The sequence below is a fragment of the Poromitra crassiceps genome (assembly GCF_964638095.1).
Source record: "Poromitra crassiceps genome assembly, contig: HAP1_SCAFFOLD_261, whole genome shotgun sequence".
NCBI lineage: Eukaryota > Metazoa > Chordata > Actinopteri > Beryciformes > Melamphaidae > Poromitra > Poromitra crassiceps.
Window position 1 is genome coordinate 1 of NW_028152136.1, and position 54,404 is coordinate 54,404.

General features: G+C 43.7%; 3 protein-coding genes across 4 annotated transcripts; all 3 read left to right on the forward strand.

Moving 5' to 3' along the window:
* Positions 1 to 8,198: 8,198 nt before the first annotated feature.
* On the forward strand, positions 8,199 to 19,947 carry LOC310770923 (small ribosomal subunit protein uS2-like). Of its 2 annotated transcripts, none has more exons than XM_083663621.1 (8): positions 8,199 to 8,247; positions 10,079 to 10,250; positions 10,943 to 11,061; positions 15,095 to 15,340; positions 16,181 to 16,309; positions 18,554 to 18,722; positions 19,335 to 19,370; positions 19,789 to 19,947. In XM_083663621.1, exons 2-8 carry the CDS (start codon positions 10,118 to 10,120, stop codon positions 19,881 to 19,883), a joined length of 927 nt encoding a protein of 308 aa, XP_083519747.1. In that variant the 5' UTR covers positions 8,199 to 8,247; positions 10,079 to 10,117; the 3' UTR covers positions 19,884 to 19,947. The 2 variants fall into 2 exon arrangements, with proteins under 2 accessions (XP_083519747.1, XP_083519748.1); XM_083663622.1 differs by having other exon boundaries at positions 19,338 to 19,370.
* A 1,850-nt stretch (positions 19,948 to 21,797) lies between these two features.
* Positions 21,798 to 37,100, forward strand: LOC310770924 (intraflagellar transport protein 56-like). Its single transcript, XM_083663623.1, has 18 exons — positions 21,798 to 21,894; positions 22,430 to 22,573; positions 23,959 to 24,051; positions 24,486 to 24,600; positions 25,465 to 25,514; positions 26,706 to 26,851; positions 29,674 to 29,845; positions 30,706 to 30,780; positions 31,136 to 31,238; positions 32,174 to 32,229; positions 32,723 to 32,776; positions 32,945 to 33,008; positions 33,176 to 33,264; positions 33,651 to 33,734; positions 33,828 to 33,897; positions 35,339 to 35,445; positions 36,456 to 36,589; positions 36,745 to 37,100. Exons 1-18 carry the CDS (start codon positions 21,892 to 21,894, stop codon positions 36,857 to 36,859), a joined length of 1,674 nt encoding a protein of 557 aa, XP_083519749.1. The 5' UTR covers positions 21,798 to 21,891; the 3' UTR covers positions 36,860 to 37,100.
* A 1,076-nt stretch (positions 37,101 to 38,176) lies between these two features.
* LOC310770926 (ubinuclein-2-like) lies at positions 38,177 to 53,898 on the forward strand (the record flags this gene model as incomplete). The annotated part of the gene is given in 14 exon segments (XM_083663625.1): positions 38,177 to 38,515; positions 39,478 to 39,594; positions 41,702 to 41,803; positions 43,403 to 43,516; positions 43,929 to 44,032; positions 47,790 to 48,369; positions 49,837 to 49,907; positions 50,245 to 50,374; positions 51,543 to 51,649; positions 52,401 to 52,443; positions 52,445 to 52,487; positions 52,490 to 52,511; positions 53,540 to 53,683; positions 53,853 to 53,898. Coding segments are annotated over 14 exon segments (1,938 nt in total). The 5' UTR covers positions 38,177 to 38,200.
* Positions 53,899 to 54,404: the final 506 nt, after the last annotated feature.

A 54,404-nucleotide genomic window follows, 5' to 3' on the forward strand; every position in this document is an offset into this window, starting at 1 on the left:
ACTATGTAATGGATCTTCAGGGTCAATTTAACATCCAAATAGAAATGCAAATAACTTGATCAAAAATCAGGACAAACATTCAACACAGTAGTTGGTTAGTGGAGCCAGACACTCCTTGTTTTTCGACATTTCTCCTGGAGAATCTTTATCACCGTACTCCCTCACCATATTAATCTTTATTGAACATTTGCATTTGTTAAAAAATATCAACAATAACCTTTGACTTTGTTGCATGCATGTTGACTGAAAGGGCTACTTGTCTGACAACCTGTTGTAGTTGCTTATACACTTACCGATTACACGTGGGACACTTAAAGAACTACTCTCACTTTTTGGGAGTTTTAGCATGTTCACTGGAAAAAACGATCACAGACATGATTATATGGTGCCAATCCTCTTGTCACAAACTAGGTCAGGTGACCAATGGGCTAAACTCCAGAAAAGTCAGTGTGCAATCCTATAATAAGAAGCATATTCAAGATTGTCCCTTCATTATACTGTAATGTAGAGTTTGGATGTGATAGAGAAGAATACATTAATTCTTCCTGCTGCGTCTGAGGGTCTGGGCATTCTGCTGTTTTCAACTCCACCATCTACTATTAAACAAACAACAAAAAATAAATAAGAAAAATAAATTATCCAAATAAAAATGTGTGCAGTTGGATTTTGGATCAGATAATCCCAACAGTACTTTGCATTGCAAAGAATCTCGCCAGAAAGCTTGGCGGGATATTTTTTCTCCCTGCCTGCTCCCTGCTCATGACAATCTATTTCCTATTTCTCATTCTCATTTCAACTGTTCCCCATTTAATGAATATAGTATGTGGGGTGTATGTGAGTGAAGTATGTGCCTTTAAAATGATGTTTAATCTGTATCCAACACACACACACACACACACACACACACACACACACACACACACACACACACACACACACACACACACACACACACACACACACACACACCAAAGACCTAATTTAACATCAAGGTTGCACAGAGTTATAAATCCACAGTTTGCTTAGTGTTTTTCAGATAGTCCTGGAAACATTTGAAGTTCACTGGGATGAAGTGACTTCATTCTGAGACTTCTCATCCTCTGAAATTAACAACAAAATAAGTAATTTTGTGTAAGAGTAATATTTTAGTGGTGAGGAGCATGGCAATGAGTCATAGGTGTGATGTTATGTTGATTTGAGCACATTCTAAATGTCTAGTTGACCAATCGGATTGCTTGGTCAGAAATACCTGTAATGTAATTCTCTTTGATTTAGTCTCAGTAGCAGATGAAGTTGAGTTTCTCCAGGCAGTCCCAGTTTTCCCACAGTCCCTCTTTGGTCAAAGCTCCACAGCGCTGACTCCAAGTTGGACACAGGAGGACTTGATCTCCTCCTTGGGACCAGGCCTGGTTCTCCAGAGGCTCCCTGTTCACCCACAGCCAGTGGTCTTCCAGGTAACATAGGCCGATCCACACGACACGTGCTCAGTGGTCTGGGCTTCCTGGATCTCCCTCTTGGCCAGAAGAAGCTCGGTCTCAGAGACCAGGCTGGTGAGGTCAGTGTGATGTTCTCTGCAGTGTTCCAGAGCCTCCTCCCAGGTCTTCTTCTCCTCCATCGCCACCAGGTTCAGGCAGAATAAGCATCAGTTCTTTGTTTATTTTGAATGTTATTTGGTTGATTGGCAGCCCAAGGTACAGTATGTCCGATGCATATCCACCTCCTGACCACTTCCAGCCTGTGAGGTCTCTGGTTCTCTGTAGAGACTGGTCCAAAACAAACCATGAACTTTCCCATTCATTTGCTGCTTCAGTCTCTCCTCATCCCTAGGTGTGGTGATAGGGGAAAGATCAGTGTTCTCTCCAGTACTCCTGGGCGTTGGGCCAAAGCATCTGATGCTGGACAGACATGCTTGCAAAATCCAAACTCCTCTGATACCGTTGCAATGAAGAGAAATTTCAAGAAAGTGGTCTCCGGGGGGCATGGTGGGGCAGTGGTAAGCACTGTCGCCTCACAGCTAGAAGGTCCTGGGTTCGATTCCCACCTGGGATGCTGTGAGCAATGAAGGAGTGCGTGCCTGTCCGCATGTCCTCGAGTGCCCGCCGTCCAGGTGGGGACATAGCACGTGGGAAGATCACGCTATTCCAACGAGTTCCCCTCCCTCCAAACAGGCGCCCCGAACGACCAGAGGAGGCACCGCTTCAGCGACCAGGATACTGCATGTTTTGGTGAGGGATTGGGGGGCGAGGGGAAGGAAACCCCCAGGGGGCACGGGGAGAACATGCAAACTCCACACAGAAAGGCCCTTGTGACGACCCCACCCGGGTGGTGGGCACTCGAGGACATGCGGACGGGCACGCACTCCTTCAGCGCTCACAGCGTCCCAGGTGGGAATCGAACCCAGGACCTTCTAGCTGTGAGTCGACAGCGCTACCACTGCTCCACCGTGCCCCATCCCTAAAGCCTTTTGACAATACAAAGGTCAATGGATTGGAAAAGTGTGGCAAAGGATTTGGTGTCCAGTGCGTCTATGTCAGTATACCTGCTCTGGCATTGACCATTTATGGTTGGATTGGGGCAGATCCACATGTGGGATGTCCCAGTTGGACTGTGATTGATAACGGGGTAATTGCCTGCAGCAGGTGTGTGATTCTAGACACATATTGAGAATTGAGACCCCAGATTTACTTATTGACAACTGTCTTTCATCGTTTTTTATTGATGACCTTGGCCCTCCTCAGCCAGAAGACCCACAATGACCACTCCTCTCATTTCCTATTCCCCTCAACACTGAGGTGACAGAGGGTGACAGCTCGCCATGAGGTCATGCCGTCTCCTAAGGGTGCAGGTGTCTGTCACTGGACAGCCTCTCTGCTGCCTGGCAGGACCTGGAGACTGACGGGACAGTCTCAGAGAGACAGACACATGCTGGTATGGAAAGGGATGCAAATATCTGTCAGACTGACTGGCTTGTACTTAAATGACCTGCTGCTGCTTTTAGAGGTTTCAGCTTTACTGAAACATGGCTTCAATAATCAATAATACTAGAATTATCAATAATAATAGACCTAGAGCTGAAACAAAATGTAAACTACCAACCAAAGCCACATTGAAAACTAAGTAAAACTAATCTGAAATTGAAATGAAAATCACAACCTATATGAAAATGAGAACTAATGAATAAGCCCAAAATAATAATAATAACCCTAATGAGAGCCCGCTGGTTAGGATGAAAAACACAAAATGTGAATAGCCTGCTTCATGTTATCTCCTCAGTCCTTCAGTACCTGAGGTGCCCATATCAAGAGCCCACATGCCCCTGTTTCTTCCCTCCAGTCTCTAACAGAACTCCTCCTGTCCTGCCCTTTAGATTACACATTCACTGGGATCTTCAAGGAGCTCAGGCCCACAGTTGGAGCTCTCTGCACCATTGACGTTTTTTTAAAGAAGCTCTTGCGAGATCAATTTAAAAAAAAATTGTCATGCAATTTTTTGGTCATTTACTTTTTATTAGGTTTTCTTTTGAAGAACACATATAGAAAAAAAAAGCCAATACACATGTATAACTTTATATCAGAAAAAGATGCATTTCTCAAAATATTCCTTTGGCTTTGTTAATATTATGGATACTAAGAGAGCTTTTGTAATTACATGGGATCTTTAATTGGCAGTCCATTGGATCTGTCACAGCATTACAAGTTAATAAAACTAGATACATCAGCTACTGTACCAGTGATGTTATCTAAGATAAAAACACAAACATTACTCACACTAGGTAACCTACAAGATTATGTGAAACCCATGCTGTATGATATCCCTTCACCATTCTACATGCACATGTTATCACTGTATTACTGATTCCACTCTGACACTCAGTAGCAGATGAAGCTGAGTTCCTCCAGGCAGTCCCAGTTTCCCCACAGTCCCTCGTTGGTCAAAGCTCCGCAGCGGTGACTCCAAGTTGGACACAGGTGGTCTTGATCTCCTCCTTGGAACCACCAGGTCTGGTTCTCCAGAGGCTCCCCGTTCACCCACAGCCAGCGGTCTCCCAGGTAACGCAGGCCGATCCACACACGCTCAGTGGTCTGGGCTTCCTGGATCTCCCTCTGGGCCAGAAGAAGCTCGGTCTCAGAGACCAGGCTGGTGAGCTCAGTGTGATGTTCTCTGCAGTGCTTCAAAGCCTCCTCCCAGGTCTTCTTCTCCTCCACCACCACCAGGTTCAAGCAGAAGAAATTAATGTGACGATGTGGCTGAGAGTCCCTCCATCCATCGTTGGTGTAAACAACAACGTTTTCTGCATAAGACCAGCATTTAGGTCTTCTAGAAGCCCAGTTTAGGTATGTAGTGTTTCCCCCTCCTGACCACTGCCAAGCAGAGTCACAGTTGAGAGGGTCTTGGTGGAGACCGATCCATCCAGACACATCTTCACCTACTGCCTGTCTGAACAGCTTCTCACTACTCGCAGTGCTGATGGGAGACAGGTCAGTGAAGTACTTCCTGCAGTACGACTGAGCCTCCAACCAGGTCATCCGTTTCTCGATATAGACATGTTTTGCAGACAAACACCATACGCTCGAAACAAGGAGCACTCTGAGTAAAGTCGACTCCATGCTGCTTCGGTGTTTTGCTGCGAGCGACGAGAGATTGTGCAGTTTGCTCTTCTTTCTCTTGGGCTCTGTCTGATGGTCTGGGGGATCTATCTGATGTGTTTATAGACACGTTTAGACCAATAGCAGAGGCCTCCTTACTCAATCACGAGGCTGGAGACAGAAGGAACTTTTTGCATGTCTCTATAAACAAGACCTAAGACCAGGTGGAGACATTCAAACACCGTCTGTGTCTCCCAAACAAATCAATCGCAAGATGGAAATCCAAAGCATTTTATTTTGTTTTGGTTGTTCTGTATTGTCTCTCCAGCAAAACTTGATCGCCTCTAACAGCCAATGGGGACTCAAAAAGAAAAGAAAAAAAGAAGAGAAAGAGAGAGAGAAAAAAATCAAGGTTCTTATGGGGCAAATTATTTTGTGTTTTTATTCAATGCTTAGGAATTGATTGATTCTCTTTTAGTCAGCATGATTGACTATCTACACTGTTCTGTATCATATTGTTTGGGTCAGGTTGGCAGATTATTTACAGGATTTGCTATATCATCAGTCAATGTTATATTCAATATTACATTACAAAATTTGAGATTTAATATTTATTTGGTGATCTTCTGTAGGATGGTTTGTGGAATATATTTTAATTAATTAAGTGGGACAATCCCACTTTTTACAGTGAGATGTGGTAAGTAAGATGAGTCTAGTTTTTCCAATGTGTTACAATGTACTGTAGTCACACTAATTGAATTGTTCTCGAACGGCATGCTTGTATAGATGAGGAAGAAAAGAGTGAATTATTGAGTTCACACAGAAAGGGGGCTGTCAGTCAGGAGGCAGAGGCACTCTCCATGGTGCTGAGGTTTTAAGATCACAATATGGGTGAGACCTAAAGATGTCATATTCAAAGAGATGCATGTGTTTCAATGTGTTCCCTCTCCTGTTGCTGCTACAGCTGAGTAGAAGCCACTGAATGCCGCTCCCACTGTGTTAAATGTCTCTAGTTTCATTGAGTCAAGGTTCTTTGCATACATTTGGAAGCGTCTTGAGCTGCAGTGGCTGGTCACTCTTTGCACATGCAATCTTTGACAGTAGAATATCAGAATTAAAAAAATTGAAAAGGGAAAATGATGATGAATATAGTTATAGTATTCAGTAAAAAAAAAAACAGTATACATTTAGAAATTGCTTTTGGTAAACTTGCACTTATTGAAGCCCACATTAACTGCCCCCCAAACAATTTTACAGAACGTTGCACCAGTCATAGTGAGTTACACAGGTTTTGCAATATGAAAGATGAAGGATGAAAGATAACTGGGCAATATCTGATAATCTGTACGAGTCTTTGTTTACAATCCTATGTGCCTTATTTATACATATACTATACTATATATGTTTCTTATACAGTATATAAAATAGACAATTTTCTCACACATATTATTGTATATTGTACAAGTAGTTAATGTAAATGTTTAAATGCACCCCGGGCCTTTGTTTTAGCCTGTGCATACCTTTGTGAGTACATTGAGAGCACCTCAAACTCAAGTCAAATTCCTCGTATGTGTAGGCTACATACTTGGCCAATAAAGCTGATTCTGATTCTGAGGTCTAATGTTTTCTAGTATATCAACAGACCCTACAGATGTAACCCATTTTATTGCTTCAGAAACATTTTAAACAATATTCTACTCAAAAGACAGCCTAACTATCCTAAATAGTTTTTTTCATTGTTTTTGTGAGCTTTGCAAGGCATCAATGAAGTCACCAGAGTCCCCAGGCATTTCCCTAAACAATTTTGCTTAGGACATTTATTTCCATTTGTCCTTCTGAAAGGATTTGGGAAGCCTTGTATAAACCTACACCGCCTGACCATTTGACTACTATGTAAAATCAAGTCTCTAAAGCCTCTTGACAATACAAAGGCCAATGGATTGTATATGGAAGTATAGCACAAGCTTTGGTGCCCATGTGTCTCTACGCAGAGTAGTAGTACTTTATTTGGCACATAGCAGTCAGTAGACTGAATTAATGATCAATTTAAAGGTTAAAAATCAAACATGAGCATAATCATCACAGGTTAAAATACAGACATAAGTACATAGCTTCAAATTAAAAGTAACTAATTACAAGTACTCAAATGACTGTAATTGGTTAGCTGTGTGTACTTGTACTCTTTTGCAGAGATGGAGACTTGGGACTTGACAAGACACGACTCAAGTTGCACTCAAGTCCCACACACAGTGACTTGAGACTTGACTTGAGACTCGTCCTCAAAGACTTGAGACTTGACTTGGATTTGAGATTTGGGACTTGTGAACAATCTTTATTTTTATTTTGTTTGTGTGCATTAACATTAAGGAAAAGTCTACTACTAATAATGTCAACTAATCAATGCTGATACTGTATGCTAATAAAGGAGTGAGGATAATACAGTACATGTTTTGAATTCCTTAGTTTAAGCTATGCAGTGTTCTAAGTAGACCAGATGGCATCCAACAGATGAGATGATAGAACACTCATGCATAAAAGACTTGAGACTTGATTTGGATTTGTGACCGAAGACTTGAGACTTGACTTGGACTGGAGCTCAAAGACTTGAGACTTGACTTGGACTTGCCCCTCAAAGACTTGAGACTTGACTTGGACTGGAGCTCAATGACTTGAGACTTGACTTGGACTTGCCCCTCAAAGACTTGAGACTTGACTTGGACTGGAGCTCAAAGACTTGAGACTTGACTTGGACTTGCAAAAAATGACTTGTGGGCATCTGCTTTTTTGAGTAACTGAGTGACTGACTTGTACTTAAATGACCTGCTGCTGCTTTTAGAGGTTGCACTTTTAGTGAAACAGTGATGCCCATTAATGAACCAACCCTATAGAACTAGAGCTGAAACTAGAAATATAATGAAAAAGCCCAAACTAATAACCCTCTGAGAGCCCATGCTGGTTGGGATGCAAAACACAAAATGTGAATAGCCTGCTTCGTGCTATCTCATGGCTCAGCCCTTCAGTAGGCCTACCCGAGATGTTCATATCAAGAGCCCACTGCTCCATGTTCTTCCCTCCAGTCTATTTGTTAAAGAACGTTTTTGCAAAATCAATGAAAGTTTATTATTATTATTATTAATATATCGTCCAACAACTTACACACTTATTAATAAAAAAAACATAAAATGATATCTATAAAAAAAATCTGAATTAACTTTTTTCTCATTATATCACAAAGTATGCATGCTGTACTGTCTACTACTACTACTACTAATAATAATAATAATACTATAGTTTATTTTGTCCCCAGACCACAATATTTTTTTGTTTGTTTGTTTTTTGTAGAACTAGGTACGTAGAACTATATTTTTATTAAAATAAAAAAATAAAAAAATGAATAAATAAGTGAATAAATGAATGAATTAATAAAATAAAAAAATAAATAAATAAATAAAAAAAATAAAAAAATGAATGAATGAATGAATGAATGATGAATGAATAAATAAATAAATAAATAAATAAATAAATAAATAAATAAATAAATAAATAAATAAAGTATGTCATGGAAGCTGATTGGCGGAGTCTGGGTATAAATTTCACGTCATTTCCTTTTCCGGTCTCTTTTTACCGTGAGGTACAGGTCTCTACACGGCGTTGTCTCGTGGTGAGATACAATATTATTATTATAACGTGATATATTTTACCCAGACTGTCAGGACTAATCCGTTAACGAAGCTGCCTGTATGCCGCGTGCAGTGTGTTCAATTACTTTAGCCGCTATAATCCTCCGTACCGTCCAAATACCTTACGCTAACGTTCAGCTGTGCTGTTGCTGTGATGGCACGTTATGCATAGCAACAGGCTCGAGAACCACAGTAACATTAACGTTAATACAAGAGTGATTTATAAAAACGGCAAAATCGATATGCCTAACGTTAAGTCTTAAGTTGCCCCTTTCGGAACTGCTAACCGTTAGCGGTTAGCAGTTCCGAAAGGGGCAAAGTCTTAAGCTGCCTGGGTGGCGATAATGGATAGGCTACATTTGATTCGAATTGTGAATGTGTAAGAATGAAAGGGCTCACTCACTATTATCTCCCTATGTACGTTGTGATACTTTAATACTAGATTCAAGATTATTACTGAGTAAACCTGTTATAAACGAGGAATTTATCGTTGTGCATGCAGTGTAGTGAAGTGGTCACCGCAATGGCAAAATAGGGAGCAGACAGAAAGACAATATTCAAATTATAAAGTGCAAAGTAAAGACCTTTCAAAAGTGACATAGTGGGGTCCATGTAAAATGTCCTGTAAGTCATTGAGTGATGTATAACTGGGGGGGGGGGGGTGTTGCGTGGTTATGTCCATGTAAAATGTCCATAAATGTCAATGTAAGATGTCAAGTAAAGTCCCAACAACAAATCTCCCCTCATTGCAGTCTCAAGTAAAGGGGCCTGTCACTTTCTGAGGACTGACAAATGAACAACATTGAGGACCCATGGAGAAAATAAATCGGTAGCTCAGGTGTCACACGAGAGCCTCGTCGTCTGTGATATTTCCCCTGTGGTTCATATCAGGGCCCTGGCAGTGGCACAGATGTCAGACATTTTGTGAGCCATTCATTGCACTCCACAAAGTGTTGACTGAAGGGTTGTTCCTCCTGTGGCCCTTGCAGGGTGGTAATTTTTTCATTTTAGGGGCAGGGCCATCTGGCCTACGGCGTTGCTATTGTTTAGGGCACAAGCCCCACATGCCAGGGAGCCAATGGCACATCCTTTGCATAGGACAGCTAGGCTACATTCAACTGAGACCACTGATGCTTTTAAAGCAACTGACAGTAGCAGGCTGGTAGCAGGGCACTGCCAAGGTGACCTTAGAGATCTCAGGGCATCACGGCCAGAGGGAGGAGCAACGGCTGGGCCATGGCCTCCATGTAATTCCAATAATTTTGAGAAACGCTATGTTCGTACAAATTTGAAGAGCATGAGCATTTCATTTGGTGGAGTGACTCTGTGGAACAGTTTGGATGATGAAATAAAACAAAGTAGAACTATTATACTGTTTAAGAAAAAGTTTAAAAATATTATGATTGAGGGATACAGAGAAGAGGAGGCGGGGGGGGGGGGGGGTGAGGGCACATGGTAATAGGGTACATTATGGCTCGGGGTAAAAGGAAAATGTGATAAGTAATAAAATAGAATGTTGACAGAGACCTGATTTAAGTTTATTTTGGAATTAAATAGGGGTAGGACCAGATAAGCAGAGGCTTCATTCCTACTCCTTTTCGAACAAATACTGTTATTTTTATTGCAATTATTATTAATATTGTACATTATGTTTTTTCCTTTTTTTGTTTTAAAATGTTTTTAATGTATTGTGTATTATTATTATTATACTTATTATTATAATTTTTTTATATTGTCTTTTATGTTAATGTTCGAAATAAACATTCATTCATTCACCCTGGTCCCTTGGTTTGTTTCTCTCTCCTCTTCCAGCTCTCCCAATAAAGTCGTAACGCAGGGAAAGAGGTCACGATGTCCGGAGGTCTGGATGTGCTGCAGATGAAGGAGGAGGATGTGCTGAAGTTCCTGGCAGCAGGGACCCACCTGGGAGGGACCAACATGGACTTTCAGATGGAGCAGTACGTCTACAAGAGGAAGAGTGACGGTAAGTCAAAATACGCAAAAACACAGACGTTGTTTTTGTCTCAAGTGGAGGTTTGTTGTCTCTTGGTCTTTTCCTATCTCCTTTTACAGGGTCTCTGGGCAGTGCTCGGAATCGCTGGCTTTGAGTCTTGTGTGCTCAGTCATCTCAAAGTTGCTGGGTCAAGCTTGATACACTTCTTATTTACACTATCATGAGCGGAAATGCTGAGGCTTTCAAGAATTGCTTTGAGTTTATGTTGAATGTTAATGATTTATTTCCGATGTGTAAGCATGACGAAACAAATTTGCATTTGAGGACTTACTGGTATGTGAACATCTCTGAATTATTGGCCCGTCATTTTGAAATAATTTGTCCTTGAAAAGTGCTTGAAATTTGTCATTACAAAATACTTTTCTAGCTGTTCTATTATTTGCCTTTACCCACTTAGTCATTATGTCCACATTACTGATGATTATTTATCGAAAATCTCATTGTAATATTTTGTGAAAGCACCAATAGTCATCCCTACAATATTCATTTGGTCAAAAATATTGTGTTATTTGTTTTTGTCCAGATCGCCCAGCCCTACTTTCAAGGTTGTCTCAGTCTAGGGCCCGCAGAAGCATAATCAGTGTTTAGCTTGAGCAAAAGGGTGTCTGTTGTTAACCTTAAAATCCGTGTAGTAAATAGTTTTGGTGGCCGCCCTCTGCCAGGTGTGTACATCGTCAACCTGAGGAAGACCTGGGAGAAGCTCCTGCTGGCAGCCAGGGCCATCGTGGCCATCGAGAACCCGGCCGACGTCTGTGTCATCTCCTCCAGGAACACCGGCCAGGTCAGAAAGCCACAGCTCTCACAGCCTGTTTGAGGTCATATCAGACCTCGACACTGACCATCATCGCTGTGTCTACTCTGGGGATAGACATTATCCAAGCCGGCCTTCATGCTTTGAGATGATGTCTGTAGTATGGCTCGACCGATATGGGTTTGCTGTTAAGTTGTTGATATTTTTTTCCTTTCTACATCTTTAAATTTGATCATTTCATATTTTCATTACACTAGAATGTAAAAGTGACAGGGTTAAAAGGTCAAATATGCATCTTGGTGGTGGGTTGCATGTTTGACTCATCGCCCAAACAGCACACCTTTAAAGCCTGGCACTGATGTGGGTGTTCAGGTGTCGGACGTGTGCCAGAGTGACCCGGCCGGGTTTTCGCTAACACCATGAGGGCTGCTGCCCCATGACTGGGGTTTGATAGTGACCTGAGCCACAAGCCTATTATGCAAAACACTGATGGACAATACCAATCGTATTATCCAAGCTGGCCTTCGTTCTTTGAGATGATGTCTGTAGTATGGCTCGACCCATATGGGTTTGCTGTTAAGTTGTTATTTTTTTCCTTTCTACATCTTTAAATTTGATCATTTCATATTTTCATTATTGTGAAGGTGGGAAAGACCATCACAGGACACCAAACCTGAAACAGGTAACTGTGGGACACATTACTGCCTTTTAAATGAATCATTAATATACGGGGGAAAAAACCCATAATTGAGCAGTTAAAGTAATAAATGTGCAAAGAAAGTAAGATTTTTATTTTGTAGGTTTTACTGACTAAACTCAAATATATCATATCAATATATCCTGGCAAAGCGATGTCAGTCTAACACTAGAATGTAAAACTGACGGGGTTAAAAGGTTAAATATGCATCTTGGTGGTGGGTTGCATGTTTGACTCATCGCCCAAACAGCACACCTTTAAAGCCTGGCACCGATGTGGGTGTTCAGGTGTCGGACGTGTGCCAGAGTGACCCGGCCGGGTTTTCGCTAACACCATGAGGGCTGCTGCCCCATGACTGGGGTTTGATAGTGACCTGAGCCACAAGCCTACAGTATATGCAAAACACTGATGGACAATACCAATCGTATTCTCCAAGCTGGCCTTCGTTCTTTGAGATGATGTCTGTAGTATGGCTCGACCCATATGGGTTTGCTGTTAAGTTGATATTTTTTTCCTTTCTACATCTTTAAATTTGATCATTTCATATTTTCATTATTGTGAAGGTGGGAAAGACCATCACAGGACGCCAAACCTGAAACAGGTAACTGTGGGACACATTACTGCCTTTTAAATGAATCATTAGTATACGGGGGGGGGAAACCCATAATTGAGCAGTTAGAGTAATAAATGTGCAAAGAAAGTACGATTTTTGTTGTAGGTTTTACTGACTAAACTCAAATATATCATATCAATATATCCTGGCAAAGCGATGTCAGTCTAACGCTAGAATGTAAAACTGACGGGGTTAAAAGGTTAAATATGCATCTTGGTGGTGGGTTGCATGTTTTGACTCATCGCCCAAACAGCACACCTTTAAAGCCTGGCACCGATGTGGGTGTTCAGGTGTCGGACGTGTGCCAGAGTGACCCGGCCGGGTTTTCGCTAACACCATGAGGGCTGCTGCCCCATGACTGGGGTTTGATAGTGACCTGAGCCACAAGCCTATATGCAAAACACTGATGGACAATACCAATCGTATTATCCAAGCTGGCGTTCATTCTTTGAGATGATGTCTGTAGTATGGCTCGACCCATATGGGTTTTCTGTTAAGTTGTTATTTTTTTCCTTTCTACATCTTTAAATTTGATCTTTTCATTATTGTGAAGGTGGGAAAGACCATCACAGGACGCCAAACCTGAAACAGGTAACTGTGGGACACATTACTGCCTTTTAACACGTTCACTGCCAATGACGTGTTAATACGTCAAAAAAAATCCAACGGTTGACTGCCAATGACGTGTTAATACGTCAAAAAAATGTTTTTTTTTTTTTTTGACCGTGGGATGTGCATCTAACCCTTTTACATCTCTTATATAAATATTGGAGCCACCGAACGTGTACAACCCATTCCACCGACCCACTAAGTGGCGACAGTGCTCTCCCAGACTAGAAAAAGCAGAGCCAAAACTGCAGGGGAACGCGCGATGAAACCATTCTCATACTGTAGAATGGATTGGCGAAAACGCTTTCGCTTTCACGCTGATTGCTGGCGGTGAGGGATTGCAAATTTGCATAATAGATTACGGGTGGAACACACTTTGAAACACGCAGCATAAATAAGACCAGAATCGCAAAAGCTTCATCAAAGCTCTCAACCGAAACTCCAAGAAACGAGCGAGCCCATCCAGACTTGCACAGCGGCCGCCAGCAGACAGGAGCAGCAGCAAAGCAGTGAGCCTGGTGACGCGAGGTTACAGCAGCAACAGAAACGAGCTTGTGACACGCCCGCTGCAGCCAAGAAGAACACACACGGAGGGAGGAGTTTGAAGGAGAGGGGTGTTTCCTGCTGTTATGGAGGAAATTACTGTTCAAAACTATTGTTTAGATGTCTGACGTCTTACTGATGCCAAAAATGAATGGTTAAAGTGACTGTTCTATCGAATTTCACAAAAAGCCATTTATCTCAGAATAAATTTTCAGACGCTGAAACCATGCTGTATTCAAGTGCTAATGCCTACATAACTACTAACTCTACAAACTAACTCTTTTAGACAGAGAAAGCACACATTCTATTAGTTCTTTTTAGATATTTTGTGTTCACAAAATCTTAGCAGAAAAGAATCCTCAGGTCTTGAAAGATGAGCCAGAATCCTCAAAAAACCCCTCTGGCAGAAGCTACCTACAGTAAAAAAAAAAACAGCTGGCAGTGAATGTGTTAAATGAATCATTAGTATAGGGGGGGGGGGGAACCCATAATTGAGCAGTTAAAGTAATAAATGTGCAAAGAAAGTACGATTTTTGTTGTAGGTTTTACTGACTAAACTCAAATATATCATATCAATGTATCCTGGCAAAGCGATGTCAATCTAACACTAGAATGTAAAACTGACGGGGTTAAAAGGTCAAATATGCATATTGGTGGTGGGTTGCATGTCGCCCAAACAGCACACCTTTAAAGCCTGGCACCGATGTGGGTGTTCAGGTGTCGGACGTGTGCCAGAGTGACCCAGCCGGGTTTTCGCTAACACCATGAGGGCTGCTGCCCCATGACTGGGGTTTGATAGTGACCTGAGCCACAAGCCTATTATGCAAAACACTGATGGACAATACCAATCGTATTATCCAAGCTGGCCTTCGTTCTTTGAGATGATGTCTGTAGTATGGCTCGACTGATATGGGTTTGCTGTTAAGTTGTTATTTTTTTCCTTTCTACATCTTTAAATTTGATCATTTCATATTTTCATTATTGTGAAGGTGGGAAAGACCATCACAGGACACCAAACCTGAAACAGGTAACTGTGGGACACATTACTGCCTTTTAAATGAATCATTAATATACGGGGGGGGGGGAAACCCCATAATTGAGCAGTTAAAGTAATAAATGTGCAAAGAAAGTACGATTTTTATTGTAGGTTTTACTGACTATAGTGACTAAACTCAAATATATCGTATCAATATATCATATCAATATATCCTGGCAAAGCGATGTCAGTCTAACACTAGAATGTAAAACTGACGGGGTTAAAAGGACAAATATGCATCTTGGTGGTGGGTTGCATGTTTGACTCATCGCCCAAACAGCACACCTTTAAAGCCTGGCACTGATGTGGGTGTTCAGGTGTCGGACGTGTGCCAGAGTGACCCGGCCGGGTTTTCGCTAACACCATGAGGGCTGCTGCCCCATGACTGGGGTTTGATAGTGACCTGAGCCACAAGCCTATTATGCAAAACACTGAACACTGATGGACAATACCAATCGTATGCCCGGTGGACTTCATATTGAAGTATTTTGAGCTTGTCCCCAAAACGGCTCTCCTGCTTCTGCACTCTGTATTTATTATTGCACGTAACCTTTTCTCTGTTCAGAGGGCTGTGCTGAAGTTTGCTTCCTGCACTGGTGCCACCACTTTTCACGGACGCTTCACCCCGGGCACCTTCACCAATCAGATCCAGGCGGCCTTCAGGGAGCCCCGCCTCCTGATAGTGACGGACCCCCGCGCCGATCACCAGCCGCTCACCGAGGCGTCCTACGTCAACATCCCCACCATCGCCCTGTGCAACACCGACTCCCCACTCGGATACGTGGACATCGCCATCCCCTGCAACAACAAGGTAATGGCACGCATGCAGTCTGAGCTCTGGTCTTTGTTTGTAGACTAGATCAACTATTTCAGTCGCCCCACCCTGCAAAGTAAACAAAACAAGCAAATAAACGACTTTGTGCCTTTTGTATGCAAAGAGACATTGGGCTAAACATTGAGCACACCATTAAAGCCTGGCACCCATGTGGGTGTTCGGGTGTCGGACGTGTGCCAGAGTGACCCGGCCGGGTTTTCGCTAACACCATGAGGGCTGCTGCCCCATGACTGGGGTTTGATAGTGACCCGAGCCACACTTGAACAATACATTTTCTTACCAATTTACTTTTTTTTTTTATATAGCATGTTAATACATTGTCTTTTTGTGGGTCTTATCACACCCGCATTGAATACATAATCTTTGCACTGTTTATGTTGCCTTGTTGCCTCAAAGCAAATGTCTGTTTCCATGTGGAGTGCACAATGCATCCACTCGGGTTAGACAATAGTCACGATCGCTTCCATGACTCAGCAGATTCTTTCTTGACTGGTGTGTGCGCACGCACCTGCAGATGTCTCAGCCTCAGGCCACTTGCTGGGATGTTTACTGGCTCCTCTTACAGAAACAACATGGTCAAATTCAAGCTAAAGAGACTTTCTCGCTTAACCCTGTGTGTTGTAATGAGAGAATGGGCCAGGTGAATTAATGTGACTCCCTCCAAGTGTGGCTTTAGTCTGCAGCTTCCAGACAGTTTTGGAAGTGCTGGTGTGTGCGTTGAACTCTGGGATGAAGTGCTGGGTGTGTGCGTTGAACAATGGGATGGACAAAATGCTGTGGAGAAACTTAACCCAAGCCTGTCTTGTGTGTGTCCAGGGGCACCACTCTGTGGGTCTGATGTGGTGGATGTTGGCCAGGGAGGTGCTGAGGATGAGGGGCACCATCTCCAGGGAGCACCCATGGGAGGTCATGCCCGATCTCTACTTCTACAGAGACCCGGAGGAGGTGAGGGCTGCAGAGACATACACACACACGCGCACACACACACACACACACACACACACACACACACACACACACTCTGAAGAATTCTCAGGCTAATGTAGATCTTCAAGGAGCAACATCTACTGTATGCTAGCATCAATTTAGCATGAACTTTGAGAATGTCTCCCATGTTAATTAACACCATAGACTTGGATAGGCATACATGTGATTTCTGTGGACATGAGTGCCGTGGTGTGTACTGTATGTGCTAGGACTTTATGTCCGGCCCTAGCAGAACACATGTCCCCCCTAAACACTCCTGAAAGAGCAAGTGGTAATACATTGATATGAAATAATACATTGATATAAAATAATACATTGATATAAAATAAGGATGTAGGGTGCATAGCTGTCACATGTCCTCTTCAGTAAGGGCATGGTCCATAGCTGGGTGAGTCTTTCTCCAAGGGATGAGTGGCACTGTCACATGTACTTACTTAAGCTCCTGTTGTATGGACGTAACAATATCGATATATTTTAAATTTCTTAATATAAGTCAAAATATTCATGACTAAGAATCCAGCCTTTGAGCTAGGGAATGCGAGAGGACATAGTGAGTCTGGCTAGGTCTTTAAAGTACATACCGTAAATTCCGGACTATAAGCCGCGGCTTTTTTCCCGTTTTTTGGCCTTTTTTGGCCCCTGCGGCTTATATAACGGTGCGGCTTATCTATGGATTTTTTCCAAAAAAAAAAAAAAATCTCTCTTTTTTTAGCACTCTTTCTAACTATAAATCCACTTGTTTTAATTTCCTCTCTTGCCCTCTTTTAACAACATAACATAACATAACATAACACAACACAGGTAAGCAGAAAGAAAAAGACGAAGCAATCACGCCATGAATGAGGAAATGACTCACCTGCTGGAGGCTGGATATACACGGCTTGGGCTAAACTTTTACTCCGTGAAACACTATCGATTAAGTCCGACATCGCTCAGAGGTTTTGAGCAGCTTGAAAACAAGTTTGAAAACGTGCAGAAGTCCATCCACTCACTAAAGAAACTAAGGCAACCGTGAACAGAGTTTATAATGCGGAAAAGCGCATCAGCGCACTGGAGGACAAAAACAACACAGTGAGTCCGAAAGTGGATAAAATGCAAAAACATCGAAACGCTGCACACGCAGGTTGATGACTTAATCAGCAGGAGTAAAATAAATAACATTCGCCTGATCAATGTAAAAGAGGGAGCTGAGATTGGTGACATGGACGCTTTCGTGGCAAAATCCTGTGTTACATCCTGGACCTGAAGGAAGGCGAGAAACCACCAGAGGTGGACAGGGCACACCGGGCGCCTCGGCCACGTCCAGACCCCGGCCTGCCACCGAGGGCCATCTTCATCTGCCTACTCCGCTGGCCCGACCGTCAACTCATCCTCCAGGCTGCGGGGAAGAAGCCCCTCACCTGGGAGGGTACGCGCTTTTTCGTCCGGCAGGACCTCTCCGCGTTGGTGCAACAGAAACGCGCAACATACAACAGCATCATCGAGTCAATGGATATCGCTTTGGCGTACTGTACCCAGCGAGACTCGTCATAACCAGACCGGACTATCTTTAGCACTCTTTCTAACTATAAATCCACTTCTGTTTTAATTTCCTCTCTTGCCCTCTTTTCACCACACCGCGGACACTGTGTGCCCAGCGGCGGAACAAGAGCTCAAAGTGAAACTGCCGAATATCTTTTGAGTTGGACTGGTCAATAGTACTGTGAGTAACTAAAATAAAAAAATAAAAAACGGAATTCTCTCTTCTTTAGCACTCTTTCTAACTATAAATCCACTTCTGTTTTAATTTCCTCTCTTGCCCTCTTTTCACCACACCGCGGACACTGTGTGCACTGTAAAAAAAACAAAAAATACCATTAAAACACCCGCGGCTTATAGACCGGTGCGGCTTATAGAAGAAAAAAATAGTCAACTTTGAAGGTGCGGCTTATAGACCGGTGCGCCTTATAGTCCGGAATTTACGGTATATAAATTGTAGGCCGTTTCTAACATGCTGGTCCAATAGCAAAAGCTGCAAAACTGTTCTTTTGTGGTTCTCGGAATCACACCCCACATTTGAAATAAACTAGAAATATTGCATCGCTTCTAGTGAGCCTCGCGTGCTCAACTGCTCAATGAGCCCCATGCCTTAGTATAGTAGTGAGATGTCGTCATGTTTTGTCTTGTACATGACTTTCTAACATGGGCCATGTTCTGCTTCAGATCGAGAAGGAGGAGCAGGCGTTGGCTGAGAAGGCTGTTGGCAAGGAGGAGTTCCAGGGCGAGTGGACCGCCCCCGCGGCCGACTTTGTCCAGCCCGAGGTGGCCGACTGGTCCGAGGGCGTCCAGGTGCCCTCTGTGCCCATCCAGCAGTTCCCAGCTCCCGTTGAGGGTAAGACCTGTGGGCTCGTTTAGCAGTCTCTTGTATTATGTAAATCAGCCGTGCTTCCCTTACCTTTATTATCACATCACATTGATGCTCATGTTTTTGTTTCTGTTGGCCGGCTATTTTTGATTATTTTACAACATTTAGCGTATGGGTCTCGAGGGGGCAGGGGGGGGACAGGACATAGTCAATGCGGAAGTCAGAGCGAGCAGAGGGGAGCCACACACACACACACACACACACACACACACACACACACACACAGTCCTAGCAGAGAAATGCACAGTTGAATCGCATTGAGAACATAGAGATTGCAGCTCCTAATTTTATATACTTGGCGACATTCAGTTCAGTTCAAATTTGACTGGGTGGTTGATAACAAGTTTTCCTGGGGTGTGACAAACTCAAAACACATTTGTTTGGTTTCCACGGACTTTAACGTCTGGGTTTGTCAGGCTGTTGGCTATTTTTATTTGTCTAATGGCCCACTGCTTGTAAACAATGTAGCGATAAGCAGAACACACTATGCTAGATTCAGAGATGTTCTGGTGAATTAGAGTGGACACTTTTGCAGTAGAAGAGAATTGTACTGATGTCAAACTTCTGATCTTCATCCAGCAGGTGCAGCTAAGGCTCCTGCTGAGGGGTTCACTGGTACGTAATGTTCACTTGAAATCATGGTTCCAAGTGTGAATGGATGATGTAGGATGTGATTTTGAAATCATAGTTCAAAGTGTGAAAGGATGATGTTAGAAGCCCTTCTTACTTGATGGGAGACTTGATGTGTTCTTCCACATATTGAGATGGGGACCCAAGACATTTTTAAGTGTATTGATTGTATGTAGTTAAATTGTTACATGGACTTCTATCGAGTGTTAAGATCACACCCCTCTAGTCTGCCATTGCTCCTCGACTAGTTTTGATATCACACGATCAGGTCATTATTTGTATCGTGTGAGTAGTTATGCTATTGTATTAACTCATATTTGTTGTTAGAAGATGAATGTAAAAGCTTTGGTATGACATGTAATAAAATGAAATGTCTCGTTGTGTGTATCTTCTCTCCCCACAGAGGACTGGAGTGCCCAGACTGCCACTGAAGACTGGTCCGCCGCTCCCACTGCCCAGGCTTCAGACTGGGGCGGCGCTACCTCTGACTGGTCCTAATGCATTCATAAACACACATGAAACCTACAGCAATGAGCTGAGAACTCAATAAACTTGGCTTGATTGTTTGAAAAACCTGTCTTTTTTTATTGGTCTTACCCCCCTCCTTCTGAGCATCAAAATACTAAGTTGGTTTCATAATTGGGACTATTTAATTGTAAATGGTGTTTTTGTTGTTGTTGTGTGATTCTTTCAAGCAATGTACTCCAAATTTAACCTGATGCTGCCAGATGGTTGGAGGTTGTTTCACATTTGTTTCATCTGGCGGAGTCAGGTTAAACGTTACCATGATGGAGTCAGGTTAAACGTTACCATGATGGAGTCAGGTTAAACGTTACCATGATGGTTACAATCCGGCTCAACAACATGGAGTACCAGATAAGATACTATGGCAGTGGGATTTTGATTCTGAATGTTTTGCATTTGAAAGATACCTCACTGAGATGTCTCATTGTAATTGTATGAAGGAAAGATCCCTGAGCATTTCAAGTCCTACTTTAAGCTTAATTCGTTGTCCCACTCATACTCAACCCGCCAATCTGCACATCTTCATCTCCCTAAATTTCTTTCCTCTAGAGGCCAATTCTCCATTAAATTTAGAGGAGTAAAATTATGGAATTAATTTTTGTATCTAGCTGAAAAACCTTCCCTAAGAACTTACAAAAAAGCTCTTAAGGAACTCTTAATTACTTCTGACAATGTGTAAAAATATTTTTTCTTCTGTATCTTGCTCTATTTCTCTTTTTTATATTTAAACTTTTGAACTGTTAAATGAGGTGGAGTGTGCCTTATAAGCCCTCTGGGTTTTCTTTGCCTCCTGCACAGTACTCCTGTCTGTATTTTAGCTCTGTAAATATCTCATCAGACTTGTCATTTGAACTGTCATATGCCTTTGTTTTCTGTTTCTACTGTGCGAATAAATAAAACCTAAAACCTAAATTGTTTCAATAAATAAAAAAACATGGAGGCTCCGTGGAGATTGGTCTGTAGGTCAGTGTGATGGTACTAAAAAAAAAAAGTACAAAGAAGAGCTACTCCGTTCTGGTACTGTAATTCTGTTATTAGTTAATTTCTACCTCTGTTGGTTATTAGTTAATTTCTACCTCTGTTGGGTCGTTGAATTTGAGGGAATTTTGCCTGTTAAGTACTTGAATTTGATGTTTTAGGAAGGTGTGGGAAGGAAGCCTGTTAAAATTCCACCCCAGATGGGACTCGAACCCACAATCCCTGGCTTAGGAGGCCAGTGCCTTATCCATTAGGCCACTGGGGCGCTTGTATCTATTAAATGTATAACTGCAATTCGAAACGGAGAAACCCAAAAGCTTCATATAACGTGATAATTTATTATAGGTTTATTTGTTTATTTTATTTTTTATTTTTTATTCCAAAACATGTTTTTATCTGCAGAAACCAACGCAGTCATTCAGCTGTGATCCGTTGCTAGGCAACAGAGAGTAACCCCGCGTCAGGAAGCTCGGTCAAGTTTCACACAACAGGCGGAAACTACTTCCGGTTAGCCGCCAGGAACGTCTTCATTACAAAATAATTGTCCGCTAGCGTGTTGCTACATAATTATTACTGCAATATAACTTGTGCCCAGTTTATTTCCATTTAAGTTGGCACTCAACACCCGAGTCCTGCAGGTTCAGACAGTCAACAGCGTCAGAAAGAAATGTGTGCTGAATTGATCGTACTCTAATTTGGAAAATAACGTACCGGAAGTTGATTATCAACGCTGCTAGCTATCGTCTACTCTACAAAGTAACCCCTTGTATTAGCTAGCTAGCCGTTAGTTTAGTACTCAACTTGTTAGATTAATGCAATTTTATCACGGCAATGGTAGTCCTCGTGTCATGAAATGCTAATTTAGCTAATTGGCTATGTTAGTTAACACCTAACGTTAGCCCGTTAGCAGGAATTCTGAACGTGTTTTCGTACCCAACGTTACCTTGGATAGAGGTAAACAAGTCGCACAGCCTTTACATCCGAGATAGACTCCAGCCCTGACATGGTGAGTTTAACATTAAGAGCTTTGGACAGGAAAGTTAGACCAGCTAATGTTATATAATGTCATTACATCAGTTAAGGGGGGTTTCAAAGTCTGAGACTGTGGGCCTCCCCTCAGACAAAGCTTGGAAAAAGGACCATGAATGACTACGTTTACATGCACACAATATTCAGGTTTTTTCCCCCATATTCGGAAAATGACAATATTCCGACTAGTGTCTGGGATCAAATAACTATGTGTGATAACTAATGTGATATTTTGTTCACTTCCATTCACTCATCCACTGAAATTGTTTGGGGAGGCCAGCTTCCCACTTTGAAGACCTCTGGCATAGGGTTTTCTTAAAAGCCAGTTGTTGACTATTGCGGGGACAGTTACCTTTTTGACCCCAAAATAGGTCTCTTAAGTGAAGGATTTCTGAGTGGTTTTGTGTCTGCCCTGGTATCTGTCACCTTTTCACTATCCATGAGTTTGGATCCTCCTGCCCCCCACAAAATCTTGCCATGTCAAATCTCATTCGGGTTTTATACATTGACAGATCCTGTCTCGTGTGAAGCCAGCCGTGGGAGGAGAGGCACCAGCAAGTGCCAATGAGAAGAGGAGGAAAAACAAGACCAAGATCCCCCGCCTGGAGGAATACCTGCAACTGAGAGACTATCTGGGAGCCATGACATTGTTAGAGGTACACACACACACACACACACACACACACACACACACACACACACACACACACACACACACACACACACACACACACACACACACACACACACACACACACACACACACACACACTCTCTCTCTCTCTCTCTCTCTCTCTCTCTCTCTCTCTCTCTCTCTCTCTCTCTCTCTCTCTCACTCACATGGGAGTTTAGTTGCTATTGCAGTGTTTCCTTTAACATCATTGCATTAATTGCAATTACAACACTATAATTGTTAATTGATGATACCATGATATAGATACCAAACAAGAGCAAAATAAGGTGTTTTGGTGGTTCAAACTTCAGTAGAGGTTTTGACTGACATGGGTTGAGTAGATACTGGCTGAAATTTAATTTTGGTGCGAACTATTGCCTTAAACTGCAACACCTATTGGATATGATCCTACAATGGGCCCACTTGCAAACGGATATGTTTCATAATAACCAAACATTCCCCCCACACTGTACTGCTGAAGTCCTCCCAAACAGAACTAAGAACCTTGGGGTGATCCTTGACAACCAGCTGTCTTGCTCAGCCTACATTGCTTCGACAGCATGCTCCTCCTGTAGGTTCTCCCTGTACAACATCCGCAAAATCCATCCGTTTCTCACGAGGGACGCAACACAACTCCTGGTCCAGTCACTTATCATCTCCCGCCTGGACTACTGCAACGTGCTTCTGGCCGGCCTACCTGCCTCTAGTCTCACATAGTCAGACCCACCGTTGACGTCATCAAGCTTCCAGCGACGGTAGATGATATCATCTACGGCTGCCCCTGCGAGACTAACACTGGTACTGGCCTACAGGGCAGAGTACACCAGACAGCCCCTCTGTACCTACAATCTATGGTCAGGCTCCAAACCTCTCACCGCTCCCTCCGCTCCTCCACCAGTGCAGGACGCCTCGCCCCTCCTCCGCTACGTGGGCTCAAAAGTTGCTCATCTCGTCCCTGGCACCACAATGGTGGAACGAGCTCCCACCTTTGGTCAGGACGGCCGAATCACTGCCCATCTTTCGGCAGAGACTAAAAACACACCTTTTCAGGCTCCACCTGGGCCCTTCTTGAACTAACATATCTCTCTCTCTCTCTCTCTCTCTCTCTCTCTCTCTCTCTCTCTCTCTCTCTCTCTCTCTCTCTCTCTCTCTCTCTCAAAAAACAAAACTTCTTTACCACTCTATTCCTTCAGGAAGTTGTAGATTGTGTTGCATAGTTGATTTCTCTATTGTTGACAAAAATGTGTTATTGTAAGTCGCTTTGGATAAAAGCATCTTCCAAATGACCTAATGTAACGTAATGTAATGTAATGAAGTGTATTGTAATGAAGTGTTGCGGCTGTTGATGTGTTGCTCTGTCCCCACCAGTTCCAGAGAGATATTGGCGAGCGAGAGGAGCATGCAGACCTCTGGATTGGCTACTGCGCCTTTCACTTGGGAGATTACAAGAGAGCTATGGAGGTAGTTCTTCGTGTGTGTGTGTGTGTGTGTGTGTGTGTGTGTGTGTGTGTGTGTGTGTGTGTGTGTGTGTGCATGAGTGAGTGTAGCTGGGTGTCGAAGAAATGGAACACGCGCACAAAGGTTTTGCTGTGTAAAGAACATAATTTATATACTATGTATTATATGTGTTATTTACATAACGCACATGATTATATATGTATATAATTGATGTTTGTTGTTTTGACAACTTTTTTGTGATATCCTGATTAATTATTTCATACTGTATGCTTGTTAGTGTACTGTATGTTTTGATTTGTCAAATAAAGTAATTAAGTAATTCATTCATTCATTCATTCATACATAATGTCCTCACTTAGCTTGATTTCCCATATTTGTTCCTGTCGTTTGCGTGGTTCCGGTCACTCTCACAATGTGTCCTTATCTTGTTGTGACAGGAGTACAAGTCTGTGAGCGCGCAGGCTGAATGTCCTGCAGATGTGTGGGTCTACCTGGCCTGCACCTTGTTTCTCCTGGGGCTCTACAGAGAGGCTGAGGAGGCTGCATCTAAAGGTAGGCATGAGCCGAGTGCACCAGCTGGGCGTACGCCTAGGTGTAACGCCACGTCCGACGTAGAACTCAAAGTTACGACTAACTTAATTTTATGACTAGTGCACCATGTAGTCTTAAGCCCTGTATGCGCTGCACCTGGGTGTAACTTTTACGTCTGGTATGGAGCAGGCGTCAAAGTTACACCCAAGGCGTACTCACTGACAGCTGTCTCATCTTGATCTGCGCTGTCGGGACTGACAGCTCTGTGTGCTGTCAGTGCCGTTCAGTCCTGTGATGCAGGGGAATCTTCTCCAAAAATATCGATCGATATGTGCTGTCAATGGACGTTTTGGGCGCAGGACCTCTGCTCGTCGGCGGGTTTTTAAAAGCGCTGTTAAATTTAGCTGTGAGAACGTTTCTATGCTTTGAATACAACTCTATAAGTTTGAGCTGAGTTGGAGCTGTCTGTCAGCTGTCTCGAGCTCGTCTGAGAGAAATGTGTTGCTTGGCAACAAGCACGTATTCACGTGAACGCGCACGTCCGCGGCCTAAAGACCGGGCGCATCTACGACCATGGTAAGTCAGGGTTGGTGCACTCGGTGTAAATTCAAATCACAACGTCGGGCGTAGCTAAGACCGGCGTAACAGTTAAGACCTACTTTTTTACGCCCAGCTGGTGCACTCGGCTCTGACCTTTGGAAGAACTCAAAATGCTCTTACTCCAAATCACCCTTCTGTATTGTAAGACATTTTTCACAGCAACTTACAGTGCTGTTCAGTCAGGTGTGGGGTTGTTGGGAGCCACGTTATGATGCTAACAAACCCTGCCTCTTCTTCTCATGTTTTGCTGTTAAACTCCCATTTGGCATCTCTTGTTCTCTGCAGCTCCAGTGTCTCCCCTCCAGAATCGTCTCCTCTTCCACTTGGCTCACAAGGTAGAAAAACCTCCAATGTAATATATACAGTACCATATACAATACAGCAGTGGTTCTCAAATGGGGGTCCGCGGCACTTTGCCAGGGGGTCCGCAAAAGTTTGCAAGTAAAAAAAAAAAAAAAAAATCTTTTTTTTTTTTTTTTTTTTTTAATAAAATGCTACATGTTACTTATTCCTTCTCAAACTACTTCCTACATGGTGCTAGTCTATCAAAATATCTTGGCTGTCATTGATTGTGTTGCATAGTGGTTTTCTGTACTGTTGACAAATTGTGATATTGTAAGTCGCTTTGGACAAAACAAAAGTGTCCGCTAAATGACGTAATGTAAATGTAATAAATATATATATATTTTTTGCAAAATCTTCATAGTTCAACGAAAATAGTTTATGCTTTAAATCTAAAATGGTTCATGGATTACATTCTAATAACAAACCTATCAAATTAAAAGTCAAGCACGTTACCGTGGAAACAATTAAGCTTAGCCCAAAATCACAAATCAGAATGAGGGGGTCCCCGGTATATTTTCTATCTTGTAAGGGGTCCTTGGCTGAAAAACATTTGAGAACCTCTGCAATACAGTATACCAGGGCTTCTCAAACCTCCAGTGTAATATATGCCCCCCGGCATTTTCACATTATCTAATGTTGCCCCCATTCAAAAAAGTTTGGATACCCCTCTGTTAACTTATAGGCAATCATTTCTCCACTAATTCATGCCACTATACTGTTCTATTGAATGTGTGTACTACTTAGTTATGTTTAACTCAAGTTATGGACATTGATTTGTCCGTGCATTTTACTGGCATTGTTCCAGACCTTTAAATTTGTGTAAAATTCACAAGTGGACCTTCAATAAAAACGTTTGAGTCCCCCTGATTACGTTTCCTCTCTACCATGATGACATCACTTATACTTGCAAGTCGCTACTTCCTTCCTCTGTGTGTCTCCATCTCAGAGATAAAGCTGAGGATTCTGCAAGAAAACAGTTGTGAAATTCATTAATTAATGAATTCATCAGAGATGGTTTTCAAATGTTTCTCAGTATTATTTCTGAAACAATTAATGTTGATTTCCTTATGGAGATTCAGGTTTTCCTGCATTTCTTTCTACCATCCTTTTCATCTTTTTCTGTGTGTCACCCTGATCACATCCGTACATATTTCATTCATTGTGTGTTGTCCGTGTCTCAGTTCAACGACGAGAAGAAGCTGATGGGTTTCCACCAGAACCTGGAGGACGTGACGGAGGACCAGCTGAGCCTGGCCTCCATCCACTACATGCGCTCCCACTACCAGGAGGCCATCGACATCTACAAACGCATTCTGCTGCAGAACAGGTCTGTCCTTCTGTCAAATAAGAGGGGAAATACCTCAAAGAAAGAAATGGATGAGAGAAGAGTGTAACTCCAAGGAATGACAATCAAGTGCCGTCGCAGTTGTTAGTAGCTTCCTCTAAAAACGGAAAACATCTTTAGTGGCACAAAGGATATCACCACGTTTATCTCAAAGATCGATCCCACACTTGTGTTGCATCTGCTGTCCCAGCCAGGTGTGTCGTTTGATTTTGCTCAGCAGATCTGCCAACCCTCTGCTGCTCTGAACATTTTATGTTGAAGTGTCAATTAGCCTTTAGTTGTCTCACTTCTTTTTTTTTTGGACTGCCCACAGACAAATGGCAAAGATATCAAAACCTGAATATTGCCATGCAATAATTTGCACATTTTCCTTAGCAAAGACTTTTGAGTTCATCCCGCACTGCCAACCCATGTTCCAACAGCCTTGGTGTCAAAAAAGCAGGAGATACAAGTTCATTGAGTTATAGACTTTCAGCACAGTCACACATAATATATAAAGCTACATAATAAAACATAATACTGTAGAATCTAGATACAACTGTGTATAATGCAGTGGAGGATCCATTCAGCTTGTGTGCTCTTACTACCATGTATAGTACAAATGCTTCTTGCTCCAGAAATGAACAAATCTAGTCTAACTTAAAGGAAAAATTCATCCTAAAACACTTTACCACAATGAAAAAAGAAGAAGCTATTTGTGATGGATGCTACATTGTATTCTTGGGTCTAGTTTGCTGTGTTTTTCTTTTTCCCAGCGATAACTGGCAAAGCATAGGCATATTTCTAGTGCAGTTACAATGTGTAATATGAGTGTAATAGCAAGAAATGCTTCAGCTATGTAAAACATCAACAGCAAACAGCAGGTTAGGGTGTCAGTCCCTCACAATCAAAGCAATGGCTTTTTTCCAGACTCACTGTTTTGCACCAGTGTTCAACAAAGCAAGTTCAGCATAGTCAGCCTTATTTTTGCATTAACCAAAGATTGGCGATCCCAGATAACCGGTCCCACATAGCTGGTTATCAACTGGCTCTGTCAACCCAGCATTTACCTATCCAGCTATGAAAGAGGCGGAGTTTGTAACAAATGGCCAATCACATGCAACATGGACAGACCTATGGGACAGACCCAGAGCATCAGATTTAATATGAGATATGAACCTATTGTTCCCTGTGAGGGAATTGGGTCATTGCAGCAGCAAAAGTAATACAATTCAGCAGGAAAATGAAATATGATATGGGCACACAAAAAGAAAGCAATAAAAAATACACTATAAAAAATTGTGGGACATTTTCAATACGTAGTAAAAGTGTGTATGGGAAAGAAATGGTGTTCTCTCAAGATCCATTATTGTTATGATCCATAAATTAGGGATGCACGATGATATCAGCATGGTCACACATGATTTATTTGCAACAGATACGCCTTTCACAGATGCGCTTCATCAGATTCATAAAATGAGTGAACTCACAGACATTTATTTTTATTTTTTTAAACAAATATTTCTGGTGATATGACCGATTATATGACGCTTTAATTATAGTCGTCTGTTTAAGTAGGATGAATCTTACAGTTTTGTTGGAAACAAAACTTGACGCCCCGCGGCAGGTGTGATCCCATCTTAAGATGGTCTCTGGTATTAATGTCTGCATCTGCCAGTGGGCCATCATGATAAGAGTGTAGGCATAATGATGTGTTAATTCCACTACAGGAGAGACTTGATGTTCTCTGAAATTAGGTGGGGAAAAATGTGCGCATATATCGGCATCGACAATCAGCCAAAAGAGTTGGAAAATATCGACATCGGATATTGGCAAAAAATCCAATATTGTGCATCCCTAGCATAATAATAATAATGTGCAATACAAAAACATTCTAAGAGTGAAAGTAACAGTGTTGCTGCTGCCAAAGGTAGAGAGGATTGCTGGAGGAAAAGTGCAGACACCTCTCATTGATACAACTGTCACATAGAGAGGCAAAGTGAACGTCACTTCCTGCTTCAGCACTGTACCAGAGATTTTCTTCTGCTATTTATTGTCCCATAGACCTTTCGTTAAATGCTTATAAAAATAGTTTTACTTGGTCAAAACAAACGGTTCAGCTATATTTAGAATCAAAACTTAAAAAAACAAGATAGAAAAAATATTTTCTTTAAATCCGCAATCATTGTTTACGTTTTAGTCTGAGTGAAATGTTATGCGGTCTCTCCTGTTTCTAAATATATCTGAACCGTTTGGTTTGAACAAGTAAAACTATTTTTATACGCATTTTACGAAATGTCTATGGGAAAATAAATGGCGGATGAAAATCTCTGGTACAGTGCTGAAACAGGAAGTGACGTTTCACGTTGGCTCTCTATTGAGGCTGTGAAAAGATTTCATATTCACAAAGTCAGCCTCACGTTGCCCAGGGCTGTGGGGATGGAATCCCATCGTGGTCTGTTGCATTAATCACTTTCAGAAATCCTGCAAAACAATTTCAGTGCACTTAGTAAATGTAATTCACTGTAAAGACTGTGCTTATAATATCAATCACCTTTTGAGCTCTGCTTTGGATGAAATACAAACACCAAGGCAATTCTTTTCCCTTGATTTTGTGCTGAACTTACTATTCGAGCTCTTTCCTGGCTCTGGTGCAACACTTAAATGAAGTGAAATTAAGTGTGGCCAGACGACTACTGGGCTTTGAAATTTGCTAAATAGCCAGTAGCTAAAACTCCACGCTGGGTGTTTCCCGGGAAAAAATACCTCCGGCACACAGTGAAGTGATGAAAAATGAGTGAGATGGATCTGGTCTTTCTTTTCAGAGAGTTCCTGGCCCTGAAGGTGTACGTGGCTCTGTGCTACTACAAGCTGGACTACTACGACGTGTCCCAGGAGGTGCTGGCTGTCTACCTTCAGACCATCCCCGACTCCACCATCGCCCTCAACCTCAAGGCCTGCAACCACTTCAGGCTCTACAACGGCAAGGCGGCCGAGGTACGCTGCATCCCAGACCGTGTTGTATTCCTCCTTTACTGTGACAAGAGACTCTCTCTGAGGCCATTTACACCTGGCACTAACATGCATTTTCTGTGATCAGATTGCAATCGGATAGTGCTTGACCACTTGAAAGTACAGGTGTAAATGCCCCCAAGACACATTGAAGAGGGATTGCGATCTGATCGGCCAAGCCACCGCCGGAGGTGGTCAGGAACGCATTGTGACCACATTGAACACAAGTGTAAAATGCAATGTGTCCTCAATCCGCATACAGCACCCATTTTGGGTGATCAGATTGCAATCAGATTGCAATCTGATCACCCAACGCCAGGTGTAAATGAAATCAGGCTAATGTGATCAAGCACTATCCGATTGCAATCTGATCACAGAAAACGCATTTGAATGGCAAGAAACAAAAACAAGTGACAGCTAACTTACATCGAAGTATTGACCTTTTCACCTTGTTAACCGTTTTTTCCATGTCATACAGCTATTTAACAATATGCAGTACTTTTTTTCTTTCTTTTTACCATTTTTATTGTACCGCATTCATATCAAACCCACATTCCATTTTCTTCCTGTAATAAGTAGGCGTACATAAAAATTCCAACCAATAATATCATGTTTTAATATCATATCATGTTTTTGAACAAGCATTCTGACACACCTTCCAAAAGTGTTAACCCTAAGTGGAAATGTGGGAGCGACGGGCTAACGATTTTTTTGCTATACTGGAACTGTACTATGTTTTTTTTAACCCTTTCATGCACAGTTGATGGTAACTGCTTGGCTTGTAATGTGTTTGGGAGGAGTTAACTGGGCGGTGGGTTTGAATGTGTGCGCTCTCTTTCTCTCAGGCGGAGTTGAAGAACCTAATTGACATCTCCTCCTGCTCCTTCGAGTTTGCTAAGGAGCTTATAAGACACAACCTGGTAAGCTCTCCATTAACTACCAGTAACTCTGTGTGTGTGTGTGTGTGTGTGTGTGCGCATGCGTGCGTGCGTGCATGTGTGTTTGTGCGTGTGTGTGTGTGTGTGTGTGTGTGCGTGCGTGCCGTGCATGTGTGTTTGTGTGTGTGTTTGCGTGTGTGTGCGTGCGTGCAAGTGTGTTTGCGTGTGTGTGTACATGCACACATTTGCATGCATGCATCTACAGTACTTGTTTTTTTGCTCTTTCCTCCCTGCCTATCTCTGATTGTCTTCTGTGTTGTGTTGTTTTGTGTTTTCTGTGTGTGTGTGTGTGTGTGTGTGTGTGTGTGTGTGTGTGTGTGTGCCCGCTGTACGGCAGGTGGTGTTCCGTGGTGGGGAGGGGGCGCTGCAGGTGCTGCCTCCTCTGATCGATGTGATCCCAGAAGCCAGACTCAACCTGGTCATCTATTATCTCAGACAAGGTGTGGTCATGGCTTTGAAGCTTCCCTGGGAAAAACGTTGAGATTTCTATCTAAATACATCAAGACCTTTTTTTATGAAATGAGAAATCCACTATTTGATAAATCACAACTCCTACAAATGATTGCTTGCATAAAAGTGAATCTCATATTGAGACCTTTGCTTTACAAATGCAATCACCTACGGTATACAAATATTAATGAGTGGATCTGAGGTGACAGTTTTCTTGTTCAAAATACTGTGTGATCGGTTTAAAGTGAGCTGGAAATAATGCAATAATAAAGTACTAATACACTCACAGAAATCATTTCACCAAGTTTGATATTGAAAACTCAGACCCAAAAAGGATTGATACACTCACTGAAATCATTTCTCCAAGGCTGCACGTTTGCATCTGGGAGACTGTTGCCAACTTTGGTTGATGATGGACAGTATTTACCATGTTTTTCAAAGCACGGTGACATGATAATGAAAATTTTAAACGGTACGTTATCGTAAGGAATTTTATCACACGGTTATCATTAAAACCGGTTATCGTTACATCCCTACCCACAATATGATATTATCATGATACCTAAGTCACGACACGATATTATTGGGATTTTAAAAGATCAATGCAATATTGCCACGCAAAATACCGCGATGCTATGCTGTAGTGATTTCTCCCCCTCCCCTACTCAAAGTCATACTGGCAGGACTAGCTGAGTCAAAAGCTCCTCTCCTATAGTATAATATAATAATAATAATATAATATTGTCAAATATCTCTTGGGGGTGATAAAAAAAAGAAAAAGCAGACAACATTCCGTTTTCCTTTGCCCAGTCCTTATTTAGTCACATTTTCAATTCTGTGCCCTTGCTTTCATGTTGCAATGTTTTTGCAAAGTGTTGGGTTTTAGAAGAAACTTAATACACTCATTCTCGTTTGACATTTCCAGATGACGTCCAGGAGGCTTACAACCTCATCAAAGACCTCGTGCCAACCACACCTCAGGTGATGATTCTACATGAGCCTGAGGTTTAACACCAGCTTGCCATCGGCTTTTATTTGTTTTAGCTTTAGCTGCCTGATGCGTAGATGACGGCTAGTCTTCCTGGGGTCCAAGACAACGATACACATGACATGACAGACAAAGAATAAAACAAAATGCAAAAACAAGATACTAAAAAAATAAAATCATATAAAGATAAGAATAAAAGAAAATGAAAGAAAAGAAAGGCGAATAAAAAGCAAGATCTAAAAACTAAGACAAAACACTATTGCATGGTCAGCTAGCCCTCCTGCTAGCTAATGGAGCTAAATGTGAACATATATTCAGTACATTTCTTTGTATTCTTCAAACTTTGTACTCTTCAAAGCAAACATAAAAGCGGATGAAATAAGAGATCTAAGTATCAGGATAGTGTATGTGAGTGTCAGTAGGTTCTGAGTTTCCTTTTAAAAGCAGCAGTAAGGTTTCCCCCTCTGATTGTGTCTTTTTCCTCAGGAGTATATATTGAAAGGAGTGGTGAATGCTGCACTGGGACAAGATATTGGATCGGTGAGTGTGTTCTGCTAAATGACGAGTTGCATGTAAACTGCGAGGCAGTGAACGTGCGGCTAATGTGTGTGTACTGTGCTCATCCCTTTCAGAGAGCTAACGTGTGTGTGTGTGTGTGTGTGTGTGTGTGTGTGTGTGTGCGTGCGTGCGTGTACTCTTACCTTTCAGAGAGATCACCTGAAAATTGCTCAACAATTCTTCCAGCTGGTCGGAGGCTCGGCCAGCGAATGCGGTAAATTGAATAGAAATTTGATCAGTTTCACTGTTAAAGGAAAAATGATTTTTTTGTGTGTGTGTGTGTGTGTGTGTGTGTGTGTGTGTGTGTGTGTGTGTGTGTGTGTGTGTGTGTGTGTGTGTGTGTGTGTGTGTGTGTGTAACACAGTGTTTTTGTCCTTTCAGACACTATCCCCGGCAGACAGTGCATGGCCTCTTGCTTCTTCCTCTTGAGACAGTTTGAAGATGTGCTCATATATCTCAACTCCGTCAAGGTTAGCTCTGCTCAGTACCAGACACACTGTTCATATATCTAAACTAAAGGTTAGCTCTGCTCAGTACCAGACACACTGTTCATATATCTAAACTCCATCAAGGTTAGCTCTGCTCAGTACCAGACACACTGTTCATATATCTAAACTAAAGGTTAGCTCTGCTCAGTACCAGACACACTGTTCATATATCTAAACTCCATCAAGGTTAGCTCTGCTCAGTACCAGACACACTGTTCATATATCTAAACTCCATCAAGGTTAGCTCTGCTCAGTAGCAGACACACTATGATGTGTGTGTGTGTGTGTGTGTTCCTGGGTGTATGGATGCTCAACATCTTTGCGTGGGCCAGAGGGCAGGGTTTTAAAAACACTTTTCTGTTTTGCAGAGTTACTTTTATAACGACGACACGTTCAATTTCAACTACGCTCAGGCTAAATCGGCGCTTGGCAACTACAAAGAGGCAGAAGAGGTACCGTGCACGAGTAAAAACATGAATAATTATGTTCAATAATGATGGTTATTAATTAGCCTATGTCTGCTTAATTTGTGATGTCTGTTTCAGGTTTTTCTGCTGATTCAAAGTGAAAAGATCAAGAATGACTATGTTTACCTCAGCTGGCTGGCACGCTGCTGTAAGTAAAGCAATGTGATAGTAATTCTGCCATTAATAATATCTTTAATTGTAAATCCAACTAATAGCTGCAAGCAGCCCTAAGGCAGCCATGAATAGCTTAGTCATTATGATTTATTCATGAAGAAAATACTGTCAAAAGCAATCTGTTGGGTGTAAATAATGTCAGAGAACTTGGAGAACATATCAATAAGGTGCACTAGCATTGATTAGTGTATCAGAATAGTCTATTGGCATGAAAGACTTTTGCATAGTAGTATTAGCAGGCATCCTAAAGTATAATGAGCTATTACAATGGCTATTACCATATTACCTATTGGCATAAGTAAAAAATTATATGCAGTTAAAAAAGATCATACTGTAAATACAGCAACTTCTGCTGGTGATCAACTGATTATTAAATCCAGTATGTGTTTGTTTGCATCATTGATGTACACATGCCTCAGTCTGACATAACACATTTTGGCCACTAACTGTTGCCACCCACTGGCCGGCCCATGGCCTTCTTATTCACAATGAGGATACAATTCAGATAATTGTCATAAATTCAATATTGAGATACATTCTGAATATTAGACAACTTTATATTCACCTTTTTGCTGTTTTGGCGCAATTTCTTAAAATTTGTACTAAGATTAATCAGACTAATTGTGAAAATACAGAAAAAAATATTTTAATTTGATATGATGAAACTGCATACAGGTCACTTATATAGTGTTTACTGAATATGGAATATGCAATCATGAATGAAACACATTCAGGAAAGCCATAATATTTCCACACAAATCAAAACAATGCTACATAAGAATAAACCAAATGGGTAGAAAAAAATGAACTACCTTTTGAGAAATGGACAGCAAACGTCCGGTCACCCTGACCCTGCAGTTTAGACTCTGGAATGGATCTCATGTTTCACATCTTGAAATCAGTTCTAAAACGAACAGGCAACCAGTGCAACACTGGGAAAAGAGGATTACTGTAATAGAATCCTATCTGTTAGTTTTAGTTGACAGGCTCGCTATTGCATTTGGCACCAGCTGCAGACAGGCGACTTTTATTTTATTTTATTTTCTTAGACAAAGGTGAAAAGAACTGTGGTCTGTCTACACCAGATGCTGTAAAAGCATGGACAACTTTCTCAAGCTCAAGAAAACAAAAAAATCACAATCAAACATCGCTCCCAGATTTCGAGTCGCAGGCCTCTAAAGAACCCATGGCCACTCTTGCGCACCTCGACTTCGCCTTGTGCCACGCTCAACAGCTCTAAGAAATGGAAATATCCTTTAAAAAAGATTTTTGTCCTCTTCTTGGTTTAATCCAAATCCATAAAACATGCCCGCAGATCCTTTAGTATGTTCCAAATTTGAATCGGTAGCAGCCACCGTAACACAGACTGTGAGTGTGAATGCTGGAGTAACGAGAGTTCCTCTTGTTCCTGTCAGACATCATGAACCAGAAGGCTCGGCTAGCCTGGGAGCTCTATCTGAAGATGGGCACCTCCTCCGACTCCTTCAGCCTGCTGCAGCTCATTGCCAACGACTGCTACAAGGTGACGTCCTCCTCTGCCTGCTGCATAGTATCACCTGTGCTGACCACTCTGCCACTGTTAAAAGGGAATGTCTTCATCTGTCTGTTCCTGGGTTAGAATACTCTAATTAACTGGTTCCCACCTTTTTCTTTGGTCTTATGTACCCCTTGAGCTGTTTTACCATGCCAATAGTACCCCCTCACTCATGCGTGTTCTTTGTACCGCATACAAAATGTATTTGTCACTGAACTGCCGGTGTTTGTGCTTAGCCTCCCCCCCCCCCCTTTTTTTGTCACCTGACTCTTCTAAACCTGAATCCCAGAGCGATATTAACTGGACGTTTGAGCCATTTATCCATGTTTGCTAGCTAGTTGGTTTGCATGCAGTTTTGACTTGCATGAATGTGACCTCCTTTCAGAGTAGACTCTACTTAGTTGACACCTGCCGGGGGAAGGGGTGGGGGGGGCAGTTGCGGCATGCACGTACCGTTTTGGCAATGGGTTTATGAAATTAGTTTTTAATAGTAACAAAAAAATCATTTTGGAAGGAAATTGTAATCCCCAATCTTTCCACAAGCTGCTAAAGTACCCCTGGTTTGAAATCACTGCTCTAATTTATTCTAAGGGGAGGGGCTCTCTGAGACAGCAATTTAGTGCCTGCTTGAGCTCAGACATGTTAAATATGTGTTTTTTTTAATTAAAAAAGTATATATTATGTAGTAGAGCCTAGTTTGCAGAACTACTATTTCTCTTCTGAATCACCATACCGTATTATCATACACGAGCGCATTTTAACTTGGCTGTTAACACTGTTAAATAGGGTGTCATCACTCAACACGCCCTCAACACTGTCCTCGTCTTTTATAATGAAGCCACAGGTGCGGGCGGGTTTCACTATCATGCATATACCGGTAGTGCTGCTTTCAGTGGAGATAGAAAGCTCATTTGCATAGGAATTGGTTTATTTCATGCCTGAGAAACTCACTGGCGTGTTGCGTCCCATTGCTCACTATTCCGTCCCGCTGGTTTCAGATGGGCCAGTTCTACTACGCGGCCAAAGCGTTTGACGCACTGGAGAAACTGGACCCGGGCTCCAACTACTGGGAGGGCAAGAGAGGCGCCTGTGTCGGCGTGTTCCAGCTCATACTGGCAGGCAGGGAGTCCAAGTACGTTTGTCTCTGTATTATATTTTGAGTCTTGTTTTATTGGTTTTTCTTCATAGCTCATTCTACTCCCTTGTCAAAATGATTGATTGATACGACACATGAAAGATGTTCTTGGTCTCATGTTTGGTTTGTTTGTTTCCTTGTTTGTTTGCTAGGGAGATACTTAAAGAGGTGGTGTCCCTGCTGCGAAACTCTGGAAACCCCCAGGTTGAATACATCATCAGAGCGCTGAGGAAGTGGGCCAAAGACAACAGAGTTCTCATCTCATAGGAACCTCCTCCGGCTGTGAACTTCAGCGTACTACACGTCAACATTATGCATTTGTCAGCAGCAATTATCATAGTGTGTTTTGGTCTTTTCACCTGTTTTGTTTGATGTATCTAATTATATATGAATATCTATGCCAATTGAAACAAAGGAAGGTGGAGCTATTAGGCAACAAGCTATTTATTCTGTCCTCTACAGTGGTGTTTTGTATTGAAAAGGTGTCAATTTTGTACCATATTGAAATTCTGGAAGTATATTTGTATTGAAAACATGACTGAAAAGGGGCATTAAATGACATTTTCTTTTTTTATGACCTTTGCCTTGATGCCAGTGATGAGTTTGTATGGTTTTGTAGTGCAACAGCCTCCCTGTTTATATGGACAAACTTCACCTGTGTGCTGTGTTTCAACTGGCATGAGGGTGAGTAGTAGATGATGACGACAGAATTATCATGTTTGGGTGACCTGTTCCTTTAAAACACAATTTACTTGACACAGTTTATTGCAATTCGAAGTATGACTCATATACTAAAACTGTGTCAACAGGTGGCCCTGGCCAGCAGCGGTGGTGGTGGTGCACCTAGTACTATAAGTTTAGTCGGGGTGGGTAGCCCAGAAATCCAGTCATCTGGCCTGTTTGCTTCCGTTTGGGATTTCATGTTTGCGTGTGTGTGTGTGTGTGGGGGCCATTGTAGAAAAATGCACAATTCAGCATTTTCCTGAATAGATGGGCTAAGAATGCCATCAAACGAGAGCTGCGCTGTTTCTTTTCTGAAGCCGAGAGGAAACCGTGCGCGCACCTTTTTGTCTGGTTTTGCGTTGTGCGCAGACTTTGCATTCAGCGCTTGTCCTTCACTCAAGACACTTCTTTATAAAGGTCACAATATTAGTACCCATCTTATGATAGTCTTGTTATTATCGCCTGTTGTGATAAGAGGCGGGTTTAGTCATGGGGCAGACGCTGATTGGACGCGCTGACCCACTTTTGTCACGCTGCTTCCGTTTTGGCCGTACGCGCCTGCGCAGCGACCCCTCTCTGATATTTTATTTACTCCCGAAAATCCAAGATGGCTCCTGTGAATGTCTCGGTCCCATAGCAAATTGAGGATGCAAGTAGCTACGGAAAAAACAACTTTTCCCCGACCATCGCGTCCCCTGGAGTTCAATTCGCATGGTGCGGAGGAGGCCCTTACATCTGTCTAGGCACCGAGCAGCCGCCGAGGCTTCGCGAAACCGCCTTCAAGTCTCCCATTTGGAGTAGTTTCGCGAAGTAGCTCCTCTCTCTCTCTCTCTGTCGCTGTCTGTCCGGAGCGGAGCGGAGCTTCAAGGCAGGCGGCTCATCCAAATGGCCGAGCCGAGAAAAGTACAATTTGTCACCCTCTCGGCCTTCGCAGCTGGAGCCGCCACGGAGTGCAGGAAACGCCGGCTAGAGGATGACGACGACGAGGCCGACTTCAACTTTGCCGGGGAGGTCGAGGAGGCTACGCCGACCGGGGCAGGAGGTGCCAACAACGGCCGTTTGGGCAAAACCGGGGGCGACGGGGACACGACGGCTGGAGCCAAGAAGAAGATGACGGTGCGGCTGGACCTCTCTCTGTGCGAGCCCAGCGACCACTCCTCCGCCGAGTTTAACTACAACGAACTCGTCCAAAACCTCCAGGTAGGTTAGGAGTCCTACAATAACGTTACCAGGCCGGGTTTTATTGAGCTGGGAAGTGCGTGTGACTTGTCATTGCTTACTAAAGAGAGGGGGAAGTGTACCTGGTGCTTCCCTAGCGTGGTGGAAACTGACCATTCATTGGGTTTCACACAAAAGACAAGCCCCGGTTTGGCCACTCGTTGGGGTCGGACGGTCTGGTGTTTTGCAACTTCAGTGGCGTTCAAACGTATTTTTTTTTCTCTTTTTTTATGTTTTAGCGAGAGATACCTCTTTCGCACAAGACACGATGATAAAGCTTATCTTGCTACCTGTCCTGTGTGTTCCACTTCGACTTGCCCAGCAACAGCCTAGTCACACACAGCCATTACAGCACTTGAAAATGCCACATGCAGTTTGGCCCTCTGGCTGCGGGTGATAGATGGGAGAGCATTGCTGATGGAAGTACCAGGATGTAGCAGGGGAGCAAGGCAAATGTCACTGCTAAGAGATCAGAGCAACGCCTGCATCCATTTGCATTATTGCACGTATAGATTTATTATAATTCAGTTGAAGTTGAGTATTGTTTATTGTGTTGTTTATATGAGTGGACAACTTTGAATATAAAGTTACCATGTATGTTAATTGTTTATTTATTTTTTTATCTGTGGCAGCACCATGTTGCACATATTTTGTAGTTTTGTAACATCACCAAGTTAGATTGAAGCGGTGATTTTCAGTTTTGCTGGCAATAATGTGATACTTTATATTGGGACACTTTGAAATCCTCATCTGACTTGTGCAGTACAGGGTCAGCTGCTCAGCGGCACCCCTGGAGCTATTAGGGATTCCTGCTCAAGGACACTTCAATGGGGCAGAAACGTGCCAAAACGGGGGTTGAACCCGGGTCGTCTCTCTCTCTCTAAGGACTTGGTCACTCTGACATCTGGTCATTCATATTCATCTTCTTACAATATTCATTCCAGGCCAAGAATAATCCTCCAAGTTTGACTTCAGCCCCCGACCCCAAGGACCCCTTCAACGATGATGAGAGGGAGCGCCTGCAGCTTGAGGCCCTGGCCAAAAAGTTTGAAAACAAATATGTGAGTTATTTTTTTATTTCGACACTCAATAATGTTGTGGTCTGATCACAATGCAAAAACAAACAAACATTTATATTAATGTTCTTGCTTGTTTTAGTAATTTGTGTTGAGTAATGTTGTGAGTAATTTATTTTGTTGTTCTCCCGTGTAGCACATACATCATTAATATGCTGCTTATGTGTATTTGTGGCAATATTTATGTTTGTTTGTGTTCTTGAGATGACCGACTTTCCCAAAGTGAGGACATTTTGTCAGCCCTCACTTTGATAGGGGGTCATGTTACGGTTAGGATTGGATTAGAATTATGGCTTGGTTAAGTAAGTAAAGGTTTTACTGGAAAATGTTAGGGGTTACGGAATGAATTTAAGTCCAAATCTGATGTTGATGGGATTGTATTGGGGCATTCCTTTATAACTGGGAACTGGTAATCTGACGGTTCAAAGGTCATGATCTGGGACGGTGACGTCACCAGAGCTGGTATTTCCCATTCCAAACTCGTAGGAGCCTCAGCAGCCCCGACCTCAAAAGTCCAAGATGGCCGCTCCGCGCAACAACAGTAGTTATAATCGTAATAGATGCTAGGGATGGGCATTTCAAGCAATTTAAATACTCGAGTACTCTCCTTATATTATGAACGAGTGCTCGAGCACTCGCGCGCGCGGGGGGGGGGGGGGGTCTGCTGTGTGATTACTATGGTAATGACTGAGCAGGGGTAATTTGCTGTATATGGGGCTGTTCACACATAACGTTTGCATTTTTGCATGGAAAAAGCGCTACCTGGAGCATTTTTTGTCAGGAGAGGGACTGACTGTGATATTAGGTGACGCGAACATCTAAAGCCTACCTATCTCCGATGGTTGGATGGATGGCATTAGCGCTTTGGAGCAGACAAGTTGTGAAACAAGCGAATGCATTTCCAATAGCCTACATGTCCATTGTCCAGCAATGTCAGGTTATTGTCCAGTATCATCCATTTTACTTTATGATCACTGTTACACTAACGTAAATCCACGGATTACAAGGTCCGGTGTTCTGCCAAAAAGTGAAAACTGACCAGTGTGATTAACGTTACAGCTGCTGAGCTGCAGCTGAATAGTGATCACCATGAAGCGATTGTCTCCCAAAAAGTGATTCTTTCTCCACATTCCTTGTGACTACCGTTATGGGAAAAGACAGTGTAGTCGGTAAACTAGCGTTTACTGCAAAGTTTTGAATGAGTTTTATCGGGCGTGCGCTATGAAGAAGTCTGCGTCTCCTTCGGGAGCATATCTTCAGCCACCATTTTCGGGATGAGCTGGAAAACTTCCGGTTAAAACTTTCAAAATAATGTTACTTAAACAAAAGTAAATAGCTTATTAATGCACGTTGGAGGAGAAAAGGTATTTCAACGAATGAAGCAGCAAACCTTGTATCAAAATACTCGTTGTGATGTTATATGGCGTGAAACTGTGGCTGTAACGCATTACTCAAAATAAATAAGGTACAATAAGCGTTTTATTTTGAAAGCAACAAAGCGGACGATGTACTTGTACATTCTGGCTGACTTGACGCCCGTGCAGTTCATGCTGCCAGATCCACATGACGATGCGTGCATAGATCTTCTAGGCCATTTTTAAAGGCGTGCGGAGTGGGGCGAGTACCCGAACAGCAGAAACGTTACTCGACTACTGACGTTATGAACGAGTGCTCGAGTACCCGAGTACTCGCGCCCATCCCTAATAGATGCTGTTTATTAGCACTTCTGTCTTGTTTGTGTCTCATTAAATCAGATGTACACACATCACTGCCTAACTTCTATCTGTGTGTACACGTTGCTGCAGTGTTTGTATGCGCAAAATGCAGCGAAATGCCTTGTTATCAACTAGTATTGCTAACAATGGCGAGCCTGACTAGCGACTGGATCTGACCGGATCTGACCAAGAGCTGACTCGTTTAAACGGATGTGACGCAATTCAACGGTGAACTTCCCAGCTCCCAGTTTTCTGCAAATGGAACGCTAACAAAACGGATGTGACGTCGTTCAACCCGCTACATCCCAGTTTGTTTGCGATAAAGGAACGGGCTTTAATGCAAATGTGTTAACCTCCTTTTTGTCAAAAAATGTCAGGCTAACACAGGGAAGAAGAAGAGGAAGGACCGAATGCAGGACTTGATAGATATAGGCTTCGGCTATGACGAGACAGACCCTTTTATCGACAACTCGGAAGCCGTGAGTATCTCTCACTCCATCAACACACGTGATTTTCTAGTTGTCTTGTTTTTTTTTGTCCCGGGATGTCAGTTTAATTTTCATGTCACCCTATCCTTTATAAAAATAACATTTGACATTGTTCTCTCTTTCGCCCCCAATTTATTTGCCGACCTCATCACATTCCTGAACTGTTTTGTTCTGTGTTGAGGCAGACATTATCAACACATGTTTATTTCCCGGGGTGACGTTTCAGTGCAGTATGTTTAACGGCGCTCCTAAAGATAGACGCGTATCTGTTCTCGTTACCAACCTGGGACCGCAGTCTAAAATCAGCCTCATGTCATGACTCATAAATACATCCATCCTCCTTGTGTCCACAGTGGGATATGTCATTTACTTTTGTCTGTCACTTTTGTCACTTGTTTGTTGCTTACTATTCAGAGGACATCAATGTCTGCTTGACAGTAATGGCTGCAATTATTTATTTATTTTTGGTATGGATTCTCATTTGATGGTATTTGGGTTTTTTGATTCGCTGTGATAGCTAAGATGCCCTCGCCACTCTCACAAATTGACATTGTCTGTTTGACCCTAGTTGTTCCAGTGTTTCCCCTACCATTCTACAGGTCTGGCGGGCCCGCCAGGCCAACGACACGCCTGCCAGGCCAGATTTTTATTTTTATTTTTTTTAGATAATTTTTCCTTGCTCTCCCCAAAATTTCAATAAACCTTTATGGCATATTATTACAATACAACAATAATGGCGTTGACCGTGTTGACAGTAATAGAAGATGCCAAATCATTCAAAACAAGCATTTTGCTTTTAGGAGCATTGTGCCAGCGTGTGGCGCTGTTCCAAAATGTGTCAACGTGCGTCGTTGCCTGGGAAATGCACATCTCATAATACAACTGTTCGCATCGCATCCCATAATATGATGATACTTGGGATGCCATTGCGAACATAGATGCAAACAGGTTAGCTAAAAGTCTACCCACCATTGCGATCCCTCCAGGCCTGAACATTTTTCTAGGGGAAACACTGCGATTCTAATATTTTTCCTGTCTTGATATGCTCTATGATGTGAACATTCTTCATCTGTTGCCTTGACACTTTGCTCGACGAAAAAAACAAAAAAAAAGTTTGATTAGTTCTCCAGAATAATGAATAATGTGATTTTGTGCCTGTTTCTATTTTAATAATCTGCTTGTTGGCATGTATCACACATGTTGATAGCAGGAAGTCTCCAGAATATGTTTAAAAATATGCACGTGACATATTAGCCATGTTTGGAATGATTCACTCTCTCACTATTCCCTATGTAGTGTTTATCATAATAGTGAACTACTGTATATGGGGGAGCGATCAAACGAGATTCTGACACTACCTCACTCTTCTTCTCCTTTGGTAACCATGACCGCATTGCATTGTGGTATATGGGAGAAAATGTAGGGTACATTCGCTGTTCACTAGAAATTGCAGTGCATTGTGGGTATTTTATAGTGGACTATATAGTGAATCAAAATAACAGTCGAGAACAGGGCTATTGGTTTTGATTAGGTAAGGAGATTTCCTGTTTTCCTGCTTTCTTGTGATGTTTTTCCGATTGTTTTTCCCAGTACGACGAGCTGGTCCCTGCCTCTCTGACCACCAAGCTGGGGGGATTTTACATCAACACCGGCACGCTGCAGTTCAGAGCCACCTCGGACTCCGAGGGAGAGGACGTGGGCAAGGTGAGGGATTCAATTATTACTATCCGGGGGTTTCTAGGGTCAAGAAGAATCCAGGAAATTCATGGGATTTAAATCTTCTCGTAGTCTCCAGGCCTGGAAAAGCCATGGAAATGTATACTTGCTATTGCTAATATATAATTGCAGTATCTCTCCTACTGCTGATGAGGAGTGAAGGACTAGCCTGCCTATAGGAGCTTCCATCCGGCCAGAGCTCTCTGTGCCAGCGCTTCAGTGGAAAGTCCCAGTGACACACGCTATAAATGTTGTCTTTCCTCCACACCGACACGACAGACATATCTCTGAGACGCACACAGCCCGCCATGTGTTTCTCACACGCCGATGACTGTGTGCAACTGTGGACTGTTGTCATCTGCTCGCCGGAGATAACAGAGGGTTTGTTTTCTCGTTTCAGAAGCTGAACGACAACGGGGAGCAGGCCATCAAGAGGAAGAAGAAGACGGAAGTGAACAACCTGGAGGAGAAGAACCCCAGGAAGAACAGGGTGCCCAAACAAGGGTGAGAGAGACCGGAGAATGACCTTTACATTTTTGCCTTCTGTAGGCGTTACAGGAGTTTATGGGCGCGTTCGGAAATCCAGTCTGAAGCTCTGCACGAAAATGACAGTGCGGCTGTTCAAAGAGGCAGAGCGTGCTCTTTCTGTATGGCTCATTAGTCTTAGAAACACATGCTACTGCTAGCAGTTAGCTAACTGCTACACATACAAACGGCTCACTCTTATCTGCTGCTCTCAGCTCCTCTCCTCCGTTCTCTTCTCTTCCTCTGTTTTTTTTTTTTTACTATATTAGCAGTTCCCATCTCCTCAGACGGAGTGCCGAGAGTGCGCTCTGCCACTAGGAGAGTGTAGCGCTCTGAATAGCCCAACGCTGTATTCCAACAGCGCTCCCAATTTACGAACGGTGCAGTTTGTGCCAGAGTGCGCTCTGGGCGCTCTGAGGGCTATTCCCAAACGCCACTCCCTCCCACTCCCGGGATTACATTGAATGTGTGGCTCGCTTCGCTGTTGCGAGGAATTACATTTCCTGTCAGTGTGCCATCACTTTACCCACATCTGCATTTCCCCCCCCCCAGGATTTTCCCACATTTTTCTCCCCAATTGTACTTGACCAATTCCCCCATGCTGTCCCGGTTGTTGCTCCACCCCCTCTGCTGATCTGGGGAGAGTTATAGACACGCATGCTTCGTCCGATACATGTGCTTCTTTTCGCCTGACAGCGAGGGGTTTCACCGGCAGGACGTAGCGAGTGGGAGCATCACACTACTCCCCCCAGTTCCCCTCCCCCGAACAGGCCTCCCGACGGACCAGAGGAGGCGCTAGTGCAGTGACCAGGACACATACCCTTAATCCAGCTTCCCACACGGGCAATTGTGCCTCTATGGAAGCCCGACCAAGCTGGAGGTAACACGGGGGCTCGAACCTGTGCCCCTCGTGTCGGTAGTCAGGGAACCTCCCGCACTACCTGCACGCCTAGCCCCTTGTGGAACGGTGTCGTCACCGCTTGATATCAGCTCCCATCCACAGTCCCCTATTTGAACGTAACGAGAGGCGCTAAGAAAGGTCCTGAGCAGAATGTCAATACACTCTTCTTACAAGTGTCGCAGAGACATTTCAAAGGCTCTCACCAAAGCAGAGGGGTTCATTGGTTAGGTCTGACGGGGGTTTGAAAGCTCGATGCTGCTAATGAATAACTTTTTTTTATACCAGTCCTGTGCCAGTATTATTTTTTCGTGGCAGCTGCTTCCTCTGCGTTTGTGCCGGTATGCGCCCAGCCATCACAGTGCTCCACAGCACCCAGAAGCTATAGTATATAGTCGTATTGCAATAACAAACACAAGGTAGAACCCAGAGACCAGAGGGGCGCTGTGGAGCACTGTGATGGCTGGATGCACCCGCACAAATGCAGAAGAAGCAGCTGCCATCTTGCCAATTTCGAAATAAATAATTTCACTGGCACAGGATTGGTATAAAAAAGTTATTTATGATCATCAAGCTTTCAAACCCCGGGGGACCTGATCAGTGAACCCGTCTGCTTTGGTGACACTTGTAAGACGAGCGTGAACATTTTCCGCCACTTGGGACTTTTCTTAGCACCTCTCGTAGCGTTTAAATTAGCGACTGTGGAAGGGAGCTGCTTATCAAGCACTGAAGACACAGTTCTGAAAGGGGCTACCTGCATGCCCACAAAATGCATGTTTAAAATGTACAAGAAAATGGACTGGATGTTACTGGGAAAATAGATTGTTTTTTCTCCTCTGTTCTTGAACAACGGACCTTTTGGACATAACTATTTGTGGGCCACTGTGGATATCTGATGATGACTCATGTGTCCACTTGGTGCGCCACCCCGCGCCACGTTCTAATCCTGGGCTTTTGTGCGTCCACTCTCATACGTGTCTCATGAAGCAGGGATGCTGACTGTGACCATCTATCATGATGTGACGTTGCTCCTGGGCCTTGTGACAGGCAGAGCACCTTCCACAAAGACTTCATTATCCACGCTCAGATAGGCTGATCACTCGAACATGCATTCTCAAAAAAAGAAGTCCAAAAATAGAAGCAGCTATTGCCATAGTACTGTTATGAAACGGATGATGTGTCTGTGTGTCAGATCTTTCAGAGCAAACTGCACGTTAATCCCGTAGAATCCCTACCTCTTCTCACAGTTCTGACTCGTCTTTCTCTGGGTGTGTCGACGCCTCACTCTGCCTGTATCACTCTGCCTGTATCACTCTGCCTGTATCACTCTGCCTGTAGCACTCTGCCTGTAGCACTCTGCCTGTAGCACTCTGCCTGTAGCGCCCTGCCTGTAGCACTCTGCCTGTATCACTCTGCCTGTAGCACTCTGCCTGTAGCACTCTGCCTGTAGCACTCTGCCTGTAGCAATCTGCCTGTAGCAATCTGCCTGTAGCACTCTGCCTGTAGCACTCTGCCTGTAGCACTCTGCCTGTAGCACTCTGCCTGTAGCACTCTGCCTGTAGCAATCTGCCTGTAGCACTCTGCCTGTAGCACTCTGCCTGTAGCACTCTGCCTGTAGCACTCTGCCTGTAGCACTCTGCCTGTAGCAATCTGCCTGTAGCAATCTGCCTGTAGCGCCCTGCCTGTAGCACTCTGCCTGTAGCACTCTGCCTGTAGCGCCCTGCCTGTAGCACTCTGCCTGTAGCACTCTGCCTGTAGCACTCTGCCTGTAGCACTCTGCCTGTAGCACTCTGCTTTTAGCAATCTGCCTGTAGCGCTCTGCCTGTAGCGCCCTGCCTGTAGCACTCTGCCTGTAGCACTCTGCCTGTATCACTCTGCCTGTAGCACTCTGCCTGTAGCACTCTGCCTGTATCACTCTGCCTGTAGCACTCTGCCTGTAGCACTCTGCCTGTAGCACTCTGCCTGTAGCACTGCCTGCAATCTGGGAACTATTTGTATTTGAAAAATAGACTCTGGGACAGCCCTACCTTTTTTTCCCAGCTTCCTGTACAGAGCGCCTCTCCTGCCACCGTCACTTCCTTTTCCGCGTCCGTTTCTAATAACGTTAACGCAAAAACACACTCTGCATAGAAGACGTCAACTCGTCTCACAACAACAGTGGAAAATGACTGGAGGTGTAGTTGTTGTGACAAGTAGTATCGCCAAAGTCACCGCGCAAATTGTTATTCAGACTGTAAACAGTGCAACACGGACACGGAAAAGGAAGTGACGTACAGGAAGCTGGTAAAAAAAGGTAGGGCTGTCCCAGAGTCTATTTTTCAAATAAAAATAGACTCTGGGTTCCCAGATTGCTCTGCCTGTATCACTCTGCCTGTATCACTCTGCCTGTATCACTCTGCCTGTATCACTCTGCCTGTATCACTCTGCCTGTATAAGTGTCACTTATTTGCAGCACAGGTTTGATTTCAGCTTCATGTTGCACTCTCTCCCCAGCCCAGTCTACCCACTTTCCCATCCCTCTGAAATGAAGTTAGTGAAATCAATGTCACAGTGAGAGTGAGTGTTCATGTACTGTCCATCCCCAAAGTCACTCTGTGGATTTGTTCAGATGTTACCAGAGGGAGTAGAGCACAGTTAACACTGTATTTACCTTTCATCCTAAGACCTACTGCCAGGCTCAGATTGCAGGAGTTCTCACCAGGTCATCCCTGATTCAGCCCTCCTGACAATCTGAGGAGAAGTCTGGAGTCTTGGTGGGAACCAACGTTGGGCGCAGAACATCTGCTAATGACTGTAATGACTGAAAATAACCCGTCTGTGTGTTTTTGCCTTGAACAGAGTGACGGCCCTCAGCCTGCACCGGCCGGAGAAGAAGAAGAGGAAGAAGCTGATGAAGGACTCGCTGTGCCTGGCGGCCATGCTCCGCCAATTCACCCGGGAGAAGGAGGAGATGAGGAAGAGGAATCCCAACGCGGCGCTCCCCGGCCTGGCCGGAGGCGCCCCCAACAAGCCCCACTCTCTCACCACCTCTACCAACCACCTGCTGCTGGCCGCGCACAACTCCGCCCACCCGCAGTTGGCGGGTGTCGCCGCCGCCGCCAACAGCGACCTCTCCCTGGCCGACCTGACCTCCGACCCCGCCGTGATGTCGCTGCTGGGCTCGGCCAACGAGAAGGAGCTGCAGGATCTCCTGGGCGACCTGGACTTCAGCTTGCTGGATGCGGCGGCGCCTCAGCACGTCGTCATGGCGACGGCCCGGGAGAACGGCCTCCTGGGAGTCGGCGTTCCGGGGCCTAAAGGGGCGGGAGGAAGCGGCCAGGGGCGGGGCCTGGGCTCCTCCTCCAACCTCTTCTCTCCGCCCCCGCTGCCCAACGGGCTGCCCGCCGCGCTCATCAAACGCATCGAGGACCTGCGCGCGGTGAGTCCGTGGGGCGGGTTGCCATTATCGGCGAGGCCCCCCTCCGCCATAGCTTCAACGCAATGCCGGGCGGGTGAAGAAGTCACATTGACGTTTATTTTGAGTGCTCAGGGCCAGTCTAATGAGAATTGTCTCTTCTCGGCTCCACGCTGAACCTCAGCTGTCTTTGCCTTTCTGGAAGCTTGTTTTCTGTAACTAGAACAGCAGGGTCAACACTACCTGAGAAGACGTTTAGGATCTTCTTGTTTTCTGTAACTATAACAGCAGGGTCAACACTACCCGAGAAGACGTTTAGTATCTTCTTGTTTTCCCATGTTGGAACAACAGTGTTTTTTTAGGCTGTGGTAAAAATGGAAAGAAAGGCAAGCAGAAGGTAGAGATGCAGAGGTTAAGAGAAGAAGAGAAGAGTGAGGAGGAGGGAAACAGAGAGAGTGAGAAAGAAATGCTATCTATCTCGCTGCTTCCAAATGTAACAAATGTAGAGAAGTCACTAGGGGTGGGAATCACCAGATGCCCACGATACGATACTAAAACGATACTTGAGTCACGATACGATAGTATTGCGATATCGCAGATATTGCGATATATTGAATATTGCGATATATTGAATATTTCGATATTTTGTCTAACTCCTTTTCCTACCTTTTACTTGACCTCACCGGAAGTAAAACATGCAGTGTTTTTTTGTTTTGTTTTGTTTTGTTTTTTGCCCAAAATGTAGGCTACATTAATAAGCTTCTCTGGACTCAATACGCCACTGCAGGCGCGGACTGCAACATCGGGCGCTTCGGGCAGATGCCCGGTGGCCTGGCATGGCATGGCATGGCCTGCAATTTTTTTTTTTTTAAATATCGATACTTGGCGTCCAAATATCGATACAATATCGTCAGGCAAAATATCGCGATACTATGGTGTATCGACTTTTCCCCCACCCCTAGAAGTCACTGTCAGGTTTAGGATTTGGAGTGGGGATAAGGTTGGGCAGGTCGGGGTGAAGCGTCACATTCAGGGTAACGACGGGGGGGGGGGGACACACCAGAAACGTCTCTGACGCAGAAACGTCTCCTACACGGTGGTAGTTTCATTTCGGCGTCCTCCTTGTTAACCGTTTTTAGACCGATCACACTGACCGCGTCACGTCCGTCTTGCGTCCTGCAGCGAGAGTTTGCGCGTCTACTCTATTTTTGACGTGATTCCGCGAGCGGCCGCGTGCAACCAGGCATGAAGTCAGCACAGGTTGTGACCAGCGCGGAGCGAGGCGGCGCGGAGCAAAACGGGAGCGCTTCTGGCGTGAGCGGCCAGGCTCCCGCTCGACGCTGCGTCAGACGTTTGTGCCGCGTCCCCGCCATACGAGAAAGTAGACGAGGAGAAAGTCCTCTGATACAAGACAACATCACCAATATGAATGTTTCTGCTGGATGTATGGAACAGTGGCAGTGTGCTGACTCAACCCGTTTCTTCTCACAGGCCTCGCGTCAGTTTGATCAGGAGGGCAGGAAGAAGTTCTTCACCCTGGACATGAATAACATCCTCCTGGAGTGAGTAGGACAGCGTTTCAATCACCCTCAGCCTAGATCTCACCTCGCCCCCCTTTCTCCCTTCTCTCCTTCGCTCATTTTCACCAGCTCTCCCTCGCTCCCTTGTTTAGATGATGCACCCCCTCTCCTCTCTCTCGTGGATTGAAAAGCCTTCTCTCTATCGCCCTCTGTCTACGCCCATGACACGCTTCTCATTTCCATTCCGTTCCACTCTCCCTTCAATCCTACCTCAATTCACCCTGTGTGCCTCTTTGTCTCGCCCCCTCTCATCTCTCTCTCTCTCTCTCATCTCTTCTCTATCTCTCTCTCTCGCTCCTCCTCTCCTCCTCCTCCTCAGTATTGAGCTGCAGGCACAGGAGCAGCCCCTTGAGGTGCGTTCGGGCATCTACTCCCACATGGAGGCGTTTGTGCCGTGCAACAAGGAGGCCCTGCTTAAACGCCTCAAGAAGCTCAGCCTCAACATCCAGGTGAGTCACTGCTCATCTGAAACCCCTCCCCCTGGTGGCTTCACCTGGAGAAAGCCTTTCCCACGGCACTGTAGTCACTGAAAGCCACAATGAGCTGCCTAGGACTGAGTCTTTCTATACCAGAGGTGGCCACATTCTTTCCTATGAAGGGCCAAAAATGGATCTGGATGGAGGGCCCTGGGCCAAAAATAAATGTTGAGGTTATGTGAAATTACATTAGATTAAAATGTATTATTATTTTATAGACAATTTACTTTCTAAATGCAAAAATAAAAAATAAATAAAAACACTACTCATTTATCTGCTTAACAGTAATTTCATTAATTTGCAGAGTTTATTGTCAAAAAACGAAACGTCTATATGATGCTTCTTTTTGGGAGTATAAACCTATTTAACCCATTGATACCTGATGCAGCATTTGTGTGTGTATCCCTTTAAGACCACGAACCGCGTATGATGTGGTTCGCGGTCTTAAAGGGATACACACACACAAATGAGGGATATACACGCAAATGCTGCATCAGGTATCAATGGGTTAAAAGGGAATGACACCTTTGTGACAGAAAGTGCATGCAACTCGAGGTGTGTAGACACCGTAATGTCCACCCACATTTTTTGGGGGGGTCAAATCCATGCTGGGCCCAAACAAAGGGGGCCCCAAATTGCCCATTGGGCAGCCATGTTTCTATCAGAGACGGAGAAAGTGATTTCTTATGAATTGCGTCTGTTCTCAGTTGAACGCTATCTCATTAACAAAAGGAAGTAAAAGTAGTGCAATGAAGACGGCTGCTAAGAACAGGCTTCCAAATGTCTTTTGTCACGGACCATTAGAGTGGCTTTGTCGGCTAAATACATCAACATACTCCCCCCCCCCACTTCTCCTCTCTCCTCGTCCTGTCTTTCTCTTCCGCCCGCTGCTGCCCTTCCTCCATCTTTTCCCTCACTCCCTCTCTCACTGTTTATTCCATCCCCTCCCTCCTTCTCTCCTATCACTTCCTTCTCTGTATCCATCTTTGTCTCTCTGCCCCCCTCCGCACCTCTCCCTCTCTCTCTCTCTCTCTCTCTCTCTCTCTCTCTCTCTCTCTCTCTCTCTCTCTCTCTCTCTCTCTCTCTCTCTCTCTCTCTCTCTCTCTCTCTCTCTCTCTCTCTCTCTCTCTCTCTCTGTCAGGATGACCGACTGCGGACGCCCCTGTTGAAGCTGAAGTTGGCGGTGTGTAGCTCCATGCCAGAGCAGATAGCCAGATATAACATGGACTGCATGGCCAAGGTTGCCAAGTAAGACAAATCCATTCTTTCTTTCTGTCTTTCAAAAGACAGGCAATTAAGACAACAATAATTGACCTTGCCTACGCCGTCGTTATTTCTGTGCTACTCTAATGTTAAGGACAGATAGGTTGGTTGCTGACGTATTTTTTAAGATGACACGAATTATTATTATCCTGTTTTGTGTACTTCTGTAGCACTTGGAGATTTATTGCAAAACAAAAGTGCAATACAAATAAAATTGTATTATTGTTGTTGTTCTTATGATGATTATTAGCGAGAAATAAGGAGGAAGTTGGTGATCTGACACTAGGCTAACTCCTCTTGATGTAGCTATACGTTAAGCGTTTTTCTAACATTAGCTAATTTGAGACTCATTATCTATACAATATAATGTGTCCGTGAATTGAAGAATGTGATACCAATTCATTATTATATTATTATTAATATGACTTAGTGATGTTATAATTGCTCAACTGCCAGTTGAGCAGGCGAGCAAATTCCGACTACAACATTTTACCATCATTCACCCTCTCTTCTGCATCTAACTCGTCAAATCAGCTTTTTATGAATCTATATATGAAGAGGTGCACTCCCCAATTCAACTGTTGAATAGCAACACCACCATAAAAAAATGACTTGGCATGATTAGACGTCATCTTTCATCTTTTTTCACTAGTTATGTCTTTGAGAATAGCACTGCCTATGTTTTTGAAATACTGCCTGATGCACATGCATTTATACATTTGTGTGTCCCCTGCAGGCAGCAGTTGGGGGAGGGCGAGAAGAACGGTTCAGAGGAGGAGGGACGAGGAGAAGCCGGGGAAAAGGGTGATGGGCCCGCGGAAGAAGTTATCTGGGACGAGAAGCTCAGGTAATAACCGTGGGCCAGGGGCAGTGTGTGTGTAGATCCTGGGCACGGTGTGTGTGTAGATTGTGGATTTCAGGGGGGGTGGAGACAGGCTTTTTAAAATGAACGGATATTCCTTTAAAGTACCACTACTTTGTAGAACATTAGTAGCAGTTTTAAAATGGAGGATTTCATCAGTATTTCTATGAGTAAGAATTGAGGCATTATTGTGTCTATTTTTGACCACCCTACCCCAAAACATGCCAATTTTGATTCACAGAACTTAATTCTTACAATTAAAGAAAGCGTAGCTCTCTAATTGTTATAAAGCGCAAAGTCTAAGGCAGTGGTACTCATCCTTGCCCTACTCAGGAGCCACACTGACAAAAAAAAGCTTTGAAAGAGCCACAATCCCCCCAAAAAATTTCCTCCCTTTATTTTTATTAGATTTTTATTTATTTATTTATTTATTTTAAGTAGGACCTAAAAGAGCCACAACTACCTATAAAGGAGCCTCGGGTTGAGTATCACTGGTCTGGGGTATTATTATCATGGCTACTCTACAACCCAGCCTACAAGTAGCATCCTACGCCAGCTCCCAATTGTAACATTACTACATTCATCTCAGGACGTAGCAACCAACTGTTACAAACAATCCCGAGCCCCTAACGAGCCCCCAATCCTTAGAAAAGGGCAAGCATAACGGTATGATTATCGATTATTCGGATTAGGAAGTTATTAAGTTCTACCTACCTACTCAGGCTTACTAAGTTAGTGTGGAAACCCTGAGTAGAACATAACTGCATAGTGTAATAAAAAAAATAAAAAAAATCTTGCCTGGCATCTGATGATTCACTCAGGAGCCTTACTGCTTTCTAGTCAACAACAACTTTCACAAACGGCTCCAATTCATCCACGTCATTATCTTCTTCACTGCCATGGAGAAGGACACAAATCTTCTGGGCCATGATGTTCTCTGCGCCGACCTGTTGGTTTCAGCTTGAATGGATGCTGAGGGATCTGTGCTAAATGTGACATTGTGTTTTGTGTAGGAACCTGCTGTGCAGCCTGGTGCGCGTGAAGCTCAGCTGCTATGAGCTGGAGAACCAGTGCTCTCTGTCTGTGGAGGACTACCTCAAGGCCTTCATGGAGAACGAGGTCAAACCACTATGGCCCAAGGGCTGGATGCAGGCCAGGTCAGTGTGTGTGTGTGTGTGTGTGTGTGTGTGTGTGTGTGTGTGTGTGTTTTATGGTGCTTATCTCCTTATGAGGACCACATTGCTTCGTAGTGATGGAAAATGATAGCCTGGTAAAAACCCGTCCTGATAACATGACCTGACATTCTGGTTGGCTCTACGTTATCAGTCTGGACCTCCAGCCGCTCACTGAGTTCCACCCGGTTGTCCAGTGATCGCAGAACCTGGCAGATCTATAAAAGGATATATTTGGACCGTGTCCTCAGAACATTGACACTTTTTTCACGACGTCTGTATCGTTCAGAAAAGGATGAAAGCCTTTTCTGCTTTTTAGAGCTCAATTGGGCCTAAGAGAAACACGACCAAGCCCTAACGCTACCTTCACACAGGGCACCTACGCCTTGCCTTGCCTCAACCCACACCTACGCCTACAGACCTTGAGCTGCGCGTGAACCTATCACACGCTTTTGCAATCACACCGCACGCCTATTCCACGCTGAACCTGAGCCGAGTCACAAGCACCTCTCCTCTCTCCCGAGTGTTTTTTTTTTGTCACGTGTGGTCCCGAATTATCATGGGTAGGTAAAATAAATCGGATATATTTAATGTGCTATTGATGCTGGATATGTATAACCAGGTCTCCTTCCTTGGGTCACTGTTGTCATAGAGAACTGGATGCTGTTGTACTAAGTGGATTACCTTTTCATTGTCCATCTTGCTT

Coding starts and splice junctions, on each gene's coding strand:
- LOC310770923 (XM_083663621.1), top strand. CDS start 10,118: ATGTCCGGAGGTCTGGATGTGCTGCAGATGAAGGAGGAGGATGTGCTG. Junction 11,062..15,094: donor CCTCCAGGAACACCGGCCAG/GTCAGAAAGCCA, acceptor TTCTCTGTTCAG/AGGGCTGTGCTGAAGTTTGC. Junction 18,723..19,334: donor GTTCCCAGCTCCCGTTGAGG/GTAAGACCTGTG, acceptor ATCTTCATCCAG/CAGGTGCAGCTAAGGCTCCT.
- LOC310770924 (XM_083663623.1), top strand. Junction 22,574..23,958: donor GAGCCATGACATTGTTAGAG/GTACACACACAC, acceptor TGTCCCCACCAG/TTCCAGAGAGATATTGGCGA. Junction 30,781..31,135: donor AGCTTATAAGACACAACCTG/GTAAGCTCTCCA, acceptor GCTGTACGGCAG/GTGGTGTTCCGTGGTGGGGA.